A 67,322-nucleotide genomic window follows, 5' to 3' on the forward strand; every position below is an offset into this window, starting at 1 on the left:
TGGAAGGGACTAAAATTCGGAATTTTGGGGATTGGGAGGGACAAAAATTGGGAATTTTGGAAAACTTTAGAATTTGGGGGTTTGGGACAGTCGAAGAATGGGAATTTTGAGGTTTGGGAGGGTCAAAAAATGGAAATTTTGGGGTGTGGGAGGGACAAAATTGGGAATTTTGGCAAAAATTGGGAATTTTGGTGTCTGGAAGGGAAAAAAATTGAGAATTTTGGGGTTTGGGAGGGTCAAAAATTGGGAATTTTGGTAAAAATTGGGAAATTTGGCAAAAATTGGGAGGGACAAAAATTGGGAAATTTGGGAGAATTGGGAATTTTGGGGTGTGGGAGGGTCGAAAATTGGGAATTTTGGTAAAAATTGGGAATTTTGGGGTTCGGGACGGTCAAAAAATGGAAATTTTGGGGTATGGAAGGGACAAAAATTGGGAATTTTGGGGTGTGGGATGGACAAAAAACATTTTTGGGGTCAAATATCCAAATTTTATTAAGAAAAACAAAAAACAACCAAAAAAAAAAGGGCTGGGAGAATTTGGGGTGGGAACCCAAAATCCAGCGAGGGACACGAGGACACCCCGAGGTCTCCATGAGGGCCCAGAAGGTTCTGGAAGTTTCTCCTGAGCTTCTCCTGGTGTCCATGAGGGCCCAGAAGGTTCTGGAAGTTTCTCCTGAGCTTCTCCCGGTGGCCAGGAGGGTCCAGAAGGTTCCGGAAGGTCCTGGTGGCTCCCCCGAGGTTCTGCTGAAGGTTCCTCAGGTGCGTGAGGGGTTCCGGAAGGTTCCACACGGGTCTGGAGGGTTCCGTGATGTTCTGGAGGTGTCTGTGGGGTTCTAGAAGGTCCTACAAGGTTCTGGAGGTGCTTATGGGGTTCTGGAGTGTTCCACGATGTTCTAGAGGTGCTTAGGGGTTTCTGGGGTATTCCATGATGTTCTGGAGGGTTCCACACAGTTCTGGGGGTGTCTGTGGGTTTCCAGAGGGTCCTACAATGTTCTGGAGATGCCTGTGGGGTTCTAGAAGGTCCTACAAGGTTCTGGAGGTGCTTATGGGGGTTCTGGAGGTGTCTGTGGGGTTCTAGAAGATCCTACAAGGTTCTGGAGGTGCTTATGGGGGTTCTGGAGTGTTCCACAATGTTCTGGAGGTGTCTGTGGGGTTCTAGAAGGTCCTACAAGGTTCTGGAGGTGCTTATGGGGGTTCTGGAGTGTTCTACGATGTTCTGGAGGGTTCCATGATGTTCTGAAGGTGTCTATGGGGTTCTCGAGGGTTCCACACAGTTCTGGAGGTGTCTGGGGGGTTCCACACGGTTCTGCAGGTGCCTATGGGTTTCCAGAGGGTCCTACAAGTTTCTGGAGATGCCTGTGGGGTTCTAGAAGGTCCTACAAGGTTCTGGAGGTGCTTATGGGGGTTCTGGAGTGTTCCACAATGTTCTGGAGGTGTCTGTGGGGTTCTAGAGGGTTCCACAACGGTTCTGGAGGCATCTGGGGGGTTCTGCAGGGTTCCACGATGTTCTGCAGGTGCCTATGGCTTTCCAGAGGGTCCTACAAGGTTCTGGAGGTGCTTATGGGGGTTCTGGAGGGTTCCACGATGTTCTGGAGGGTTCCACGATGTTCTTCAGGTGCCTATGGGTTTCTAGAAGGTCCTGAAAGGTTCTGGAGGAGTTTATGGGGTTCTGGAGATGCCTATGGGGTTCTAGAAGATCCTACAAGGTTCTGGAGGTGCTTATGGGGGTTCTGGAGGGTTCCACGATGTTCTGGAGGTGTCTACAGGGTTCTGGAGGGTTCCACGATGTTCTGGAGGGTTCCACAAGGTTCTGGAGATGCCTATGGGGTTCTTAGAGGGTCCTACAAGGTTCTGGACGTGCTTATGGGGGTTCTGGAGTGTTCCACACGGTTCTAGAGGTGTCTACGATGTTCTCGAGGGTTCCGTGATGTTCTGGAGGTACCTATGGGTTTCCAGAGGGTCCTACAAGGTTCTGGAGGAGCATATGGGGTTCTAGAAGGTCCTACAAGGTTCTGGAGGTGCTTATGGGGTTCTAGAGGATTCCACACGGTTCTGGAGGTGTCTGTGGGGTTCTAGAAGGTCCTACAAGGTTCTGGAGGTGCTTATGGGGGATCTGGAGGGTTCCACGAGGGGGAAAAAGGGCAGGAAACGTGAGGGGAGAAGGGAGGGAAATGTGAGGGGGGGAAAGTGAGGAAAACACAAGGAAAATAATCCAGGAAATGAGAGGGGAAAAGGCAGGAAGTGAGAGAGGAAAAAGGGCAGAAAATGTGAGGGGAAAAGTAGTGAGAAATGTGAGGGGAAAAGGGCAGGAAATGTGAGGGGGAAATGGAGGGAAATGTGAGGGGAAATAGGGAGGAAGAAACAAGGAAAAATGCCAGGAAATGAGAGGGGGAAAGGCAGGAAGTGTGAGAAGAAAAAAGGCAGAAAATGTGAGGGGGAAAGTGAGAAATGTGAGGGGGAAAAAGGGCGGGAAACGTGAGGGAGAAAATGGGGGGAAATGTGAAGAGAAAAGGGAAGAAAACACGAGGAAAAATCCAGGAAATGTGAAGGGAAAAGTGAGAAATGTGAGGGGGGAAAAGGGCGGGAAACGTGAGGGGAAAATGGGGGCAAATGTGTGGGGGAAAAGCGAGGGAATCCTGAGGGGAAAAGGGATGAAAATATGAGGAATAAAGCGAGGAAATGTGAGGGGAAAAGGCCAGAAGTGAGAGAGGGAAAAGGGCAGAAAATGTGAGGGGAAAAGTGCAAAATGTGAGGGGGGGAAAAAGGGTGGGAAACGTGAGGGAACAAAAATGGTGGGAAACGCAAGGGGGAAAAGGGAGGGAAAAAGAAGGAAAAAAATCCAGGAAATGTGAGGGGAAAAGGCAAGAAATGTGAGAGGAAAAAGGGTAGAAAATGTGAGGGGAAAGGTGAGAAATGTGAGGGGGAAAAGGGCGGGAAACGTGAGGGGACAAAAGGGCGGGAAACGTGAGGGGAGACAAAGGGAGGGAAATGTGAGGGAGAAAATCCAGAAAATGTGAGGGGGGAAAAGGGAAATGTGAGAGGGAAATGGCAGGAAACATGAGGGAGAAAAGGAGGGAAATGTGAGGGGAAATGGGATGGAAAAATGAGGAAAAAAGAAAATGTGAGGTGAAAAGGCAGGAAGTGTGAGAGGAAAAAGGGAAAAAATGTGAGGGGAAAAGTGAGAAATGTGAGGAGAAAAGGGAGGGAAATGTGAGGAGAAAAGGGAGGGAAACGTGAGGAGAGAAAAGGGTGGGAAATGTGAGGGGAAAAAGGAGGAATTGTGAGAGGAAAAAGGGCAGAAATTGTGAGGGGGAAAGTGAGAAACGTAAGGGGGGGAAGGGCAGAAAATGTCAAGGGGAGAAAAGGGAAACGTGAGGGGAAAATGGAGGAAAACACGAGGAAAAAGCAAGAAGTATGAGAAGAAAAAGGGCAGAAATTGTGAGGGGGAAAGTGACAAATGTGAGCGGGGAAATGGGGGCAAAAACGGGGGAAAAAGGGAGAGAAACATGAGGGGGGAAAGGGCAGGAAATGTGAGGGAGAAGAGGGAAATGTGAGGAGAAAATTGGGGGGAAACGTGAGGGGGGAAAAGGGCGGGAAACGTGAGGGAACAAAAGGGAGGAAAAATCGAGGAAAAAAGACAGGAAATGTGAGGAGAAAATTGGGGGGAAACGTGAGGGGGAAAAGGGCGGGAAACGTGAGGGAACAAAAGGGCGGGAAACGTGAGGGGGAAAAGGGAGGAAAAATCGAGGAAAAAAGACAGAAAATGTGAGGGGAAAAGGCAGAAATTGCAAGGGGGAAAAGTCGAAAATGTGAGGGGGAAAAAGGGAGGGAAATGTGAGGGGGGAAAGGGAGGGAAAGTGAGGAGAAATAGGGAGGAAGAAACAAGGAAAAATGTCAGGAAATGTGAGGGGAAAGGGCAGGAAGTGTGAGAGAAAAAAGGGCAGAAAATGTGAGGGGGGGAAAAGGGAGGGAAATGTGAGATCTTCTCCTCCCCAGTTCCCTCCCCTGTCCCTGGTGCAATCCCAGGCTCCCCATTCCCAGATCCCCCCCAGTTCCAAGTCAGCCCCGTTCTCAAACATCCCCCAAATCCCAGCCCCCAAATTCCCCCCAAATCCCAAACGTCCCCAGATCCCAAATCCCAGATGTTTTAACTCTGTGACTCAAAAGTGGGGAAAATTCTCATTTTATTGAGCAAAGCAAAAATGGAACGAGGGAGGCCGGGCTGAGGGACCCCAAATTGGGGGTGGCTGGGACACCCCAACCCCGGGGTGTCCGTGAGGGTCCAGGGGTGTCCAGAAGGTCCTGGTGGTTCCTCTGAGGTTCTCCTGGTGCCCCCGAGGTTCTGCTGAAGGTTCCTCAGGTCTGTGAGGGGTTCTAGAGGTGCTTATGGGGTTCCAGATGTGCCTATGGGGTTCTTGAGGTGCTTATGGGGTTCTAAAAGTGTCTGCCAGGATCTGGGTATGTCTATAGGGTTCTGAATGTGTCTATGGGCTTTCTAGAGGCATCTATGGGGTTCTGCTGATGCCTGCAGGATTCTCAGGCCGTTCACACATTTCCAGGGCTGTTCTTGAGGCCCTGAAGAACATCCTGCAGGGTCTCTCTTGGACCTGTCTCCTTCTCACTTCTCTTGGACCTGTCTCCCTTGACATCCCGGGGTTTCTCCCTCTCAGCTCCCCGGGGTTTCTCCGCCTCAGCTTCCTCCCCCGATTCTTTCTGTTCCTCCACCTCCACCCTGATGGCCGCGCTCCTGCCCCTGGCCATGGTGGCCGTCACCGTGACGGGGCCAGCGCTCAGCTGCACTTTATCCTGGTTTTCCTTGAGGATGACGCAGGGGAACATGGAGCTGTTGGCAGAGCCCTTGGAGATCCTGACCAGGCGGTCGTAGGCGGCCTCCAGGTCCTTCCTGTGAACCTTGTCCAGGGAGAGCTCCAGGCCCATCTCCACGGAGAATTGGTTGTAGTCGATGGGGTTGGAGAAGTAGATGGCCAAGGTGAAGGAGTCGGCCTCGTAGGCCAGGACCCCGTTACAGCCCCAGAACACCGATTTGTTGGTGAACTTGCAGCTGCTGGAGGAACCCGGGGGCACCGAGGGCTTCGGGTCACGGAGGACGTGGCCGCTGAAGAAGTGGGTCCTGGAGAGAGGAATTGAGGGGTGGGAGCACGGGGAGATGGTCCCACCACCACCGGGAGGAGCTGGGACCTGAGAGATGACCCCAAACCCTGGAGATGATCCCAGCCCAGGATGGAGATCCCAGCCCAGGATGAAGATCCCACCTGGAGCTGCCCCCCAGCACCCCAAAAGCCCCCACAAGGTTCCCCCAGCCTCACCTGGGGTTCTTCAGGGTGATGTTCTGGGTCTTGTTGACGACCTCGATTTCCACAAAGCGGCTGATGTTCACCCCCATGCTGGATCAGGATCTCCTCAGCTCCAGGATCTCCTCAGCTCTGGGATCTCCTCAGCTCTGGGATCTCCTCAGCTCCAGGATCTCCTCAGCTCTGGGCTCTCCTCAGCTCCGGGATCTCCTCAGCTCCCAAATCTCCTCAGCTCCAGAATCTCCTCAGCTCCAGAATCTCCTCAGCTCAGGCTCTCCCTGGTTCCAGAACCTTCTCCCCCACTCCGGGGCTCTTTCCCCTCTCCCCAGGGACCTCCTCAGGGTCAGCGGAGCCGATTCCCTCCACCGGGGAGAACTTTCACTTTCACCTTCCTGAGCTCCGCCCCTTCCTTCCTCCTTTTGTCTCCAAACTCGCGAGAACCGACCCAAAACTGAGCTGGCTTTGGAGAATCCTGGAAGTCACCGACCCCGGGGTGTCCCGGGTGGAACTGGTTGGAACTGGTGGAACTGGTGGAACTGGTGGAACTGTTGAACTGGTTGTACTGGTTGATTTCTCCAGTGGAAGAACTGGTGTAACTGGTTTACCCCTCCAACAGAACTGGTTGAACTGGTTGAACTCATTGAACTGGTTGAGCTGGTTGTGCTGCTGGAACTGGTTGAGCTGGTTGTACTGGTTGCACTGGTGGAACTGGCTGTACTGGTTGTACTGGTTGATTTCTCCAATGGAACTGGTGTAACTGGTTTACCCCTCCAACAGAACTGGTGGAACTGGTTGAACTCATTGAACTGGTTGAACTGGTGGAACTGGCTGTACTGGTGGAACTGGCTGTACTGGTGGAACTGGTGGAACTGGTGGAACTGGTTGAACTGGTGGAACTGGTTGAACTGGTTGAACTGGTGGAACCGGTTGCACCGGTTGGACTGGTTGCACTGGTCGATTTCTCCAATGGAACTGGTGTAACCGGTTTATCCCTCCAGCAGAACTGGTTGTACTGGTTGTACTGGTTGAACTGGTTGTACTGGTTGAACTGGTTGTACTGGTTGATTTGTAGAGAAACAAACCAGTTGCACCACTTACACTGGAGAATTAAACCAATCAAACCAGTTACTCCAGCTGCATGAACTGTGGCAGAGAAATAAACCAGTTACAGCAGTTAAACCAGCCCAACCCCGTCCCGTGCCCCTCACAGGGACCCCAAACCCGCCCCCGGGGCACCCCCAGGTACCTGCCCCAGGTGCGTCCCTCCCGAGCCGGGGCCATCCCGGGACAGGGCACGCACAAAACCCTGGGAAGTTTTGGGTCCGTTCCTACAGAATTCTGTAACGGGGCCAAAATTCTGTGGGGGGAAGGAAGGAAGGAGGCGGGATTGGGAAGTGCCAAAATTCGAGCAGAAGGAAGAAGGGGCCGGGTTTGGGAAATTCCCAGCAGAAGTGAAAGCAAAAGCTCTCGAGAAATCGGTGACTGTTTTTGGTCAGTTTGATTTCAAACGGGGTCTTTTTTTGGGGAGAAACGGCCCCGGCTGTGCTGGGAACAGCGGGAGGAGAGCCCGGAGTGGGGGGAGAAGGTTCTGGAACCAGGGAGAGCCTGAGCTGAGGAGAGCCCGGAGCTGAGGAGAGCCCGGAGCTGAGGAGATCCCAGAGCCAGGATGATGCCAAGCAGCAACCTCTCTGTGGAAATCGAGGTCATCAACAAGACCCAGAACATCACCCTGAAGAACCCCAGGTGAGGCTGGGGGGGACCTTGTGGGGGCTCTTGGGGTGCTGGGGGGCAGCTCCAGGTGGGATCTCCATCCTGGGCTGGGATCTCCATCCTGGGCTGGGATCTCCATCCTGGGCTGGGATCATCTCCAGGGTTTGGGGTCATCTCCAGGGTCTGGGATCATCTCTCAAGTCCCAGCACCTCCCGGTGGTGGTGGGACCATCTCCCCATGTTCCCACCCCTCAATTCCTCTCTCCAGGACCCACTTCTACAGCGGGCACAGCCTCAGTGACCCCCAGCCTTTGGTGGCCCCGGGTTCCTCCAGCAGCTGCAAGTTCACCAGCAGCTCCAGGTTGTGGGGCTGTACCGGGGTCCTGGCCTACGAGGCCGACTCCTTCACCATGGCCATCTGCTTCTCCAATGCCATTCACGACGACCTATTCCCTGTGGAGATGGTCCTGGAGCTCTCCCTGGACAAGGTTCACAGGAAGGACCTGGAGACCACCTATGACCGCCTGGTCGGGAGCTCCAAGGGCTCTGCCAACAGCTCCATGTTCCCCTGCGTCATCCTCACGGAAGACCAGCAGAAAGCCCAGCTGAGCCATGGCCCCGTCACGGTGACGGCCACCATGGCCAGGGGCAGGAACATTGCCCTCAGGGTGGAGGTGGAGGAAGTCAAGACAAAGAAACCCTGGGATGTCAAGAGTGCCAGGTCCAAGAGAAGCGAGATCCTGCGGCAACTTCTTCGGGAAATCCTGGCAGTCCTGGAACCTTTTGGGTGGCCTGAGAATCCTGCAGGCACCTCTGGAACCCCATAGGCACCTCGAGAACCCCAAAGGCACCTCTAGAACCCCATAGGTACCGCTAGAACCCCATAGGCACCTCTAGGACCCCATAGGCACCTCTGGAACCCCATAGGCACCTCTGGAACCCCATAGACGCCTCGAGAACCCCATAGGCACCTCTAGGACCCCATAGGCACCCCTAGAACCCCATAGACACCTCGAGAACCCCATAGGGACCTCTAGGACCCCATAGGCACCTCTGGAACCCCATAGGCACCTCTAGGACCCCATAGGCACCTCTAGGACCCCATAGGCACCCCTAGAACCCCATAGGCATCCCTAGAACCCCATAGGCACCTCTAGGACCCCACAGGCACCTCTAGGACCCCACAGGCACCTCTAGGACCCCACAGGCTCCCCAGAGGATCCTTCAGCAGAACCTGACGGGCACCAGAAGAACCTCAGAGACACCACCAGGACCTTGTGGGCAGAATGGACACCCCGGGCTGGGTTGTCCCAGACCCCTCCGCTCTCCCACCCTGTGATCCCCGACCTCCCTCCATCCCCTTTTGGCTTTGCTCAATAAAATGGGAAATTCTTGCGCTTGGTCCAAAGAATTTTTTTAAGAAATGGGATTTGGGATCAGGGAGGAGGAGCCTTGGGATTGGGAGGGGCTGGGCTTAGAGGCAGGGCTGGGGTGGGGATTTGGGAGGGGGAGCCCTGGGCCCGGGAAAGGGTCTGGGGTCTGGGAGGGATGGAGTGATACCAGTTCCACCAGTTTAACCAGTTCAACCAGGCCTGGGAGAGAAATAAACCAGTTGCACCAGTTACACTGGAGAATTAAACCAGTTACAGCTGTTAAACTGGACAATTAACCAGTTAAACCAGTAACACCAGTTTAAAACAGTGCTGGTAGAGAAACAAACCAGTTACACCAGTTACACTGGAGAATTAAATCAGTTAAACCAGTTAGACCAATTAAACTGGTGCTAGTAGAGAAATAAACCAGTTACACCAGTTACAAAGGAGAATGAAACCAGTTACACCAGTTACACTGGAGAATTAAACCAGGTATAACTGTTACACTGGAGAATTAAACCAGTTAAACCAGTTAGACCAGTTAAACTGGTGCTGGTAGAGAAATAAACCAGTTACAAAAGTTACATTGGTGGATTAAACCGGTTAAACCAATAACACCAGTTAAAGTGCTTCTGTTAGAGAAATAAACCAGTTACAGCAGTTCTGTTAGAGAAATAAACCAGTTACCAGTTACACTGGAGAATTAAACCAGCTAAACCAGTTACTCCAGCTGCATGAATTGTGGCAGAGAAATAAACTGGTTACAGCAGTTAAACCAGCCCAACCCCGTCCCGTGCCCCTCGCAGGGACCCCAAACCCGCCCCGGGGCACCCCCAGGTACCTGCCCCAGGTGCGTCCCTCCCGAGCCGGGGCCATCCCGGGACAGGGCACGCACAAAACCCCGGGAAGTTTTGGGTCCGTTCCTACGGAATTCTGTAACGGGGCTGGAATTCTGTGGGGGGAAGGAAGGAAGGGGCCGGGATTGGGAAATTCCCAGCAGAAGTGAAAGCAAAAGCTCTCGAGAAATCGGTGACTGTTTTTGGTCAGTTTGATTTCAAAGGGGGTCTTTTTTTGGGGAGAAACGGCCCCGGCTGTGCTGGGAACAGCGGGAGGAGAGCCCGGAGTGGGGGGAGAAGGTTCTGGAACCAGGGAGAGCCAGAGCTGAGGAGATCCTGGAGCTGAGGGGAGCCCGGAGCTGAGGAGATTTGGGAGCTGAGGAGAGCCCAGAGCTGAGGAGATCCCGGAGCTGAGGAGAGCCCGGAGCTGAGGAGAGCCCAGAGCTGAGGAGATTTGGGAGCTGAGGAGATCCCAGAGCTGAGGAGATTTGGGAGCTGAGGAGATCCTGATCCAGGATGGGGTCCACCAGCAGCCGCTTTGTGGAGATCCAGGTCTCCAACCACACCCAGACCATCGCCCTGAAGAAGCCCAGGTGAGGCTGGGGGGGCTCTGGGGGGACCCCTTGGAGCCACCTCGGGGTGGGATCTCCATGCCAGGCAGGGATCAGCTGCCAAGGGTTCTTCCACCCCTCCTGCTCCCACCAGCCTCTCTCCCTGATCCCACCGCGTTTCTCCCCCCAGGACCTACCTTGGCCTTGGCCACTGCTCCGAGCCCCCCCTGCCGGAGCTGTCCCCTGGCTCCAGCGACACCTGCCGCTTCTCAGGTGACCCAATACTCTGGGGCCTGGTGGGGACCACAAGCGTGCACGGGGTCCTGGTCTACGAGGCCGAGTCCTTCACCTTGGCCATCTACTTCTCCAACCCCTCCGAGCACGAACATCTCTCCATGAGGCTGGGCTTGGAGCTGTCCCCAGCTAAGGCCCACCTGAGCTCTTTGAGTGACACCTACCGCCGCATGTCCAATGGAATCTACTCCAGCTCTGACCACGAGGTCAGATTTGCCCGTGACATCGTGGACGAGAGCCATGGGACCACCCAGCTGAGCCACGGCCCCGTCAAGGTGATGGCCGCCATGTCCAGGGGCGCCAGCTCCACCCTCAGGGTGGTGCTGGAGGAGCAGAAGGAACCGGGCGAGGGAGTCAAGACAAGGAAACCCTGGGATGTCAAGGGTGCCAGGTCCAAGAGAAGCGAGATCCTGCGGCAACTTCTTCGGGAAATCCTGGCAGACCTGGAAGCTTCTGGGTGGCCTGAGAATCCTGCAGGCACCTCTGGGACCCCATAGGCACCGCTAGAACCCCATAGGCACCCCTAGAACCCCATAGGCACCTCTAGGACCCCATAGACACCCCTAGAACCCCATAGGCACCGCTAGGACCCCACAGACACCTCTAGGACCCCATAGGCACCTCTGGAACCCCATAGGCACCTCTGGAACCCCATAGGCACCGCTAGAACCCCATAGGCACCTCTAGAACCCCATAGACACCTGTAGAACCCCATAGGCACCTCTAGGACCCCACAGGCACCTGTAGGACCCCATAGGCACCTCTAGGACCCCACAGGCACCTGTAGAACCCCATAGGGACCTCTAGAACCCCATAGACACCTCGAGAACCCTACAGGCACCTCTAGGACCCCATAGGAACCTCTAGGACCCCACAGGCACCTCTAGGACCCCACAGGCACCTCTAGGACCCCATAGGAACCTCTAGGACCCCACAGGCACCCCTAGGACCCCACAGGCACCTCTAGGACCCCATAGGCACCCCTAGAACCCCACAGGCACCTCTAGGACCCCACAGGCTCCCCAGAGGATCCTTCAGCAGAACCTGACGGGCACCAGAAGAACCTCAGAGACACCACCAGGACCTTGTGGGCAGAACGGACACCCCGGGCTGGGTTGTCCCAGACCCCTCCGCTCTCCCATCCTGTGATCCCCGACCTTCCTCCATCCCCTTTTGGCTTTGCTCAATAAAATGGGAAATTCTTGCGCTTGGTCCAAAGAATTTTTTTAAGAAATGGGATTTGGGATCAGGGAGGAGGAGCCTTGGGATTGGGAGGGGCTGGGCTTAGAGGCAGGGCTGGGGTGGGGATTTGGGAGGGGGAGCCCTGGGCCCGGGAAAGGGTCTGGGGTCTGGGTTAGGGACAGAGTGATACCAGTTCCACCAGTTTAACCAGTTCAACCAGGCCTGGGAGAGAAATTAGCCAGTTACACCAGTTACACTGGAGAATTCAACCAGGTACAACTGTTAAACTGGACAATTAACCAGTTAAACCAGTAACACCAGTTTAAAAGGTTCTGGTAGAGAAATAAACCAGTTACAACTTTTACACTGGAGAATTAAACCAGTTAAACCAGTTACACCAGTTTAAAGGGTTCAAGTAGAGAAATAAACCAGTTACACCAGTTACACTGGAGAATTAACCCAGTTACAACAGTTAAACTGGACAATTAACCAATTAAACCAGTAACACCGGTTAAAATGGTTCTGGTAGAGAAATAAACCAGTTGCACCAGTTACACTGGAGAATTAAATCAGCTAAACCAGTAACACCAATTTAAAAGGGTTCTGGTAGAGAAATAAACCAGTTGCACCAGTTACAAAGGAGAATGAAACCAGTTACACCAGTTACACTGGAGAATTAAACCAGGTATAACTGTTACACTGGAGAATTAAACCAGTTAAACCAGTTAGACCAGTTAAACTGGTGCTGGTAGAGAAATAAACCAGTTACAAAAGTTACATTGGTGGATTAAACCGGTTAAACCAATAACACCAGTTAAAGTGCTTCTGGTAGGGAAATAAACCAGTTACACCAGTTACACTGGAGAATTAAACCAGTTAGACCAGTTAGACCAGTTAAAATGGTGCTGGTAGGGAAATAAACCGGTTACACCAGTTAAACCAGCCCAACCCCGCCCCGTGCCCCTCGCAGGGACCCCAAACCCGCCCCCGGGGCACCCCCAGGTACCTGCCCCAGGTGCGTCCCTCCCGAGCCGGGGCCATCCCGGGACAGGGCACGCACAAAACCCTGGGAAGTTTTGGGTCCGTTCCTATGGAATTCTGTAACGGGGCCAAAATTCTGTGGGGGGAAGGAAGGAAGGGGCCGGGTTTGGGAAATTCCCAGCAGAAGTGAAAGCAAAAGCTCTCGAGAAATCGGTGACTGCTTTTGGTCAGTTTGATTTCAAAGGGGGTCTTTTTTTGGGGAGAAACGGCCCCGGCTGTGCTGGGAACAGCGGGAGGAGAGCCCGGAGTGGGGGGAGAAGGTTCTGGAACCAGGGAGAGCCTGGAGCTGAGGAGATCCCGGAGCTGAGGAGAGCCCAGAGCTGAGGAGATCCCAGAGCCAGGATGATGCCAAGCAGCAACCTCTCTGTGGAAATCGAGGTCATCAACAAGACCCAGAACATCACCCTGAAGAACCCCAGGTGAGGCTGGGGGGGACCTTGTGGGGGCTCTTGGGGTGCTGGGGGGCAGCTCCAGGTGGGATCTTCATCCTGGGCTGGGATCTCCATCCTGGGCTGGGATCTCCATCCTGGGCTGGGATCATCTCCAGGGTTTGGGGTCATCTCCAGGGTCTGGGATCATCTCTCAAGTCCCAGCACCTCCCGGTGGTGGTGGGACCATCTCCCCATCTTCCCACCCCTCAATTCCTCTCTCCAGGACCCACTTCTACAGCGGGCACAGCCTCAGTGACCCCCAGCCTTTGGTGCCCCCGGGTTCCTCCAGCAGCTGCAAGTTCACCAGCAGCTCCAGGTTCTGGGGCTGTACCGGGGTCCTGGCCTACGAGGCCGACTCCTTCACCATGGCCATCTGCTTCTCCAATGCCATTCACGACGACCTATTCCCTGTGGAGATGGTCCTGGAGCTCTCCCTGGACAAGGTTCACAGGAAGGACCTGGAGACCACCTATGACCGCCTGGTCGGGAGCTCCAAGGGCTCTGCCAACAGCTCCATGTTCCCCTGCGTCATCCTCACGGAAGACCAGCAGAAAGCCCAGCTGAGCCATGGCCCCGTCACGGTGACGGCCACCATGGCCAGGGGCAGGAACATTGCCCTCAGGGTGGAGGTGGAGGAAGTCAAGACAAAGAAACCCTGGGATGTCAAGAGTGCCAGGTCCAAGAGAAGCGAGATCCTGCGGCAACTTCTTCGGGAAATCCTGGCAGTCCTGGAACCTTTTGGGTGGCCTGCGAATCCTGCAGGCACCTCTGGAACCCCATAGGCACCTCTGGAACCCCATAGGCACCTCTGGAACCCCATAGACACCTCGAGAACCCCATAGGCACCTCTAGGACCCCATAGGCACCCCTAGAACCCCATAGGCATCCCTAGAACCCCATAGGCACCTCTAGGACCCCACAGGCACCTCTAGAACCCCACAGGCACCTCGAGAACCCCATAGGCACCTCTACGAACCCATAGGCACCTCGAGAACCCCATAGGCACCTCTAGGACCCCACAGGCACCTCTAGGACCCCATAGGAACCTCTAGGACCCCACAGGCACCCCTAGGACCCCACAGGCACCTCTAGGACCCCATAGGCACCCCTAGAACCCCACAGGCACCTCTAGGACCCCACAGGCTCCCCAGAGGATCCTTCAGCAGAACCTGACGGGCACCAGAAGAACCTCAGAGACACCACCAGGACCTTGTGGGCAGAACGGACACCCCGGGCTGGGTTGTCCCAGACCCCTCCGCTCTCCCATCCTGTGATCCCCGACCTCCCTCCATCCCCTTTTGGCTTTGCTCAATAAAATGGGAAATTCTTGCGCTTGGTCCAAAGAATTTTTTAAGAAATGGGATTTGGGATCAGGGAGGAGGAGCCTTGGGATTGGGAGGGGCTGGGCTTAGAGGCAGGGCTGGGGTGGGGATTTGGGAGGGGGAGCCCTGGGCCCGGGAAAGGGTCTGGGGTCTGGGTTAGGGACAGAGTGATACCAGTTCCACCAGTTTAACCAGTTCAACCAGGCCTGGGAGAGAAATAACCCAGTTACACCAGTTACACTGGAGAATTCAACCAGTTACAGATGTTAAACTGGACAATTAACCAGTTAAACCAGTTAGACCAGTTAAAATGGTGCTGGTAGAGAAATAAACCAGTTACAACAGTTACACTGGAGAATTAACCCAGTTACAACAGTTAAACTGGACAATTAACCAGTTAAACCAGTAACACCAGTTTAAAAGGTTCTGGTGGAGAAATAAACCAGTTACAGCAGTTAAACCAGCCCAACCCCGTCCCGTGCCCCTCGCAGGGACCCCAAACCCGCCCCGGGGCACCCCCAGGTACCTGCCCCAGGTGCGTCCCTCCCGAGCCGGGGCCATCCCGGGACAGGGCACGCACAAAACCCCGGGAAGTTTTGGGTCCGTTCCTATGGAATTCTGTAACGGGGCTGGAATTCTGTGGGGGGAAGGAAGGAAGGGGCCGGGTTTGGGAAATTCCCAGCAGAAGTGAAAGCAAAAGCTCTCGAGAAATCAGTGACTGTTTTTGGTCAGTTTGATTTCAAACGGGGTCTTTTTTTGGGGAGAAACGGCCCCGGCTGTGCTGGGAACAGTGGGAGGAGAGCCCGGAGTGGGGGGAGAAGGTTCTGGAACCAGAGAGAGCCTGAGCTGAGGAGATCCTGGAGCTGAGGGGAGCCCGGAGCTGAGGAGATTTGGGAGCTGAGGAGAGCCTGGAGCTGAGGAGATCCCAGAGCTGAGGAGATCCCGGAGCTGAGGAGAGCCTGGAGCTGAGGAGAGCCCAGAGCTGAGGAGATTTGGGAGCTGAGGAGATCCCGGAGCTGAGGAGATCCCAGAGCTGAGGAGATCCTGATCCAGGATGGGGTCCACCAGCAGCCGCTTTGTGGAGATCCAGGTCTCCAACCACACCCAGACCATCGCCCTGAAGAAGCCCAGGTGAGGCTGGGGGGGCTCTGGGGTGACCCCTTGGAGCCACCTCGGGGTGGGATCTCCATGCCAGGCAGGGATCAGCTGCCAAGGGTTCTTCCACCCCTCCTGCTCCCACCAGCCTCTCCCCCTGATCCCACCGTGTTTCTCCCCCCAGGACCTACCTTGGCCTTGGCCACTGCTCCGAGCCCCCCCTGCCGGAGCTGTCCCCTGGCTCCAGCGACACCTGCCGCTTCTCAGGTGACCCAATACTCTGGGGCCTGGTGGGGACCACAAGCGTGCACGGGGTCCTGGTCTACGAGGCCGAGTCCTTCACCTTGGCCATCTACTTCTCCAACCCCTCCGAGCACGAACATCTCTCCATGAGGCTGGGCTTGGAGCTGTCCCCAGCTAAGGCCCACCTGAGCTCTTTGAGTGACACCTACCGCCGCATGTCCAATGGAATCTACTCCAGCTCTGACCACGAGGTCAGATTTGCCCGTGACATCGTGGACGAGAGCCATGGGACCACCCAGCTGAGCCACGGCCCCGTCAAGGTGATGGCCGCCATGTCCAGGGGCGCCAGCTCCACCCTCAGGGTGGTGCTGGAGGAGCAGAAGGAACCGGGCGAGGGAGTCAAGACAAGGAAACCCTGGGATGTCAAGGGTGCCAGGTCCAAGAGAAGCGAGATCCTGCGGCAACTTCTTCGGGAAATCCTGGCAGACCTGGAAGCTTCTGGGTGGCCTGAGAATCCTGCAGGCACCTCTGGGACCCCATAGGCACCGCTAAAACCCCATAGACACCTCGAGAACCCCATAGGCACCTCTGGAACCCCATAGGCATCCCTAGAACCCCATAGGCACCTCTAGGACCCCATAGACACCGCTAGAACCCCATAGACACCTCTAGGAGCCCATAGGCACCTCTAGGACCCCACAGGCACCTGTAGAACCCCATAGGCACCGCTAGGACCCCACAGACACCTCTAGGACCCCATAGGCACCTCTGGAACCCCATAGGCACCTCAAGAACCCCATAGGCACCGCTAGAACCCCATAGGCACCTCTAGAACCCCATAGACACCTGTAGAACCCCATAGGCACCTCTAGGACCCCACAGGCACCTGTAGGACCCCATAGGCACCTCTAGGACCCCACAGGCACCTGTAGAACCCCATAGGGACCTCTAGAACCCCATAGACACCTCGAGAACCCCATAGGGACCTCTAGAACCCCATAGACACCTCGAGAACCCCACAGGCACCTCTAGGACCCCACAGGCACCTCTAGGACCCCATAGGAACCTCTAGGACCCCACAGGCACCCCTAGGACCCCACAGGCACCTCTAGGACCCCATAGGCACCCCTAGAACCCCACAGGCACCTCTAGGACCTCACAGACACCCCAGAGGATCCTTCAGCAGAACCTGACGGGCACCAGAAGAACCTCAGAGACACCACCAGGACCTTGTGGGCAGAACGGACACCCCGGGCTGGGTTGTCCCAGACCCCTCCGCTCTCCCACCCTGTGATCCCCGACCTCCCTCCATCCCCTTTTGGCTTTGCTCAATAAAACGGGAAATTCTTGCGCTTGGTCCAAAGAATTTTTTTAAGAAATGGGATTTGGGATCAGGGAGGAGGAGCCTTGGGATTGGGAGGGGCTGGGCTTAGAGGCAGGGCTGGGGTGGGGATTTGGGAGGGGGAGCCCTGGGCCCGGGAAAGGGTCTGGGGTCTGGGAGGGATGGAGTGATACCAGTTCCACCAGTTTAACCAGTTCAACCAGGCCTGGGAGAGAAATAAACCAGTTGCACCAGTTACACTGGAGAATTAAACCAGTTACAGGTGTTAAACTGGACAATTAACCAGTTAAACCAGTAACACCAGTTTAAAACAGTGCTGGTAGAGAAACAAACCAGTTACACCAGTTACACTGGAGAATTAAATCAGTTAAACCAGTTAGACCAATTAAGCTGGTGCTGGTAGAGAAATAAACCAGTTACACCAGTTACAAAGGAGAATTAAACCAGTTACACCAGTTACACTGGAGAATTAAACCAGGTATAACTGTTACACTGGAGAATTAAACCAGTTAAACCAGTTAGACCAGTTAAACTGGTGCTGGTAGAGAAATAAACCAGTTACAAAAGTTACATTGGTGGATTAAACCGGTTAAACCAATAACACCAATTAAAGTGCTTCTGGTAGGGAAATAAACCAGTTACACCAGTTACACTGGAGAATTAAACCAGTTAGACCAGTTAGACCAGTTAAAATGGTTCTGGTAGGGAAATAAACCGGTTACACCAGTTAAACCAGCCCAACCCCGTCCCGTGCCCCTCGCAGGGACCCCAAACCCGCCCCCGGGGCACCCCCAGGTACCTGCCCCAGGTGCGTCCCTCCCGAGCCGGGGCCATCCCGGGACAAAACCCGGGAAGCTTTGGGAATTCTGTAATGGGGCCGGAATTCTGTGGGGGGAAGGAGGAAGGGGCCGGGGTTGGGAAGTGCCGAAATTCGAGGGGAAGGAGGAAACGGCCGGGATTGAGGCGGGTTTGGGAGATTTTGGGAGGGTTTGGGAGGGTTCGGGGCGGGTTTGCGGCGGGCTTGGGGCCAGATTTGGGGTATGCTGGGGGCGGGTTTGGGAGGATTTGGGAGGGTTTGAGGGATTATGGGAGGGTTTGGGGCGGGTTTTGGGCGGAATCGAAACTGGAGCTTTCCGGGGGAATCGCGGAGCGTGCGGGAAACGGGAACGGAGGATCCGAAACCGGGAGCGAGCGAACCCGGCAGCGCCGGGAGCAGCGGGAGGAGAGCCCGGAGTGCGGGAGAAGGGAGAGAATTGAGCCCGGGAGATCCCGGAGCTGGGAGGATCCTGTGCCAGGATGGCAGAAGAGCAGAACCAGGGGTCTCTGAAGCTCCGGATCACCAACTATACCCAGAACGCCAGCCTGAAATACCACAGGTGAGGATGGGGGAACATCAGAGGGACCCTCGGGGTGCAGGGGTCGGGGGGCAGCTCCAGGTGGGATCTTCATCCCGGGATGGGATCAACTCCAGGGCTTGGGATCAGCTCCAGGGCTTGGGATCAGCTCCAGAGCTGGGATCAGCTCCAGAGCTGGGATCATCTCCAGGGCTTGGGATCACCTCCGGGGCTTGGGATCATCTCCAGGGCTTGGGATCTTCATCCTGGGCTGGGATCATCTCCAGGGTTTAGGATCATCTCCAGGGTTTAGGATCACATCCAGGGCTTAGGATCATCTCCAGGTGGGATCTTCATCCCAGGCTTGGGATCATCTCCAGGGCCTGGGGACAGCTCCAGGGCTTGGGATCAGCTCCAGGGCTTGGGATCAGCTCCAGGGTTTGGGATCAGCTCCAGGGCTTGGGATCTTCATCCTGGGCTGGGATCACATCCAGGGCTGGGATCACCTCCAGGGCTTGGGATCAGCTCCAGGGTTTAGGATCATCTCCAGGGTTTAGGATCACATCCAGGGCTTAGGATCATCTCCAGGGCTTGGGATCAGCTCCAGGGCTGGGATCATCTCCAGGGCCTGGGGCAGCTCCAGGGCTTGGGGGCAGCTCCAGGTCTCCGGGTGGGATCTTCATCCCAGGCTTGGGATCATCTCCAGGGCTTGGGGGCAGCTCCAGAGCTTGGGATCAGCTCCAGGGCTGGGATCATCTCCAGGTGGGATCTTCATCCCGGGCTGGGATCAGCTCCAGGGCTTGGGATCAGCTCCAGGGCTTGGGATCATCTCCAGGGCTGGGAATCACCTCCAGGGCCTGGAATCAGCTCCAGGGCTTGGGGGCAGCTCCAGGGCTTGGGGGCAGCTCCAGGGCTTGGGGGCAGCTCCAGGTCTCCGGGTGGGATCTTCATCCCAGGCTTGGGATCATCTCCAGGGCTTAGGATCACCTCCAGGGCTTGGGATCACCTCCAGAGCTGGGATCATCTCCAGGGCTTGGGATCACCTCCGGGGCTTGGGATCTTCATCCTGGGCTGGGATCATCTCCAGGGTTTAGGATCACATCCAGGGTTTAGGATCACATCCAGGGCTTGGGATCAGCTCCAGGGCTTGGGATCACCTCCAGAGCTGGGATCATCTCCAGGGCTTGGGATCTTCATCCTGGGCTGGGATCACATCCAGGGTTTAGGATCATCTCCAGGGTTTAGGATCACATCCAGGGCTTGGGATCAGCTCCAGGGCTGGGATCACATCCAGGGCTGGGATCACCTCCAGGCCTTGTTCCATCTCCCAGTGCTCCCAGCACCTCCCAGTGACCCCCGCCTTTCTCCACACTGATCCCACCCCTCCTGTTTTCCCCCCCAGAGGACAGAAGTCCCCCCAGCTCAAGCCATGGTTGCCCCCTGGTTCCTCTGACTCCTGCCAGATTTCCAGCAACGCCGACCTCCTGGGCAGCCAGATCATCGAGCAGCTCCTGGTCTATGAGGCCGAGTCCTTCACCTTGGCCATCTTCATGTCCATCCCCCTGGAGGAGGACGATTTCCGCACCGTGCTGCACCTGGAGCTGTGCCTGGACAAGACTCACCTGTGCAATTTGGATCGAACCTTTTCCCGCATGATTTCGCAGGACGATTCTCCCAACTTCAATAAAACGACCTCGTCCCACGCTGAGTTCTCCAGCAAAAAGAAGGTGCTTCTGGAGCTGAGTGCCGGTCCCTACAATGTGACGGCTGACGTGTTCCTGGAGCTGGGATACGTCGACATAGAGCTGGAGGAACGCGAGTCCTTCATTTATTATTTGCAAAATCTAAAACCCTCCCGCTGTGGGATCCTCTAGAACCTCATAAGCAGCTCTGGACACCTGCTAGAACCCCATAAGCACCTCTAGAAGCCTGGAGACACCGCCAGAATGACATCAGAACCTATGGAACCCCCAAAACACCTCCAGAACCCCACAGGCACCTCTGAAACCCCACAGGCACTGCCAGAACCCCATAAGTGCCTCCAGAACCCCACAGGCACCTCTGGAACCCCTCACAGACCTGAGGAACCTTCAGCAGAACCTCGGGGGCACCAGGAGAACCTCGGGGGAGCCACCAAGGACCTTGCTCAATAAAATGGGAAATTCTTGCGCTTGGTCCAAAGAATTTTTTTAAGAAATAGGATTTGGGATCAGGGAGGAGGAGCCTTGGGATTGGGAGGGGCTGGGCTTAGAGGCAGGGCTGGGGTGGGGATTTGGGAGGGGGAGCCCTGGGCCCGGGAAAGGGTCTGGGGTCTGGGTTAGGGACAGAGTGATACCAGTTCCACCAGTTTAACCAGTTCAACCAGGCTGGGAGAGAAATAAACCAGTTACACCAGTTACACTGGAGAATTAAACCAGGTATAAGTGTTAAACTGGAGAATTAAACCAGCTAAACCAGTTAGACCAATTAAACTGGTGCTGGTAGAGAAATAAACCAGTTTACACCAGTTTCACTGGAGAAATAAACCAGTTACACCAGTAACACCAGTTAAATGGGTTCTGGTAGAGAAATAAACCGGTTGCACCAGTTACACTGGAGAATGAACCCAGTTAAACCAGTAACACCAGTTTAAAGGGTTCTGGTAGAGAAATAAACCAGTTACACCAGTTACACTGGAGAACTAAACCAGTTAAACCAGTAACACCAGTTTAAAAGGTTCTGGTAGAGAAACAAACCGGTTGCACCAGTTTCACTGGAGAATTAAACCAGTTAAACCAGTAACACCAGTTAAAAAGGTTCTGGTAGAGAAACAAACCGGTTGCACCGGTTTCACTGGAATGAATTCCATGGCAAAGAAGGGGCGGGGCATGGGAAGGCCCCGGTGAAAGTGAAAGTTCTCATTATTGAGTTCTCGTTATTGAACTCTCGTTATGGAGCTCTCGTTATCGATCAGGGGCAGCCGTTGGTGCCCTGGACCCGAGGGAGCGGCTGGGGAGAAACGGCAACGGCAGCGCCGGGAACCAGGGAGAGGAGCCCGGAGTGGGGGAGAAGGGTCTGGAACCAGAGAGAGCCTGAGCTGAGGAGATCCCAGAGCTGAGGAGAGCCCGGAGCTGAGGAGAGCCCGGAGCTGAGGAGATTTGGGAGCTGAGGAGATCCCAGAGCTGAGGAGATCCCGGAGCTGAGGAGATTTGGGAGCTGAGGAGATCCCAGAGCTGAGGAGATCCCGGAGCTGAGGAGATCCCGGAGCTGAGGAGATCCCAGAGCTGAGGAGATCCCGGAGCTGAGGAGAGCCCAGAGCCGAGGAGATCCCGGAGCTGAGGAGATTTGGGAGCTGAGGAGATTTGGGAGCTGAGGAGATCCCGGAGCTGAGGAGATCCCGGAGCTGAGGAGATTTGGGAGCTGAGGAGATTTGGGAGCTGAGGAGATTTGGGAGCTGAGGAGATCCCAGAGCTGAGGAGATCCCGGAGCTGAGGAGAGCCCGGAGCTGAGGAGAGCCCGGAGCTGAGGAGATCCTGATCCAGCATGGGGTTTAACATCAGCCGCTTTGTGGAAATCGAGGTCGTCAACAAGACCCAGAACATGGCCCTGAAGGACCCCAGGTGAGGCTGGGGGGACACCAGAGGGACCCTTGGGGTGCTGGGGGGCAGCTCCAGGTGGGATCTCCATCCTGGGCTGGGATCGTGTCCCAGGGCTGGGATCATCTCCAGGGTCTGGGATCATCTCCAGGGGCTGGGATCATCTCCAGGGTCTGGGATCATCTCCAGGGGCTGGGATCATCTCCCAGGTCCCAGCTCCTCCCAATGCTCCCAGCAGATCCCGGCGGTGCTGGGACAATCTCCACGTGCTCCCACCACCCCGCTATGACCCCACCCCTCAATTCCTCTCTCCAGGACCCACTTCTACAGCGGGCACAGCCTCAGTGACCCCCAGCCTTTGGTGCCCCCGGGTTCCTCCAGCAGCTGCAAGTTCACCAACAGCTCCAGGTTGTGGGGCTGTACCGGGGTCCTGGCCTACGAGGCCGACTCCTTCACCTTGGCCATCTACTTCTCCAACCCCATCGACTACAACCGATTCTCCGTGGAGATGGGCCTGGAGCTCTCCCTGGACAAGGTTCACAGGAAGGACCTGGAGGCCGCCTACGACCGCCTGGTCAGGAGCTCCCAGGGCTGCTCCAACAGCTCCATGTTCCCCTGTGTCATCCTCAAGGAAAACCAGGATAAAGTGCAGCTGAGCGCTGGCCCCGTCACGGTGACGGCCACCATGGCCAGGGGCAGGAGCGCGGCCATCAGGGTGGAGGTGGAGGAACGGGGGAGCTCGGGCGGTGAAGCCGGGATAGAGACCCCAGGTCCAGCAAGACACGCCCAGGAGAAGTGAGAACCTGCAGGACCTTCAGAGGAACCTTCCGGAAAACCCTGGACCTGCTAAGGGTGGCCTGAGAACCCTGCAGAGACCCCCAGAAACCATTAAACACATCTAGAACCCAGTGGAAACCTCTAGAACCCCATAGAGACCTCTAGAACCTTGTTGGCACATCCAGAACCCTGTGGGCATAGCTAGAGCCCCATTGTCACCCCTAGAACCCCATAAAGCACCTCCAGAACACTGTAGAAGCCTCTAGAAACCCATAGGGATGTCTAAACCCTCATAGAGTCCTCTAGAACCCCACAGGCACCTCTAATAACCCAGAGAGCCCCATAGACCCTTCTAGAACACCATAGACACCTGTAGACACCTCAAGAACCCCATAGGTGCATATGGAACCCTGGAGACACCTAAAAAACCTTGTAGGACCCTCAAGAACCCCATAGGCACCTCTAGAAACCCCACAGGCACCTCAAGAACCCCACAGACACATCTGGAACCCCACAGGCACCTCTGGAACCCCATAAGCACCTCTAGAACCCCTCACAGACCTGAGGAACCTTCAGCAGAACCTCGGGGGCACCAGGAGAAACTCAGAGGAACCACCAGGACCTTCTGGACACCCCTGGACCCTCACGGACACCCCGGGGTTGGGGTGTCCCAGCCACCCCCAATTTGGGGTGCCCCACCCCGGCCTCCCTCGTTCCATTTTTGCTTTGCTCAATAAAATGAGAATTTTCCCCACTTTTGAGTCACAGAGTTAAAACATCTGGGATTTGGGATCTGGGGACGTTTGGGATTTGGGGGGAATTTGGGGGAATTTGGGGTCTGGTGGGGGAAGAAAAGATTGGGGAGGATCTGGGATTTGGGGGATGTTTGAGCACGGGGGTGACTTGGAACTGGGGGGGATCTGGGAATGGGGAGCCTGGGATTGCACCAGGGACAGGGGAGGGAACTGGGGAGGAGGAGATCTCACATTTCCCTCCCTTTTCCCCCTCATGTTTCCCTCCCTTTTCTCCTCACATTTCCCTCCCTTTTTCCCCCCTCACATTTCTCACTTTTCCCCTCACATTTCTCACTTTTCCCCTCACATTTTTTCCCTTTTTCCTCTCACACTTCCTGCCTTTTCACCTCACATTTTCTTTTTTCCTCATGTTTTCCTCCCATTTCCCCTCGCATTTCCCTCCTTTTCTCCCTCATGTTTCCTGCCATTTCCCTCTCACATTTCCCTTTTCCCCCCTCTCATTTTCTGGATTTTCTCCCTCACATTTCCCTCCCTTTGTCTCCCCTCACGTTTCCCGCCCTTTTGTCCCCTCACGTTTCCCTCCCTTTTCCCCCTCACATTTCTCACCTTTCCCCTCACATTTTCTGCCCTTTTTCCTCTCACATTTCTTGCCTTTTCCCCTCACATTTCCTGGATTTTTTTCCTTCTTTTTCCCTCCCTTTTCCCCCTTGTGTTTCCCGCCATTTTTGTTCCCTCACGTTTCCCTCCCTTTTCTCCCCTCATGTTTCCCACCCTTTTTCCCCCCCTCACATTTTGCACTTTTCCCCTCACATTTTCTGCCCTTTTTCCTCTCTCACTTCCTGCCTTTTCCCCTCTCATTTCCTGGATTTTTTTCCTTGTGTTTTCCTCACTTTCCCCCCTCACATTTCCCTCCCTTCTCCCCTCACGTTTCCCGCCCTTTTTCCCCCTCACATTTCTCACTGCTTTTCCCCTCACATTTTCTGCCCTTTTTCTTGTCACAATTCCTGCCTCTTCTCCTGCCCTTTTCCATTCTCCAGTGTAACTGTTGTAAGTGGTTTAATTCTCCGGTGTACTGAGTGCAACTGGTTTATTTCTCTACCAGAACTGGTTTAACTAGGTAAATTCTCCAGTGTAACTGGTCCAGCTGGTTTATTTCTCTACCAAAACCAGTTTAACAGGAGTAACTGGTTTAACTGGTTTAATTCTCCAGTGTAACTGCTGTAACTGGTTTATTTCTCCAGTGTAACTAACTGGTGTCACTGGTTTAATTCTCTAATGTAACAGGTTTAACTGGTGTAACTGGTATCACTGGTTTAACTCTGCAATGTAACTGGTTGAACTGCTTAATTTCTCCAACAGAACTGGTTAACTGTTGGAGAAAGAAACCAGTGGAACTGGTTTAACTGGCTAAAATCTCCAGTGGAACCGGTTTAACTGGCTAAAATCTCCAGTAGAACTGGTTTAACTGGCTAAAATCTCCAGTGGAACTGGTTTAACTGGCTAAAATCTCCAGTGGAACTGGTTTAACCCGTTAAACTCTCCAGTGGAACTGGTTTAACTGGCTAAAATCTCCAGTGGAACTGGTTTAAGTCATTAAACTCTTGAGTTGAGCCCAGGTACCTGTTCCAGGTGCATCCCACCCGAGCCAGGGGCATCTTGGGATGGGTGACTTTCGGGATTCTCCAAATTTGGGTGAATTTTGGGTCCGTTCTTGCGCAGTTCTGAGTCAAAATGAGGAAGGAAGGGATGGGGCTTGGGAAAGCTCAAGTGAAACAGAAAGTCCTGCTCGGTGGTGGGAATCAGTTCCGTAGATCCTGAGGAGGTCGTTGGGGAGAGGGGAAAGAGCCCCGGCTGTGCTGGGAACAGCGGGAGGAGAGCCCGGAGTGGGGGAGAAGGTTCTGGAACCAGAGAGAGCCTGAGCTGAGGAGATCCCGGAGCTGAGGAGATCCCGGAGCTGAGGAGATCCCGGAGCTGAGGAGATCCTGATCCAGCATGGGGGTGAACATCAGCCGCTTTGTGGAAATCGAGGTCGTCAACAAGACCCAGAACATCGCCCTGAAGGACCCCAGGTGAGGCTGGGGGGGACCTTGTGGGGGCTCTTGGGGTGCTGGGGGGCAGCTCCAGGTGGGATCTTCATCCTGGGCTGGGATCATCTCCAGGGTCTGGGATCTCCATCCTGGGCTGGGATCTCCATCCTGGGCTGGGATCATCTCCAGGGTCTGGGATCATCTCCAGGGTTTGGGGTCATCTCTCAGGTCCCAGCACCTCCCAGTGGTGGTGGGACCATCTCCCCATCTTCCCACCCCTCAATTCCTCTCTCCAGGACCCACTTCTTCAGTGGCCACATCCTCCTTGACCCAAAGCCCTCGGTGCCCCCGGGTTCCTCCAGCAGCTGCAAGTTCACCAACAAATCGGTGTTCTGGGGCTGTAACGGGGTCCTGGCCTACGAGGTCGACTCCTTCACCTTGGCCATCTACTTCTCCAACCCCATCGACTACAACCAATTCTCCGTGGAGATGGGCCTGGAGCTCTCCCTGGACAAGGTTCACAGGAAGGACCTGGAGGCCGCCTACGACCGCCTGGTCAGGATCTCCAAGGGCTCTGCCAACAGCTCCATGTTCCCCTGCGTCATCCTCAAGGAAAACCAGGATAAAGTGCAGCTGAGCCATGGCCCCGTCACGGTGACGGCCACCATGGCCAGGGGCAGGAGCGCGGCCATCAGGGTGGAGGTGGAGGAACAGAAAGAATCGGGGGAGGAAGCTGAGGCGGAGAAACCCCGGGGTGCTGAGAGGGAGAAACCCTGGGATGTCAAGGGAGACAGGTCCAAGAGAAGTGAGAAGGAGACAGGTCCAAGAGAGACCCTGCAGGAAGTTCTTCAGGGCCTCAAGAACAGCCCTGGAAATGCGTGAACGGCCTGAGAATCCTGCAGGCATCAGCAGAACCCCATAGATGCCTCTAGAAACCCCATAGACACATTCAGAACCCTATAGACATACCCAGATCCTGGCAGACACTTTTAGAACCCCATAAGCACCTCAAGAACCCCATAGGCACAGCCAGAACCCCACAGGCACAGCCAGAACCCCACAGGCACCTCTAGAACCCCTCACAGACCTGAGGAACCTTCAGCAGAACCTCGTGGGCACCAGGAGAACCTCAGAGGAACCACCAGGACCTTCTGGACACCCCTGGACCCTCATGGACACCCCGGGGTTGGGGTGTCCCAGCCACTCCCAATTTGGGGTGCCCCACCCCGGCCTCCCTCGTTCCATTTTTGCTTTGCTCAATAAAATGAGAATTTCCCCCACTTTTGAGTCACAGAGTTAAAACATCTGGGATTTGGGATCTGGGGACGTTTGGGATTTGGGGGGAATTTGGGGGGAATTTGGGGCCTGGTGGGGGAAGAAAAGATTGGGGAGGGGCTGGGATTTGGGGGATGTTTGAGCACGGGGGTGACTTGGAACTGGGGGGGATCTGGGAATGGGGAGCCTGGGATTGCACCGGGGACAGGGGAGGGAACTGGGGAGGAGGAGATCTCACATTTCCCTCCCTTTTCCCCCTCACATTTCCCTCCCTTTCCCCTTCACATTTCCCCCCTTTTTCCCCCCACATTTCTCTCTTTCCCCCTCACATTTTCTGCCTTTTTTCTTCTCACACTTCCTGCCCTTTCCCCTCACATTTCCTGACATTTTTCCTTGTTTCTTCCTCCCTATTTCTCCTCACTTTCCCTCCCTTTTCCCCCCTCAGGTTTCCCTCCCTTTTTCCCCCTCACATTTTTTACTTTTCCCCCTCGCAATTTCTGCCTTTTCCCCTCACATTTTCTGTCTTTTTTCCTCGATTTTTCCTCCCATTCCCCCGTCACGTTTCCCGCCCTTTTGTTCCCTCACGTTTCCTGCCCTTTCCCCCCTCATGTTTCTCTCCCTTTTTCCCCCGTTTTTGCCCCCATTTCCCCGCTCACATTTTCTTTTTTCCCCCTCACAATTTCTGCCCTTTTTCCTCTCACAATTCCTCCTTTTTCCCCCTCACGTTTCCCGCCCTTTTCTCCCCTCACGTTTCCCTCCCTTTTGTCCCTCACATTTCTCACTACTTTTCCCCTCACATTTTCTACCCTTTTTCCTCTCTCACTTCCTGCCTTTTCCCCCCACATTTCCTGGCTTTTTTTGCGTGTGTTTCCCCCCCTTTTCTCCTCATGTTTCCCTCCCTTTTCCCCCTCACGTTTCCTGTTCTTCTCTCTGTCACGTTTCCTTCCTTTTCTCCCCTCACATTTCCTGCTTTTTTCCCTCTCCCATGTCTCACTTTTCCCCTCACATTTCCTGGATTTTTCCTCGTGTTTTCTTCCCTTTTCTCTTTGCATTTCCCCCCTTTTTCTCCCCTCACGTTTCCCGCCCTTTTCCCCCCTCACATTTCTCACTTTCCCCCTCACATTTTCTGCCTTTTTTCTTCTCACACTTCCTGCCCTTTCCCCTCACATTTCCTGACATTTTTCCTTGTTTCTTCCTCCCTATTTCTCCTCACATTTCCCCCCATTTCCCCCTCACATTTCCTGCCCTTTTCCCCTCACATTTCTCACTACTTTTCCCCTCACATTTTCTGCCCTTTTTCCTCTCACATTTCCTGGATTTTTTTCCTCCTTTTTTCCTACCCTTTCCTCCTCAAATACATGCTGAGGGTCCCATGCCCAGGAGGTGTTGGAGGGTGTCTGGACCCCCCAAACTCCCCCATAATGAGGATTCCCCCCCCCACTCTATGGTACCCCAAATGACTCACAGCACCCCCTTGTGGCCAGGAGCTTTTATTACCCCCAAAAAATAACCCCATAAATTTGGGGTGGGGGTCCCATCCCCGGGGTCGGGGGGGGGTGTCAGGACCCCCCAAAACCCCATAAATGGGAGGTGGGGGGTGTCTGGACCCCCCCCAAAATGTGGAGCCCCTCTCTATGGTACCCCCAATGTCACACAGCGCCCCCTGGCGGCCAGGAGCTTTTATTACCCCCCCAACAAAACCCCATAAATTTGGGGTGGGCGTCCCATCCCCGGGGTCGGGGGGTGTCAGGACCCCCCCAAAATGAGGAGCCCCTCTCTATGGTACCCGCAATGTCACACAGCGCCCCCTTGTGGCCAGGAGCTTTTATTACCCCCCCCAAAAAAACCCCCATAAATTTGGGGTGGGGGTCCCATCCCCGGGGTCGGGGGGTGTCAGGACCCCCCAAAACCCCATAAATGGGAGGTGGGAGGTGTCAGGAACCCCCCCAAAATGAGGATCCCCACTCTATGATACCCCCAATGACTCACAGCGCCCCCTGGCGGCCAGGAGCTTTTATTACCCCCCCCAAAAAAACCCCCATAAATTTGGGGTGGGCGTCCCATCCCCGGGGTCGGGGGGGGTGTCAGGACCCCCAAAACCCCATAAATAGGGGGCGGGGATCCCATAATTGTGAGGTCTGAACCCCCCAAACCCCCCCAAACGCCCCCATAATGAGGATTCCCCTCTCTATGGTACCCCCCCAATGTCACACAGCGCCCCCTGGCGGCCAGGAGCTTTTATTACCCCCCAACAAAAACCCCATAAATTTGGGGTGGGGGTCCCATCCCCGGGGTCAGGGGGGTGTCAGGACCCCCCAAACCCCCCCGGAGCCCCACAGAAGGAGGGTCCCAGCCCCAGCACGGCGCAGTCGGCGTTGGCCATGGGGCAGCGGCCGCAGCGACAGCCCAGGGCCACGGGGACGGTGACGGAGGGGTCGATGCCGGGGGGGCAGCCCCCCAAAATCCAGCGCTCGTAGCGAACCCCCGAGTAGGTGCAGGCGGCCTGGCGGGGGGGGCCCAGGGGGCTGCGGTAAACCGGTTCCTGCATGGGGGGGAGAAACACCCCGAGAATGCCCTAAAACATCCTTTAATGGTCCTCTAAAGACCCCCCAATAATTCCCCAATTCACAGCCCCATAATCCTCTGAGGACCCCCAAATTATCCCCGAAGACCCCGCCCCAGAATAATCCCCCTAATGGACACCCTGATGATCCTATAGAGACCCCGCCCCAAACCCGCCAAAACCTCAAAATCCCCCCAAAACCTCCCCCAAATCTCTTCAAATATCCTCAAATTTCCCCCCAAATTCCCTCCAAGTCTTCCCCCCAAACCCCCCAAAGTTCCCAAATTTGCCCCAAATCCCCTCCAAGTCTCCCCCAAACCCCCCCAAACCCCTCAAAATCCCCCCCAAATTCCCTCCAAGTCTCCCTCAAACCCCTCAAAATCCCCACAAATCCCCCCCCAAATCCCCCCAAAACCCCCAAACAACCCCTCCGTATTCCCTTAAATTCCCGCCAATCCACCCCAAAATCCCCCCGCAAAATCCCCAAATCCCCCAAAAATCCCCAAAAAATCCCAAATCCTCCCAAAAAATCCCCCAAAAGCCCCCCAAAAATCCCAAAACATCCCCAAATCCCCCCCAAAATCTCCCCCAAAAAATCCCAAAAAATCCCAAAAAATCCCCAAATCCCCCCCAAAATCCCCCCATAATCCCCCCAAAAAATCCCCAAAAAATCCCCAAAATCCCCTCAAAAAATCCCAAAAAATCCCCAAAATCCCCCCAAAATCCCCCCCAAAAAATCCCCAAAAATCCCCAAAATCATCCCAAAAAATCCCCCAAATCCCCCCCCCAAAATCCCCCTCAAAAAATCCAAAAAAAATCCCAAAAAATCCCCAAAATCCCCCCAAAAAATCCCAAAAAATCCCCAAAAAAATCCCCAAAAATCCCCAAAACCCCCCCAAAAAATCCCCAAAACCCCCCCAAAAAATCCCAAAAAAAAAAAAAAAAAATCCCAAATCCCCCCAAAAAATCCCCCCAGAAAATCCCAAAAAATCCCCAAAATCTCCCCAAAAAATTCCAAAAAATCCCAAAAAATCCCCAAATCCCCCCCAAAAAATCCCGAAAATCTCCCCATAACCCCCCCAAAAAATCCGCAAAATCTCCCCATAATCCCCCCCAAAATCCCCCCAAAAAATCCCCAAAAATCCCCAAATCCCCCCAAGATTCCCCCAAACCCTCCCCCAAAAATCCCAAAAAATCCCCCCAAAAAATCCCAAAAAAATCCCCAAAATCCCCCCTAAAAATCCCAAAATCCCCCCCAAAAAATCCCCAAAAATCCCCAAAAATCCCCCCCGTACCCGTGTGCGGCAGAATCCGCCGCAGGCGGTGGCGGTGACCGCGCGGCACTGGGGGCACTCGTCCTTCTCCAGCGCCACCGTCACGTTCAGGGCCCGGCACGGGGGGCGGCCGGGACCCGCCCCCAGCCCCGGCACCGCCCCCAGCCCCGGCACCGCCCCCAGCACCGGCACCGCCCCCGGCACCGGGACCGCCCCCGGCACCGGCACCGCCCCCAGCCCCGGGACCGCCCCCAGCACCGGGACCCCCGCCCCGGGCCGCGACCCCCGCCCCGCCTCGGGCTCCGCGCGGGTCCCCGGAAAAGGCCCCGGGGCCGCCGCCAGCGCCAGCAGGAGCAGGAGCTGAGGGTGGGGAGGGGGCGCTGAGTAATGATGGGGAGGGGGCCACGAGGGATGAATTGGGGTCTCGTGGCACCCCCCGCCCCATAAATTGGGGTGTGACCCCAGAAATTGGGGTCTGACCCCGTAATTCCCCCCAAATCCCCTCAAAATCCGCCCCAAAATCCCCCAAACCCCAAAGAATTGGGGTCCCCTTTACCCCCCCTTCCCCATAATTTGGGGTCCCCGCCCCATAAATTGGGGTGTGACCCCATAAATTGGGGTCCGACCCCGTGATTCCCCCCAAAATCCCCCCAAATCCCCCCCAAAATCCGTCCCCAAATCCCCCAAACCCCAAAGAATTGGGGTCCCCTTTACCCCCCCTTTCTCCATAATTGGGGGTCCCCACCCCATAATTGGGGTTTTAATAGCCCCCCCAGCCCATAATTTGGGGTCTCGTGACACCCCCGCCCCATAAATTGGGGGTCCCCGAGGTATTAATTGGGATCTCGTGGCACCCCCCGCCCCATAAATTGGGGTCCCCGCCCCAGAAATTGGGGTGTGACCCCATAAATTGGGGTCTGACCCCGTGATTCCCCCCCAAATCCCCCCCAAAATCCGCCCCCAAATCCCCCAAACCCCAAAGAATTGGGGTCCCCTTTACCCCCCCTTTTCCCCATAATTTGGGGGTCCCATCCCATAATTTGGGGTCTCATGGCACCCCCGCCCCATAATTTGGGGTCCCTGCCCCATAAATTGGGGTCTCATGGCACCCCCCGCCCCATAAATTGGGGTCTCACCCCATAATTTCCCCCAAATCCCCCCCAAAATCCTCCCCAAAATCCGCCCCCAAATCCCCCCAACCCCAAAGAATTGGGGTCCCCTTTACCCCCCCCGTTCCCCATAATTTGGGGGTCCCCGCCCCATAAATTGGGGTCCCTGCACCATAAATTGGGGTCTCGTGGCACCCTCCGCCCCATAATTTGGGGTGGGACCCCATAGTTCCGCCCCAAATCCCCCCCAAAATCCGCTCCCAAATGCCCCAAACCCCAAAGAATTGGGATCCCCTTTACGGCCCCTTCCCCATAATTTGGGGTCTCATGGCACCCCCACCCCATAAATTGGGGGTCCCCGTCCCATAAATTGGGGTCCCGTGGCACCCCCACCCCATAATTCCCCCCCAAATCCCCCCAAAATCCCGCCCAAAATCCGCCCCAAATCCCAAAGAATTGGGGTCCCCTTTACCCCCCCTTCCCCACAATTGGGGGTCCCCGCCCCATAAATTGGGGTCCCGTGGCACCCCCGCCCCATAATTCCCCCCCAAATCCCCCCCAAATGCCCCAAACCCCAAAGAATTGGGGTCCCCTTTACGGCCCCTTCCCCATAATTTGGGGGTCCCCGCCCCATAATTTGGGGTCTCACCCCGTAATTCCCCCCCAAATCCCCCCAAATCCCCCCAAAATCCGCCCCAAATCCCCAAGAATTGGGGTCCCCTTTACCCCCCCGTTCCCCATAATTGGGGGTCCCCCCGCTGCAAAATTGGGGGTCCCATCGCCCCCCCCACCCCATAATTGAGGGTCCTGCCCCAATATTTGGGGTCCCCCCCATAATTTTGAGCCCCCCCCCCCCCCAATATTTGGCGAATTCTGAGCCCCCTCCCCAATATTTGGGGTCCCTCCCATTATTTCGAGCCCCCTCCCCAATATTTGGGGTCCCCCCATAATTCTGAGCCCCCCCCCCCCAATATTTGGCGAATTCTGAGCCCCCTCCCCAATATTTGGGGTCCCCCCCCATTATTCTGAGCCCCCTCCCCAATATTTTGGCTACCCCCAGAATTTCGAGCCCCCTCCCCAATATTTGGGGTCCCGCCCATTATTTCGAGCCCCCTCCCCAATATTTGGGGTCCCCCCCATAATTCTGAGCCCCCTCCCAATATTTGGGGTCCCCCTCATTATTTCGAGCCCCCTCCCCAATATTTGGGGTCCCCCCAGAATTCTGAGCCCCCTCCCCAATATTTGGCGAATTCTGAGCCCCCTCCCCAATATTTGGCGCCCCCTCCCCAATATTCGGGGTCCCCCCCTCCCCACAATTCGGGGTCCCCCCCTCACCTGCGCCCCCCCCATGGCGCTGCCGTTCCCTCTCCTCTTTTTGGGATTTTTTGGGGGGGGGTCCGGGATGGGTCCCCCCCTTTATTTCCCCTCCCCCCCCCCCAAGGTTGTGCGGGGGTGGGGGGAGGGGCACCAACCCTCCCCTCCCCCCCCCCCTCCCCAAATTGTCCTTGACGCCCCCTTTTTTTTTTTTTTTATTTTTTAAATTTTTTTTTTTGGGGGGGGGAGGGGAAAATTGTTGGGGTCCCCCCCTCCCCCCTCAAGGCCGGGCTATCCCAGAATCCCCCGCGGCACCGCTTGACCCCTCCCCCCCCCTTTCCCTTTCCCCTCCCCCACTTTCCCCTCCCCCCCCCCCCCGGGTTATTTTTAGCTCCCAGCGTCCAATTTCTGCCCCTCCCCCCCCCCAAAAAAACCCCTAAAATTTGGGGTTTTCCCACCCAAAATTTCAGCTCCACCCCCCCCCCCCGAAATTATTGGGGTGGTCCCAAAATGGGGGGGAGGTCCCCTAAAAATTTGGGGTTTCCCGCTAAATATGAGGCTGCTGCCCCCCCCCCAAAAAAATAAAATATTGGATTCTTCCAAATATGGGGTTCCCCCCCCACCCCAAAAAAAAAATGGAAAATCCCACAAAAAATGGGGCCAAAAATTGAAATTTTTTTTTGGGGGGGGGGGCTGCTCACTAAATATGCGCCCCCCCCCCTCCAAATTTGGGGTGACTCCGCCCCTTAAATGTGACCCCCCCCAAAAAATGGGGACCCCCCCCTCCCTCCCAAGTGTGGGGAGACCCCAAAATGTGAAAAAAAAACCCCAAAAAATTGGGTCTAAAATGGTGAAATTTGGGGGTTTTTTATTTCTTCCCCTCCCCCCACTCGGGTTTATTTTTGGGGGGGGGAGGGGAGGGGGGGTGGGGGAGGGGCGCAGCTGCTGCGGTCACTCAGCGCCGGGCACTCCGTGGTCACTCTGTGGTCACTCTGTGGTCACTCTGTGGTCACTCAGCACCGGTCACTCCGTGGTCACTCCGTGGTCACTCGGCTCTGGTCACTCTGTGGTCACTCCGTGGGTTCTCCGTGGTCACTCCTTGGTCACTCCGGTCACTCCGTGGGCTCTCTGTGGTCACTCAGCTCCGGCCACTCAGTGGTCACTCTGTGGTCACTCCGTGGTCACTCGGCTCTGGTCACTGCCTGCGGTCACTCCGTGGTCACTCAGCGGTGACTCAGCACTGGTCACTCCGTGGTCACTCCGTGGTCACTCAGCGCCGGTCACTCCCTGTGGTCACTCTGTGGTCACTCGGCTCCGGCCACTCAGCACCGGTCACTCTCTGTGGTCACTCTTGGCAGTCACTCCGTGGTCACTCCGTGGGCTCTCCGTGGTCACTCAGCGCCGGTCACTCCGTGGTCACTCTTGGCAGTCACTCCGTGGTCACTCCGTGGGTTCTCCGTGGTCGCTCCACGCCGGTCACTCTGTGGTCACTCAGCTCCAGCCACCCAGCGCCGGTCACTCCCTGTGGTCACTCGGCTCTGGTCACTCCGTGGGCTCTCCGTGGTCACTCAGCGCCGGTCACTCCGTGGTCACTCCGTGGGTTCTCCGTGGTCACTCCTTGGTCACTCCGGTCACTCCGTGGGTTCTCCGTGGTCACTCCTTGGTCACTCCGGTCACTCCGTGGGCTCTCTGTGGTCACTCAGCTCCGGCTACTCAGTGGTCACTCCGTGGGTTCTCCGTGGTCACTCGGCTCTGGTCACTGCCTGCGGTCACTCCGTGGTCACTCAGCGGTCACTCAGCACCGGTCACTCCGTGGGTTCTTCGTGGTCACTCGGCTCTGGTTACTCCGTGGTCACTCCGTGGGTTCTCCGTGGTCACTCAGCACCGGTCACTCTCTGTGGTCACTCGGCTCTGGTCACTCTGCGGTCACTGACTGTGGTCACTCAGCACTTGTCACTCCGTGGTCACTCCGCGGTCCCTTGGCTCTGGTCACTCCGTGGTCACTCTGTGGGTTCTCCGTGGTCACTCAGCGCCGGTCACTGCCTGCGGTCACTCAGCTCCGGCCACTCAGCTCCGGTCACTCTGTGGGCTCTCCGTTGTCACTCGGCTCTGGTCACTCCGTGGTCGCTCCGTGGGCTCTCTGTGGTCACTCCCAGTGGTCACTCCGTGGTCACTCAGCTCTGGTCACTCCGTGGTCACTCCTGGCGGTCACTCGGTGGTCACTCCGTGGTCTCTCTGGGGTCTCTCTGTGGTCACTCGGCGGTCACTCCATGGTCACTCTGTGGTGACTTGATGGTCACTCCGTGGTCTCTCCGTGGTCACTCATCGGTCACTCTGTGATCTCCGTGGTCACTCATCGGTCACTCCTTGGTCACTCCGTGGTCACTCAGCGGTCATCGGTCACTCCGTGGTCACTCCGTGGTCACTCTGTGGTCTCTCAGCACTGGTCACTCATCGGTCACTCAGCGGTCACTCTGTGATCTCCGTGGTCACTCCGTGGTCACTCCGTGGTCACTCTGTGATCTCTGTGGTCACTCCGTGGTCACTCGGTGGTCACTCTGTGATCTCCGTGGTCACTCATCGGTCACTCTGTGGTCACTCGGTGGTCACTCATTGGTCACTCAGTGGTCACTCAGTGGTCACTCAGCTCCGGCCATGCTCCGGCCGTGGTTGGTGCAGCTCCTGCTGGGGCTGCTGCTGCTCGGGGGGGGCTCGGGAGACCCCGACCTTCATCCTCATCATCATCATCCTCATCATCCTCATCATCCTCATCACCCTCAGCAGAGGGATGAAGGCTCCCCCAGTGACCCCCAGCTTCATCCTCATCATCATCCTCAGAGGGATGAAGGCTCCCATGGAGACCCCAACCATCATCATCATCATCATCATCATCCTCAGCAGAGGGATGAAGGCCCTGGTGGAGACCCCAACCATCCTCATCCTCAGATGGATGAAGGCTCTGCCGGTGACCATCATCATCCTCATCATCATCATCCTCTGAGGGAGGAAGGCTCCCATGGAGACCCCCACCATCATCATCATCATCACCAGGAGGAGGAGGAGGAGGAGGAGGAAGGAACCCCCGGTGTCCCCCATCACCATCATCATCATCCTCAGAGGGACGAAGGCTCCCACCATCATCATCCTCAGAGGGACGAAGGCTCCCATCATCATCACCACCACCACCAACAGGAGGAGGAGGAAGAAGCCCCCAGTGACCCCCACCATCATCATCCTCATCATCCTCATCCTCAGAGGGACGAAGGCTCTCCTGGTCACCACCACCATCATCATCCTCAGAGGGACGAAGGCTCCCATGGAGACCCCCACCATCATCATCATCATCCTCATCACCGAGAGGAAGAGGAGGAGGAGGAGGAAGAACCCCCCAGTGACCTCCACCACCATCATCATCATCATCACCACCATGGCGACGGGCGGGACGAAGGCCACGGCCACCGCGAGGATGAGGAGGGTGAAGGCCGCCAGCGCCGTCACCACGGCGACCATGACGACGACGACGATGAAGGCCAACACCGCGAGGGCGACGAAGGCCGTCGCCATGGCGACGATGACGATGAAGGCCGCGAGGAGGCCGAAGGCCGCCAGGATGAGGAGGAGGAGGATGATGATGAGGATGAAGGCCACGCCCCCCACCCCCACACCCCGCCCAGCTCCGAGGATGATGAAGATGACGACGATGATGAAGATGAAGATGGCGCCCACAGCTCCGAGGAAGATGAAGATGAAGATGACGATGATGATGATGAAGATGAAGGTGGGATTATTATTTTTTGGGGGGGGGGGCGGGGTCCTAAAATTTGGGGTGACCCCTCCTGGACCCCTCCCCAAATTCCAGGGAGCGAGGAAGAGGAGGAGGAGGAGGAGGAGGAGGAGGGTGAGGCTGAAGGGCGGTACCGGCCCGGCTCCATCTGCAGCTACTGCGGCTACTGCAAGGTGAGGGAGGGTTTGGGGTGAATTCGGGGGATTTTGGGAAAATTTGGGGGGTTTTGGGAAAATTTGGGGGATTTGGGGGTAAATTTTTGGGGAAAATCTGGAGGATTTTAGGGTAAATTTTTGGGGAAGATTTGGGGGAAAATCTGGGGGATTTTGGGGGGAAAATTTGGGGGATTTGGGGAAAAAATTGGGGATTTTGGGGTGAATTTGGGGGATTTTGGGAACATTTCGGGGGATTTTGGGGTGAATTTGGGGGATTTTGGGGTAAATTTGAGGGATTTTGGGGTGAATTTGGGGGATTTTGGGAAAGTTTGAGGGATTTTGGGGTGAATTTGGGGGATTTTGGGAACATTTCGGGGGGATTTTGGGGTGAATTTGGGGGATTTTGGGGTAAATTTGAGGGATTTTGGGGTGAATTCGGGGGATTTTGGGAACATTTCAGGGGGATTTGGGAGCGGCTTTGAAGGATTTTGGGAAAATTTTGGGGGGGTCCTGAGGGGATTTTGGGGGGATTTTGGGTGTTTGGGGGGGGGGGTCTTGGGGGGATTTTGGGTAAATTTGGGGGAATTTTGGGGGGATTTTGAGTAAATTTGGGGGGATTTGGGGTGAATTTGGGGGATTTTGGGAGATTTGAGCGATTTTGGGGGGATTTTGGGAAAATTTGGGGGGGAATTTGGGGTGGTTTGGGGGGTCTTGGGGGGATTTTGGGGGGATTTGGGGTGTTCTGGGGAGATTTTGGGGGATTTGGGGGGGCTCTTGGGGGGATTTTGGGTAAATTTGGGGGTTTTGGGGGATTTTAGGTAAATTTGGGGAGATTTTGGGGTGTTTTAGGGGGGTCTTGGGGGGATTTAGGGGGGATTGTGGGAAAATTTGGGGGATTTTGGGGAGAATTTGGGTAAATTTGGGGGATTTTGGGGGGGTTTTGGGGAGGTCTTGGGGGGACTTTGGGAAAATTTTGGGGGGGATTTGGGGGAGATTTGGGGGATTTTAGGTAAATTTGGGGGGATTTTGGAGGTTTGGGGGGGTCTGGTGGGAATTTTGAGGGATTTTGGGCAAATTTGGGGGGATTTTGGGGAATTTGGGGTGGGGGGCATTGGGCGGGTCTGGAGGATTTGGGGGGAGTTTTTGGGGGGATTTGGGGGAATTTGGGCAAATTTGGGGGGGGATTTTGGGGGGATTTTGAGCAAATTTTGGGCAAATTTTAGGCAAATTTTGGGCACGTTTGGGGGGATTTTGGGGGGGATTTTGGGCAAATTTTGGGGGGATTTTGGGGGGGATTTTGGGGGTCTTCAGGAAGCCCCTGACCCCCCCCTTTGCCCCCTCCCCAGCATTGCCGGCTCTGCTCCCGCTGCCCCTGCACCGAGGGGGACCCCGGGGGAGACCCCTGCCCACCCTGCCAGGTGACCCCGAAACCCCCCAAAAACCCCCCAAAAATCCCAACAAAATCCCCCAAAAATCCGCCCAAAACCCCACCCAAAATCCCCCAAAAATCCCCCCAAAAAACCCCAAAAAGCCCCCAAAAAACTCCACAAAAAAACCCCACAAAAGAACCCCAAAAAAATCCCCAAAAACCCCCAAAAATTCCCTAAAAAACTCCACAAAAAACCCCACAAAAAACCCCAAAAACTCCCCAAACCCCCCCCCCAAAAAACCCCTAAAAATCCCCCAAAAATCACCCCAAAATCCACCCAAAAACCCCCAAAAAACCCACAAAAAAAACCCCCATAAACCCCCCAAAAAACCCCCGCAAAAACTCCCAAAACTCCCCCCAAAAAAACCCCCCCAAAAAACCCCAAAACCCCCCAAAATACCCCCCCAAAAAAACCCGCAAAAACCCCCAAAAAACCCCCCAAAAAAACCCCAAAAATTCCCCAACAATCCCCCAAAAATCACCCCAAAAAAAAAACCCAAAAACCCCCCAAAAACTCCCCCCAAAAACACCCAAACCCCCTCAAAATTGCCCCAAAATTCCACCGAAAAACCCCCAAAAAATCCCAAAATCCCACCCCTCAAAAACCCCCCAAAATCCCCGATATTCCCCAAATCCCCCCAAAAATTTCCCCCAAATTCCCCCAAACCCCCCCAAACCTCCCTGAAATCCTCCTAAATCTTCCGAAAACAACCCAAAATTCCCCAAAATTCCCCCCAAATCCCTCGAATCCTCCCAAAACTCCCCAAAAATTCCCCCAAACCCCCCCAAAAAACCCAAATCCCCCCAAAATCCCCCCAAATCCCCCCAAAATTCTCCCCAAATCCCCCAAAATCCCTCCCAAAATCCCCTTAAATCCCCCAAAAATCCCCCCCAAAATTGCCCCAAAATTCCCCCAAAACTCCCCGAAAATTCCCCAAAATCCCCTCAAATCCCCCCAAAATTACCCCCAAAATCCCCCAAAATTACCCCAAAATCCCCTTAAATCCCCCAAAATCCCCTTAAATCCCCCCAAAATTACCCCCAAATTCCCCCAAAAATTCCCCCAAAATTCCCCCAAAAATTCCCCCAAAATTCCCCAAAACCCCCCTCAAAATTCTCCCCAAATTCCCCCAAATCCCCCCGAAAATTGCCCCAAAACCCCCCCAAAACTCCCCGAAAATTCCCCAAAATTCCCCAAAACGCCCAAAATTGCCCAAAAAACCCCAAAATGGCCCCAAATTTCCCCCTTTTTTTTGACCCCCCCCAGGGCTGCCAGTTCTGCTCCCTGTGCCCGCTCCTGTGCGACACCGCCTGCAGGCCGGGTGAGACCCCTCCCCAAATTCATTCATTGAGACCCCTCCCCAAATTCATTCACTGAGACCCCTCCCCAAATTCACTGCAGTGAGACCCCTCCCCAAATTCACCGAGACCCCTCCCCAAATTCATTCACTGAGACCCCTCCCCAAATTCACTGCAGTGAGACCCCTCCCCAAATTCACTGCGAGACCCCTCCCCAAATTCACCCCCCTGAGAACCCTCCCCAAATTCACCGGGGACCCCAAATTCACCGGGACCCCTCCCCAAATTCACCGAGACCCCTCCCCAAATTCACCGAGACCCCTCCCCAAATTCATTCATTGAGACCCCTCCCCAAATTCATTCATTGAGACCCCTCCCCAAATTCATACACAGAGACCCCTCCCCAAATTCACTGCACCGAGACCCCTCCTCAAATTCATTCATCTGAGACCCCTCCCCAAATTCACCCCCTGAGACCCCTCCCCAAATTCACACCGGGACCCCAAATTCACCTCGAGACCCCTCCCCAAATTCATTCACCTGAGACCCCTCCCCAAATTCATTCACTGAGACCCCTCCCCAAATTAATTCACAGAGACCCCTCCCCAAAATCCCGCCCGAGATCCCAAAATCCAGCCCGAGACCCCTCCCCAAATTCACACCGGGACCCCAAATTCACCTCGAGACCCCTCCCCAAATTCACCGGGACCCCTCCCCAAATTCACTGCACCGAGACCCCTCCCCAAATTCACCCCCCGAGACCCCTCCCCAAATTCATCCACTGCGCTGAGACCCCTCCCCAAATTCACTGCGAGACCCCTCCCCAAAATCCAACCCGGGATCCCAAAATCAACCCCGGAACTCCAAAATCCACCCCGAGACCCCTCCCCAAATTCACCGGGACCCCAAATCCAGCCCGAGACCCCTCCCCAAATTCACTGCACTGAGACCCCTCCCCAGATTCACTGAGACCCCTCCCCAAATTCACCGGAACTCCAAAATCCCGCCCGAGACCCCTCCCAAATTCACCCCCCTGAGACCCCTCCCCAAATTCACACCGGGACCCCAAATTCACCCCGAGACCCCTCCCCAAATACACCGAGACCCCTCCCCAAATTCACACCGGGACCCCAAATTCACTGCACTGAGACCCCTCCCCAAATTCACACAGACCCCTCCCCAAATTCACCGGGACCCCAAATTCACCGGGACCCCTCCCCAAATTCAGCCCGCTGAGACCCCTCCCCAAATTCACCCACCCGGGACCCCTCCCCAAATTCATCGGGACCCCAAAATCACACCGAGACCCCTCCCCAAATTCATTCATCTGAGACCCCTCCCCAAATTCACACCGGGACTCCAAATTCACCGGGACCCCAAATCCACCCCGAGACCCCTCCCCAAAATCCAGTCCGGGACCCCAAAATCAACGCCGGGACCCCAAAATCCATCCCAAATCCAGCCTGGGACCCCTCCCCAAATTCACTGCGCTGAGACCCCTCCCCAAAATCCACCCCGAGACCCCAAAATCCACCCCGAGACCCCAAAATCCACCCCGAGACCCCCCCAAATCCCCCCCAAATCCATCCCAGAGCCCCCCCCGAGCCCCCCAAAACCCCAAAATCCCCCAAACCCCCCAACCCCCTGAGCCCCCTCCCCAAATTCCGCAGGCAGCCTCGTGGACGAGCTCTCGGGGGCGCTGCTGCAGTAAGTGCCCCCCAAAATTGGGGTGGGGGTCCCCAAAATCCCCCCCTAAACCCCTCCCCCCCCTCCCCAAGCTCATTTTGGGGGCGCCCCCAGCCCCAATTTAACGCCCCCCCCCCCCCCCTTTTCCAGGTCTCTCGCTCGGTTCTTGGAGCCCCCCGAGGAATGAGGGGGAATTTGGGGGGGGGGGCGAGGGTTTGAGGACCCTCCCATGCCCATCCCCCCCCCCATCTGACGCCCCCTCCCCAAATTTTGGGGGTGGGGGGGAGTGAAAATAAAAGGCTTGAAAGGAGGAACGTGGATTTTGGGGGGGTTCGGGGGGATTTTGGGGGTCCCGGGGCGATTTTTGGGGTTTCAGGGGGGGATTTGGGGGTCCTGGGGTGGATTTTGGGGGTCCCGCTGTCGATTTTGGGGGTGCCGAGATGGATTTTGGGGTGGATTTTGGGGTTCCTGGATGGATTTTGGGGGGCTTCGGGGGGGATTTTTGGGGTTCCAGAGGGGGATCTGGGGGTCCCGGGGTGGATTTTGGGGGTCCCGATGTCGATTTTGAGGTCCAAGAGGAGGATTTGGGGGTCCCGGGGTCGATTTTGGGGTCCCAGATTCGATTTTTGGGGTTCCTGGGTGGGATTTTGGGAGTCCCGATGTCGATTTTGGGGTTCCTGATGTCGATTTTGGGGGTCCCAGACTTGATTTTGGGGATCCCGGAGTGGATTTTGGGGTGGATTTTGGGGTTCCTGGATGGATTTTGGGGGTCTCGATGTCGATTTTGGGGGTCCCGGAGTGGATGTGGAGCTCCAGGGGTGGATTTTGGGGGTCCTGGGGTGGATTTTGGGGTTCCGGGGGGATTTTGGGGGTCCCGGAGTGGATTTGGAGCTCCCAGGGTGGAATTGGGGGTCCCGGGGTGGATTTTGGGGTTCCTGGGTTGGATTTTGGGGTTCCTGATGTCGATTTTGGGAGTCCCAGACTTGATTTTTGGGATTCCGGGGCGGATTTTGGGGGTCCCGATGTCAATTTTGGGGTTCCTGGATGGATTTTGGGGGTCCCGGGGCGGATTTTGGGGTTCCAGGCGGGGATCTGGGGGTCCCGGGGTGGATTTTGGGGGTCCCGATGTCGATTTTGGGATCCTGGGGTGGATTTTGGGGTCCCGGGGCGATTTTGGGGTTCCAGGGGGGAATTTGGAGCTCCCAGGGTGGAATTGGGGGTCCCGGGGTGGATTTTGGGGGTCCCGATGTCGATTTTGGGGTCCCAGATTCGATTTTTGGGGTTCCTGGGTGGGATTTTGGGGGTCCCGATGTCAATTTTGGGGTTCCTGGATGGATTTTGGGGTTCCAGGGGGGGATCTGGGGGTCCCGGGGTGGAATTTGGGGGTCCCGATGTCGATTTTGGGATCCTGGGGTGGATTTTGGGGTTCCAGGGGTGGATTTGGGGGTCCCGGGGCGGATTTTGGGGTTCCTGGGTTGGATTTTGGGGGTCCCGATGTCGATTTTGGGGTCCCAGATTCGATTTTTGGGGTTCCAGGATGGATTTTGGGAGTCCCGATGTCGATTTTGGGGTTCCTGGATGGATTTTGGGGGTCCCGGGGGGGATTTTGGGGTTCCAGGGGGGGATCTGGGGGTTTGGGGGTGCCGAGATGGATTTCGGGGATCCCGGAGTGGATTTTGGGGTGGATTTTGGGGTTCCTGGATGGATTTTGGGGGTCTCGATGTCGATTTTGGGGGTCCCGGAGTGGATTTGGAGCTCCAGGGGTGGATTTTGGGGGTCCTGGGGTGGATTTTGGGGTTCCGGGGGGATTTTGGGGTTCCAGGGGTGGATTTGGAGCTCCCAGGGTGGAATTGGGGGTCCCGGGGCGGATTTTGGGGTTCCTGGATGGATTTTGGGGGTCCCGATGTCGATTTTGGGGCTCCCAGTGTTGATTTTTGAGGTTTTGGGGGTGATTTGGGGGTCCCAGGGTGATTTTTGGGGTTCCTGGGGGGGGTTTTAGGGGTCCCGGGGTGGATTTTGGGGGTCCTGGGGCGATTTTTGGGGTTTGCAGGGGGGGATTTGGGGGTCCTGGGGCGGATTTTGGGGGGGGTTCGAGGGGATTTTGGGGTTCCGGGGGGATTTTGGGGGTCCCGGGGGGGATTTTGGGGTGGATTTTGGGGTTCCTGGATGGATTTTGGGGGGGGGGTTCGGGGGGGATTTTTGGGGTTCCTTGGGGTGGATTTTGGGGTCCCGGGGCGATTTTTAGGGTTCTCTAGGGTTGATTTTGGGGGTCTTGGGGGAATTCAGAGGTTCCTGGGGGGGATTTGGGGGTCTAGGGTTGATTTTGGCGTCCTGGGGTTGATTTTGGGGGTGCCGGGGCGGATTTGGGGTTCCTGGGTTGGACTTTGGGGGTCCCGATGTCGATTTTGGGATCCCGGGGTTGATTTTGGGGTGGATTTTGGGGGTCCCAGGGTCGATTTTGGGGTTCCTGGATGGATTTTGGGGGTCCCGATGTCAATTTTGGGGTTCCTGGATGGATTTTGAGGTTCCCTGGGGTGGATTTTGGGGGTCCCAGGGTGGAACTGGGGATCCCGGGGTTGATTTTGGGGCGGATTTTGGGGTCCCGGGCTGGATTTTGGGGGTCCCGATGTCGATTTTGGGGTCCCCAGGGTGGAATTTGGGATCCCGGGGTTGATTTTGGGGTGGATTTTGGGGGTCCCAGGGTCGATTTTGGGCTTCCTGGGTTGATTTTGGGGTCCCAGGGGGATTTGGTGGTCCCGATGTCGATTTTGGGGTCCCCAGGGTCGATTTTGGGGTCCCCAGGTTGGATTTTGGGGGTTCCCATGAGCCGCCCCCGCCCTGAGCCGCCCCCGCCCCTCTCATTTCCCTCTCCCCACCACAAAAATCCCCCCACATTTTCCTCATTTTCGGGGTTTTTCCCCCATTTTTGTTTTGTTGGTTTTTTTTTATTATTTTGGGGTTTTTTTGTTTGTTTTTTTCCATGCAAACCCCCCCCGGCGCTGAGGGGGTTAAAAATGGGGAGGGGGCACAAAAGGGGAGGGGGGGGGACCCCAAAACCCTCCCCCCCCCCATTTTATAGCAGCAGAACCAGAGCCCCCCCCCCAAAAAAGGGCTCAGAAATTTTTAATTTTTTTTTGGGGGGGGGGTCCCCAAAATTCAAACCCCGCCCCCAAATTCATCGATTGGGGGGGGGGCGAATTTGGGGAGGGGGATTTTGGGGGACCCCCCCCCCCCCCCCCAAACACCCCCGAAGGTTTCGTCAGGTCAGGGACCCTGTGGGGGAGGGGAATAAATGAGGGGAGGGGTCCCCAAAAATGAGGAACCCCCCCCCACCCAAAATTGGGGGACCCCCCCCTCAAATTTCTTAATCCCCCCCTAAAAAAACCCCAAAATTCCCCCCAAAATTGAGGACCCCCCCCCAAAATTGGACACCCAAGACCCCTCCCCAATTTCAGACACCCCCCAAAAATTGGGGACCCCCACCCAAAATTGGGGACACCCCTCAAATTCCTCAAAGCGCCCCCTAAAAAAACCCCAAAATTCCTCCCAAAATTGAGACCCCTCCCCAAATTTCTCAGCCCCAGACCCCCCCAAAATTGGGGACCCCCCCTCAAATTCCTCAAAGCCCCCCCTAAAAAAACCCAAAAATTCCCCCCAAAATTGGACACCCAAGACCCCTCCCCAATTTCCGGCCCATCCCAAAAATTTTGGGGACCCCCACCCAAAATTGGGGACCCCCCCTCAAATTCCTCAAAGCCCCCCCAAAAAAAAACCCCAAAATTCACCCAAAATTGAGACCCCTCCCCAAATATTTCAGCCCCAAACCCCCCAAAATAAGAAACGCCCCCTCCCCAAAATTGGGGACCCCCCCACCCAAAATTGGGGACCCCCCCCTCAAATTCCTAAAGCCCCCCCTAAAAAAAAAACCAAAATTCCCCCCAAAATTGAGACCCCCCCCAAAATTGGACACCCAAGACCCCTCCCCAATTTCCGCCCCATCCCAAAAATTTTGGGGACCCACCCCTCCCCAAATTTGGGGCCCCGCCCCCCTCACCGTTAACAGGAGTAGGTCCGGACCGAGACCCCCCCATCGCCCCTCGGGGGGGGCAGCGAATTTCCTGGGGGGGGAAAAAGGGGATGGGGGAGGTCAGGACCCCCCCCCCCAAAAAAAAAAAAATTCCAAAAAATCCCAAAAAAATCCCCGAAAAATTCCCCAAAAAATCCCAAAAAACCTCACAGAATCCCCCAAAATCCTGGGACCCCCAAGACCCCTCCCCAAATCACCCCAGATCCCCGAAATCCCCCAGACCCCCAAATCCTCCCCAAATCCCCCCCCAAAAGCCCCAAGACCCCCTGAAATCCCCCCAAAGATGCCCTAGACCCCCAAAATCCACCCAAGTCCCTCCCAAAAACCACCCCAAAAATCCCCTCAAAACCCCAGAATCCCCCCTTCCAAGACCCCTCCCCAAATTCCCCCAACTCAACCCCAGAACCCCAAATTTAACCCCAAAATCCCCCCAAATCCCTCCCCAAATCTTCCCAAAATCCCCCCAAAATCCACTCAAATTCCCCCCAAACATCCCAAAATCCCTCCAAGACCCCTCCCCAAATCCCCCCAAAATTCACTCAAAATCCCCAAAATCCCCCAAAATCCCCTCAAATAGCCCCCAAAATCCCACCCAAAATCCCCCCAAAATCCCCCCCCCAAAATCCCTCCAAGACCCCTCCCCAAATCCCCCCCAAACCCCCCCCAAAATCCCCTCAATCCCAATCCCCCAAAACCCCCAAAATCCCCTCAAACCCTCCCCAAAATCCCCCCCAAAATGCCCCCTCAAACCCCTCCAAGACCCCTCCCCAAATCCCCCCCAAATCCCCCCAAAATCCACTCAAACCCCCCCAAAATCCCCCCCGAAATGCCCCCCAAATCCCCCAAAATCCCTCAAAACCCCCCTTAATCCCCTCAAATCCCCCCAAAACCCCCTCAAAACCCCCCCAAAATCTCCCCCAAAATCCCCCCAAATCCCCAAACCCCCCGAGCCCCCTCCCCAAATCCCCCAAAATCCCCCCCAAAATCCCCCCAAAATCCCCTCAAACCCTCCCCAAAACACCCTGAAACCCCCCCGGGCCCCCTCCCCAAAATCCCCTCACATCCCCCCAAGACCCCCTCCCCAAACTCCCCAAAAACCACCCCAAAAATCCCCCCAAAATCCCCTCAAATGCCCCCCAAAATCCACTCAAACCCCCACAAATCCCCCCAAAATCCCCCCCAAATCTCCTCAAAAATCCCCTCAAACCCTCCCCAAAATCCCCCCCAAAATCCCCCCTTAACCCCCTCAAATGCCCCCAAAACCCCCCAAAATCCCCCCAAATCCCCCCCAAAATCCCTCCAAGACCCCTCCCCAAACCCCCCCCAAAATCCCCCCGAATCCCCCCAAAACCCCCCAAAATCCCCTCAAAACCCCCCAAATCCCCCAAATCTCCCCCAAAATCCCCCCAAATCCCCTCAAAATCCCCCCCAAATCCCCTCAAACCCTCCCCCAAAAATCCCCTCAAAATCTCCCCCAATATCCCCTCCAAATCCCCCCAAATCGCCCCAAACCCTTCCAAGACCCCTCCCCAAAATCACCCCCAAAACCCCCTCAAACCCCCCCCAAAATCCCCCTCAAATCCCTCCAACCCCCCCCCAAAATCCCCCCAAACCCCCTCAAATCCCCCCCAAAATCCCCTCAAATACCCCCCAAACCCCCTCAAACCCCCCCGAGCCCCCCCCAAATCCCCCCAAACCCCCCTCAAACCCCCCCAAATTCCCCTCAAAAATCCCCTCAAAACCCCCCAAAAATCCCCCCTCAAATCCCCCCCAAAATCCCCCCCAAACCCCCCCCAAACCCCCCCCAAATCCCCCCTCACCCCCCTCGCCCCCTCCCCAAATCCCGCCCCCCCCTCACCGTCGGGCTGGACCTTGCGCAGGGGCAGGGGCGGCGTCCCCAGGGGTCCCCCCCGGAAGTTGGGGGGCAGCATCTCGGCCGCGTCGGGACCCGCAGCGCCCCGCAGCTCCTTCTCCCGGAACAGCTTCCGCCAGCTCGGCGAGCGGCTGAACGGTCCTGGGGGCGTCCTATGGGGGACCCCGGGGTCACAGAGAGCCCCCAGACCCAATTCCGGATCGTGGGAGGGGGTTTGGGGGGGTTAAATTGGGATTTTGGGGGGTTTGGGGTCACAGCTCCTTCTCCCGGAACAGCTTCCGCCAGCTCGGCGAGCGGCTGAACGGTCTGGGGGCGTCCTATGGGGGACCCCGGGGTCACAGAGAGCCCCCAGACCCAATTCCGGGTGGTGGGAGGGGGATTTGGGGGGGATTAAAGTGAATTTTGGGGGTTTAAAGTGAATTTGGGGGGATTTTGGGGGGGTTTGGGGTCACAGCTCCTTCTCCCGGAACAGCTTCCGCCAGCTCGGCGAGCGGCTGAAGGGTCTGGGGGCGTCCTGGGGGCAGCCCGGGGTCAGAGAGAGACCCCAGACCCAATTCCGGATCGTGGGAGGGGGGTTTGGGGGGGATAAAGTGAGATCTTGGGGGGTTAAATTGGGATTTTGGGGGGTTAAATTGGGATTTTGGGGCGATTTTGGGGGGTTTGGGGGTCACAGCTCCTTCTCCCGGAACAGCTTCCGCCAGCTCGGCGAGCGGCTGAACGGTCTGGGGGCGTCCTATGGGGGCACCCCAAAATCACAGAGAGACCCCAGACCCAATTCCGGGTGGTGGGAGGGGGATTTGGGGGGGTTAAATTGGGATTTTGGGGGGATTTTGGGGGGGTTAAATTGGGATTTTGGGGGTTTTTTTTTGGGGGGTTTGGGGGTCCTTGGGGAGCGGCTGAGGGTCGGGGGGCGTCCTGGGGGCGGCCCGGGGTCACAGAGAGACCCCAGACCCAATTCCGGGTGGTGGGAGGGGTTAAAGTGAATTTTGGGGGGTTAAAATGGGATTTTTCGGGGTTAAAAATGGGATTTTGGGGCGATTTTGGGGGGTTAAATTGGGATTTTAGTCGGGATTTGGGGTCACTGGGGAGTAGCTGAAGGGTCTGGGGGCGTCCTATGGGGACCCCAAAATCACAGAGAGACCCCAGACCCAATTCCGGATGGTGGGAGGGGGGTTTGGGGGGTTAAATTGGGATTTTGGGGGGCTTGGGGTCACTGGGGAGCGGCTGAAGGGTCTGGGGGGCGTCCTGGGATGGGCACCCCGAAATCACAGAGAGCCCCCAGACCCAATTCCGGATGGTGGGAAGGGGATTTTGGGGGGGTTAAAGTGAATTTTGGGGGCATTTGGGGAGATTTTGGGGGGTGAATTTGGGGAATTTTGGGGTGATTTGGAAGGATTTTGGTGGGAATTTTGGGGGGGATTTGGGCTGGATTAGGGGAATTTTGGGGTGAATTTTGGGGGGATTTTGGGGTGAATTTTGGGGGGATTTTGGGGGGATTTTTGGGTGAATTTTGGGTGAATTTGGGGTGAATTTTGGGGGGATTTTGGGGTGAATTTGGGGGATTTTTGGGGTGAATCTGGGGGGACTTGCAGGGATTTGGCGGGGGGGGATTTTGTGGGGGATTTTGGGTGGATTTGGGGAATTTTGGGGAGAATTTGGAGCAAGTTTTGGGGTGGATTTGGGGCGGATTTTGGGGTGGATTTGGGGCAGATTTTGCGGGGAATTTTGGGAGGTTTAGGGGGGGGATTTTGGGGTGGATTTGGGGCAAGTTTTGGGGTGGATTTGGGGTGGATTTTGGGGTGGATTTGGGGTGGATTTTGCGGGGAATTTTGGGAGGTTTAGGGGGCGGATTTTGGGGCGGATTTGGGGAATTTTCGGTGGATTGGGAAATTTTGGGGAGAATTTGGGGCAAGTTTTGGGGTGGATTTTGCGGGGAATTTTGGGAGGTTTAGGGGGCGGATTTTGGGGCGGATTTGGGGAATTTTGGGGGGAACTTGGGGCAAGTTTTGGGGTGGATTTGGGGCGGATTTTGCGGGGAATTTTGGGAGGTTTATGGGGCGGATTTTGGGGCGGATTTGGGGAATTTTCGGTGGATTTGGTGCCCCGGGGGTGGGCGGGGGTCCGGGGGGGCGTGGTCTGGGGGGGTCCCGCCCCTCCCCTCCCCTCCCCCACCTCATCGAGGCGCCGCTCGGTGCCCGCCGAGATCAAAGCGCTGAACTCCTTCTCCAGGAGCTGCCGAGCCTGGGGACATTGGGGACACATTGGGGACATCGAGGGACATCGGGGACAATGGGAGGATTGGGGACATTGGGGACATTGGGGACAATGGGGGACATCGGGGGCATTGGGGGACATTGGGGACACATTGGGGACATTGGGGACATTGGGGACATCGGGGACATCGGGGACATCGGGGACATCGGGGGATTGGGGACACTGGGGACATTGGGGACATCGGGGGGCATTGGGGGACATCGGGGGATTGGGGATAATGGGGGGATTGGGGACACTGGGGGGACATTGGGGGGACATTGGGGACACATTGGGGACATTGGGGTCAATGGGGACATTGGGGATAATGGGGGGATTGGGGACATTGGGGACATCGGGGGACATTGGGGACAATGGGGACATCGGGACATTGGGGATAATGGGGGGATTGGGGACAATGGGGGACAATGGGGGACATCGGGGGACATTGGGGACATTGGGGGACATTGGGGACATTGGGGACAATGGGGGGATTGGAGACATTGGGGACAATGGGGGACATCGGGGGACATTGGGGATAATGGGGACATTGGGGACACATTGGGGACACATTGGTGGCATCGGGGACATTGGGGATAATGGGAGGATTGGGGACAGCGGGGACATTGGGGACACAGCGGGGACATTGGGGACACAGTGGGGGGATTGGGGACATTGGGGACAATGGGGACACATCGGGGACATCGGGGACATTGGGGATAATGGGGGGACTGGGGAAATTGGGGACACTGAGGACGCATCGGGGACATTGGGGGGATTGGGGGACATCGGAGACACATCAGGGACTCAGAAACATCAGGGACACATCAGGGACACATCAGGGACATTGGGGGGATTGGGAGGACATGGGGACCAGTCCCTCCCAGTCCATCCCAAATCCCTCCCCAGTTCATCCCAGTCCCTCCCAGTGTATCCCAATCCTCTCCCCAGTCCCTCCCAGTCCCTCCCAGTCTATCCCAATCCCATCCCAGTGTATCCCAGTCTATCCCAATCCTGTCCCAGTCCCTCCCAATGCGTCCCAGTCCCTCCCAGCCTATCCCAAACCCCTCCCCAGTCCCTCCCAGTCCCTCCCAGTCTATCCCAATCCCATCCCAGTCTATCCCAATCCCCTCCCAGTCCATCTCAGTCCCTCCCAGTCCATCCCAATCCCCTCCCAGTCCCTCCCAGCGTATCCCAAACCCCTCCCCAGTCCCTCCCAGTCCCTCCCAGTGCTCCCAGTTCCCACCTGTGTGTTCTGGGTGGGGATCTGCAGCAGCAGGGCCAGGTCAGCCCAGTCGAAGGTGTCGTCGAGCGCCAGCAGCGCCCCGTGCACGCCCGACTCGCCCAGGTTGGGCGCGAACTCGCGCAGCCCCACGCTGCTCACCCAGGCACTGACCCGCTCGTTGGACCACACCACCACGTCTGGGGGACCCCGAAATTCATTGGGACACCCCAAAATCCCGATAGCGACACCCCAAAATCCCCCAGATCCCAAAAATCCCCATCCAGATACTCCAAAAGCCCCGAAAATCCCCTGAAAATCCCCGAAAAATCCCCACCCAGGCACTGCCCCGCTCGTTGGAGCAGAGCACCACGTCTGGGGACACCCCGAAATAACCTCTGGCACCCCAAAATCCCGATAACGACACCCTGAAATCCCCCAGATCCCAAAAATCCCCACCCTGATACTCCAAAACCCACGAAAATCCCCACCCAGATACTCCAAAATCCCCCAAAATCCCCCAAAAATCCCCCAAATCCCCACCCAGGCACTGCCCCACTCATTGGACCACACCACCACGTCTGGGGGACCCCAAAATCCCGATAGCGACACCCCAAAATCCCCCAGATCACAAAAATCCCCAAAAAACCCTACAGGGATAACAAAAACCCCCCAAAAATCCCCCAAATCCCCACCCAGGCACTGCCCCGCTCGTTGGACCGCACCACCACGTCTGGGGGACCCCGAAATTCATTGGGGCACCCCAAAATCCCCCAGATCCCAAAAATCCCCATCCAGATACTCCAAACCCCCCAAAATCCCCCAAAAATCCCCCAAATCCCCACCCAGATACTCCAAAATCCCCCCAAATCCCCACCCAGGCACTGACCCACTCGTTGGACCACACCACCACGTCTGGGGGACCCCGAAATTCATTGGGATACCCCAAAATCCCCCAGATCCCAAAAATCCCCACCCGGATACGCGAAAATCCCACAAAAATCCCCCCAAAATCCCCACCCAGATACGCCAAAATCCCCGAAAATCCCCCAAAAATCCTCACCCTGCCCCGCTCGTTGGACCACACCACCACGTCTGGGGACACCCCAAAATCCCGATAGCGACACCCCAAAATCCCCCAGATCCCAAAAATCCCCATCCAGATACTCCAAAAGCCCCCAAAATCCCCCCAAAATCCCCACCCAGGCACTGCCCCGCTCGTTGGAGCAGAGCACCACGTCTGGGGGACCCCGAAATTCCAACCGGGATTCCCAAAAATCCCCAAAACCCCCCCAAACCCCTTAGGACCTCCCCAAATCCCTCCAGGACCCCCCAAATCTTCTCAAGACCCCCCCAAATCCCCCCGAGACCCCCCCAAATTCCCCTCAGGACCCCCCAAAACCCCTCAGGACTCCCCCAAATCCCCTCAGATCCCCTCATACCAACGATCCCTCCTCAAATCTGCCCCCCAAATCCTCCCAGGACCCCCCTCAAAACCCCCCAAATCCCCCTGAGACCCCCCCAGATTCCCTCAAGACCCCCCCCAATCCCACCAAAACCCCTCCAGGACCCCCCCCAAATCCCCTCAAGACCCCCAAAATCCCCCCAAAATCCCCCCCTAAATCCCCTCAGATCCCTTCATACCAACGATCCCTCCTCAAATCTGCCCCCCAAATCCCCTCGAAACCCCCCAAAATCCCCTCAGGACCCCCCAAATCCCCTCAAGACCCCCCCCAAAACCCCTCAGAACCCCCCAAAACCCCTCCAGGACCCCCCCAAATCCCCTCAAGACCCCCAAAATCCCCCCAAAACCCCCCCTAAATCCCCTCAGATCCCCTCATACCAACGTTCCCTCCTCAAATCTGCCCCCCAAATCCCCTCAAGGCCACCCCCAAAACCCCTCCAGGACCCCCCCAAAACCCCTCCAGGACCCCCCCAAATCCCCCCAAATCCCTTCAAGCCCCCCAAAACCCCTCCAGGACGCCCCCAAAGCCCCTCAGGACTCCCCCAAATCCCACCAAAACCCTCCCAAATCCCCTCAGATCCCCTCATACCAACGTTCCCTCCTCAAATCTGCCCCCTGAAACCCCCCCAAATCCCCCCGAAACCCCCTCAAATCCCCCCGAAACCCCCCCAAACCCCCTCAGGACCCCCCAAAATCCCCCCGAACCCCCCCATACCCGAGGTGCCCCCCTGGCTCTCCTCCCGCCGCCGCTCCAGCTCCTTGCGGTCGTAGTTGAGGCGCTTCAGGCACATGATGCCGTAATGGAGGCTCACCCTGCATGGAGGCCCCCCAAAATCACCCAGAGGGTCCCCAAGGTCACCCCGGGGGTCCCCAAAGTCACCTCGGGGGGTCCCCAAAGTCACCTCGGGGGTTCTCGAGTCACCCCGGGGGTCCCAGGGTCATTTAAAGGGGGCTGGGGTCACCCCAGAGGTCCCAAATTGATGCTGGGAGAAGGGGCTGGGGTCACTTTTGGGAGGCTCGGGGGGTCCCCAAAATCACCCCGGGGGTCCCCAAAGTCACCCAGGGGGTCCCCAAAGTCACCTCGGGGGTCCCCAAAGTCACCCCGGGGGTCCCAGGGTCATTTAAATGGGGCTGGGGTCACCCCAGAGGTCCCAAATTGATGCTGGGAGAGGGGGCTGGGGTCACTTTTGGGGGGCTCGGGAGGTCCCCAAAATCACCCCGGGGGTCCCCCAAAATTCGCCTCGGGGATCCTCCAAAGTCACCCAGGGGGTCCCCAAGGTCACCTCGGGGGTCCCCGAGTCACCCCGGGGGTCCCAGGGTCATTTAAAAGGGGCTGGGGTCACCCCAGAGGTCCCAAATTGATGCTGGGAGAAGGGGCTGGGGTCACTTTTGGGAGGCTCGGGGGGCCCCAAAATCACCCCGGGGGTCCCCAAAATCCCCTCGGGGGTCCCCAAAGTCACCTCGGGGGTCCCAGGGTCACCCTGAGGCCAAACTTCCAATGTTTGCCCCCGAGTTTTCAAGGTTCCCCCCAAACTTTTCACCAAATTTTTCATCATTTTCCCCCAAGCTTTTCACCAAACTCTTGACATTTCCCCCCAAACTTTTCACCATTTCCCCCCAAACTTTTCACCAAATTTTTGATGATTTCCTCCAACTTTTAACGATTTCCCCCCAAACTTTTGACCACTTCCCCCAAATTTCTGACCTTTTCCCCAAACTTTCCCCCAAACTTTTCCCCAAACTTTTCACGATTTCCCTCAGACTTTTCCCCAAACTTTTCACGATTTCCCCCAAACTTTTCCCCAAACTTTTCATTATTTTCCCCCAATTTTTTTTACCATTACCCCCCAAATTTTCACTATTTCCCCCAAACTTTTCACCAAACTTTTCATGATTTTCTCCCATTTTTTTTTACCATTTCCCCCAACTTTCCATGATTTTCCCCCAAACTTTTGACCACTTCCCCCAAATTTTTGACATTTCCCCCAAACTTTTCCCCAAACTTTTCCCCATTTCCCCCCAAAATTTTCACCAAACTTTTCACGATTTTCCCCAAACTTTTCCCCAAACTTTTCACGATTTCCCCCAGACTTTTCCCCAAACTTTTCATTATTTTCCCCCAATTTTTTTTTTACCATTACCCCCCAAATTTTCACGATTTCCCCCAAACTTTTCACCAAACTTTTCACGATTTCCCCCAAACTTTTCACCAAACTTTTCATGATTTTCCCCCATTTTTTTTTACCATTTCCCCCAACATTCCATGATTTTTCCCCAAACTTTTGACCACTTCCCCCAAATTTTTGACATTTCCCCCAAACTTTTCCCCAAACTTTTCCCCAAACATTTCACCAAACTTTTCATTATTTTCCCCCAATTTTTTTACCATTCCCCCCAAATTTTCACGATTTCCCCCAGACTTTTCCCCAAACTTTTCCACAAACTTTTCCCCAAACTTTTCACGATTTCCCCCAAACTTTTCCCCAAACTTTTCACGATTTCCCTCAGACTTTTCCCCAAACTTTTCACGATTTCCCCCAAACTTTTCACCAAACTTTTCATGATTTTCCCCCATTTTTTTTACCATTTCCCCCAACTTTTCATGATTTTCCCCCAAACTTTTGACCACTTCCCCCAAACTTTTGACATTTCCCCCAAACTTTTCCCCAAACTTTTCCCCATTTCCCCCCAAAATTTTCACCAAACTTTTCACGATTTTCCCCAAACTTTTCCCCAAACTTTTCACGATTTCCCCCCAAACTTTTCACCAAATTTTTGATGATTTCCTCCAACTTTTAACGATTTTCCCCCAAACTTTTCACCACTTCCCCCAAATTTCTGACCTTTTCCCCAAACTTTTCCCCAAACTTTTCCCCAAACTTTTCACGATTTCCCCCAAACTTCTCCCCAAACTTTTCACGATTTCCCTCAGACTTTTCCCCAAACTTTTCACGATTTCCCCCAAACTTTTCCCCAAACTTTTCATTATTTTCCCCCAATTTTTTTTTTACCATTACCCCCCAAATTTTCACGATTTCCCCCAAACTTTTCACCAAACTTTTCATGATTTTCCCCCATTTTTTTTACCATTTCCCCCAACTTTCCATGATTTTTCCCCAAAGTTTTGACCACTTCCCCCAAATTTTCACTATTTCCCCCAAACTTTTCACCAAACTTTTCACGATTTCCCCCAAACTTTTCCCCAAACTTTTCACGATTTACCCCAAACTTTCCCCCAAACTTTTCCCCAAACTTTTCCCCATTTCCCCCCAAACTTTTCCCCAAACTTTTCACAATTTTCCCCAAACTTTTCACCAAACTTTTCATGATTTTCCCCCATTTTTTTTACCATTTCCCCCAACTTTTCATGATTTTCCCCCAAACTTTTGACCACTTCCCCCAAATTTTTGACATTTCCCCCAAACTTTTCCCCATTTCCCCCCAAAATTTTCACCAAACTTTTCACGATTTTCCCCAAACTTTTCCCCAAACTTTTCACGATTTCCCCCCAAACTTTTCACCAAATTTTTGATGATTTCCTCCAACTTTTAACGATTTTCCCCCAAACTTTTGACCACTTCCCCCAAATTTCTGACCTTTTCCCCAAACTTTTCCCCAAACTTTTCCCCAAACTTTTCCCGATTTCCCCCAAACTTCTCCCCAAACTTTTCACGATTTCCCTCAGACTTTTCCCCAAACTTTTCACGATTTCCCCCAAACTTTTCCCCAAACTTTTCATTATTTTCCCCCAATTTTTTTTACCATTACCCCCCAAATTTTCACGATTTCCCCCAAACTTTTCACCAAACTTTTCATGATTTTCCCCCATTTTTTTTACCATTTCCCCCAACTTTCCATGATTTTTCCCCAAAGTTTTGACCACTTCCCCCAAATTTTCACTATTTCCCCCAAACTTTTCACCAAACTTTTCATTATTTTCCCCCATTTTTTTTACCATTCCCCCCAAACTTTTCACGATTTTCCCCAAACATTTCACCAAACTTTTCATTATTTTCCCCCAATTTTTTTTACCATTACCCCCCAAATTTTCACTATTTCCCCCAAACTTTTCACCAAACTTTTCATGATTTTCTCCCATTTTTTTTTACCATTTCCCCCAACTTTCCATGATTTTTCCCCAAAGTTTTGACCACTTCCCCCAAATTTTCACTATTTCCCCCAAACTTTTCCCCAAACTTTTCATTATTTTCCCCCAATTTTTTTTTTACCATTACCCCCCAAATTTTCACGATTTCCCCCAAACTTTTCACCAAACTTTTCATTATTTTCCCCCAATTTTTTTTACCATTACCCCCCAAATTTTCACTATTTCCCCCAAACTTTTCACCACACTTTTCACGATTTCCTCCCAACTTTTCACCATTTCCCCCCCATTTTTGACACCCCCCCTCAACCTCCCCCAACCCCCTCAATTTTGGGGGGTCCCTCCCACCTTCCCCCCTTAAATTCGGGGTCCCCCCTCCTGGTTCTCTCACCGGTGGAAGGAATCGACCATCTTGAGCTGCCCCCTGAGCTCCTTCTTGCTCAGGTGGTCGAGCATCCGCGCGTCCACCAGCGACTCCATGAAGTAACTGCGGTACTGGGGCAGCCCCAGGCTGGGCAGCCACTCGTTCCCCACCCACTCGTGGTTCATGTCCCCGTGCGCCAGGATCTGCGAGGAATTTTTATAGACCTGCCAGGACCTGCCTATGGCACCCCCGAGGCTTTATATCCCTGCCAGGACCTGGTTATGGCATTGCCAGATTTTTATATCCCTGCCAGGACCTGCCCATGGCACCCCCGAGGCTTTATATCCCTGCCAGGACCTGGTTATGGCATTGCCAGATTTTTATATCCCTGCCAGGACCTGCCCATGGCACCCCCGAGGCTTTATATCCCTGCCAGGACCTGGTTATTGCACCCCAAAGTTTTATATCCCTGCCAGGACCTGCCTATGGCACCCCCGAGGCTTTATATCCCTGATTACAGCACTTTAAAATTTTATATCCCTGCCAGGACCTGGCTGTCAGACCCCCACCCACTCGTGGTTCATGTCCCCGTGAGCCAGGATCTGCGAGGAATTTTTATAGCCCTGCCAGGACCTGCCCATGGCACCCCCGAGGCTTTATAGCCCTGCCAGGACCTGCCTATGGCACCCCAAAATTTTATATCCCTGCCAGGACCTGTTTATGGCATTGCCAAATTTTTATATCCCTGCCAGGACCTGCCTATGGCACCCCAGAGCTTTATATCCCTGCCAGGACCTGGCTATGCCACCCCGAGGCTTTATATCCCTGCCAGGACCTGGTTATGGCATTGCCAGATTTTTATATCCCTGCCAGGACCTGGCTGTCAGACCCCCCACCCACTCGTGGTTCATGTCCCTGTGAGCCAGGACCTGTGGGAGGACACGCCGGGATTTTATAGCCCTGCCAGGACCTGCCCATGGCACCCCCGAGGCTTTATATCCCTGCCAGGACCTGGTTATTGCACCCCAAAGTTTTATATCCCTGCCAGGACCTGGTTATGCCACCCCAGAGCTTTATATCCCTGCCAGGACCTGGCTGTCAGACCCCCACCCACTCGCGGTTCATGTCCCCGTGCGCCAGGATCTGCGAGGAATTTTTATATCCCTGCCAGGACCTGCCTATTGCACCCCAAAATTTTATATCCCTGCCAGGACCTACCTATGGCACCCCAAACTTTTATAGCCCTGCCAGGACCTGTCTATGGCACCCCAAAATTTTATATCCCTGCCAGGACCTGCCTGTGATCCCTTTCAACCCCCTTTAACCCTGCCAGGACCTGACCAAGCCCCGCCCCATCACTAAACCACGCCCCCTCGCTGAAGCCCCGCCCCCTTGGCGAAACCCCGCCCCTTACCTGTTCCCAGCTGATCTCCCGCGGCTCCTGAGGGGGGAAAATGGCGGAGGGGTCAGGGGTCCCCAAAACGGCCGAAATCCCCTCAAAATCGCCCCAAAATCCAACCAAAATCAACTAAAATCTTTCCTGGAGGGGTCAGGGGTCCCAAACCCCCCAAAATCAACCCAAAATCTCCACAAAATCAACAAAAATCCACCCAAAATTCTCCCCCTGGAGGCGTCAGGGGTCCCAAATCTCCCAAAAATCTCCCAAAAGATCTCCCCAAACCTCCCCCAAAATCCCCCCAAACGCCCCAAAATTCCCCCAGTTCCCTCCAAAATCCCCCCAAATCCTCCCAATTTCCCCCCAAACTCCTCCAAAACGCCCCAAAATTCCCACAAAATTCCCCCAAATCCTCCCGAACTTCCCCGAAATCTCCCCCAAATTCCCCAAAATTGCCCCAAATCTCCCTCAAATTCCCCCCAAATCTCCCCCAAATCTCCCCCAAATCCCTTAAATCCCCCAAAATATCCCCAAATGCCCCAAAATTGCCCAAATTTTCCCCAAAATCTCCCCCGTACCGCGGTGGGCGTGGCCGGCAGCGATTCCATCTCCTCGTGCGTCATCCACACATTCCCCGTGCACTGCGGGAAAAGGCGGGAAATGACGTCATCGCCCACGAGAATGACGTCATCGACAGCGGAACAACGTCATCAGACATGTGGGTGACGTCAGACTGAGAACCTCCCCCCAATTTCCCCGTAAATTCCCAAAATATTCCCCAAAAATTTTCTGTCAATTCCCCAAAAAAAATCCCCAGAAATTCCCCAAAAATCCCCCCCAAAATTCCCAAAAATTATCCCAAAAAATCTCAATAAATTCCCAAAAAATCCCAATAAATTCCCAAAACATCCCAAAAAATCCCGATAAATTCCCAATAAATTCCCAAAAAATCCCAATAAATTACGAAAAAATCCCAATAAATTCCCAATAAATCCCAATAAATTCCCAATAAATTCTCAATAAATTCCAAAAAAAATGGCGATAAATTCTCAATAAATTCCCAATAAAATCCCAATAAATCCCAAAAAATCCCAAAAAAATCTCAATAAATTCCCTATAAAATCCCAACAAATTCCCAATAAAATCTCAATAAATTCCCAATAAATCCCCATAAAATCCCAATAAATTCTCAATAAATTCTCAATAAAATCCCCATAAATTCCCAATAAATTCCCAATTAAATCCCAATAAAATCCCAATAAATTCCCCATAAATTCCCAATAAATTCCCAATAAAATCCCAATAAATCCCAAAAAATCCCAAAAAAATCTCAATAAATTCCCTATAAAATCCCAACAAATTCCCCATAAAATCCCAATAAATTCCCAATGAATTCCCTATAAAATCCCAATAAAATCTTGATAAATTCCCAATAAATTCCCAATAAAGTCTCAATAAATTCTCATTAAATTCTCTATAAAATCCCAATTAAATCTCAATAAAATCCCAATAAAATCCCAATAAAATCCCAATAAATCCCAAAAAATCCCAATAAAATCTCAATAAATTCCCAATAAATTCCCAATAAATTCCCCATAAAATCCCAATAAATTCCCAATAAAATCCCAATAAATTCCCCATAAATTCCCAATAAATTCCCCATAAATTCCCAATAAATCCCTATAAATTCCCAATAAAATCCCAATAAATTCTCAATAAATTCCCAATAAAATCCCAATAAATTCCCTATAAAATCCCAATAAATTCCCAATAAAATCTTGATAAATTCCCAATAAAGTCTCAATAAATTCTCATTAAATTCTCTATAAAATCCCAATTAAATCTCAATAAAATCCCAATAAAATCCCAATAAATTCCCAAAACATCCCAAAAAATCCCGATAAATTCCCAATAAATTCCCAAAAAATCCCAATAAATTACGAAAAAATCCCAATAAATTCCCAATAAATCCCAATAAATTCCCAAAAAATCCCAATAAATTCCCAATAAAATCCCAATAAAATCTCAATAAATTCTCTATAAAATCCCAATTAAATCTCAATAAATTCTCTATAAAATCCCAATTAAATCTCAATAAAATCCCAATAAATTCCCAATAAATCCCAATAAATTCCCAATACATTCCCCATAAATTCCCAATAAATCCCAATAAATTACGAAAAAATCCCAATAAATCCCATTAAATTCCGAATAAAATCCCAATAAAATCCCCATAAAATCCCAATAAATTCCCAATAAATTCCCAATAAAATCCCAATAAATTCCCCATTCTTTCCCCATTTTTTCCCCATCTTTTCCCCTTTTTTCCCCCATTTTGTCACTCACAGTCCTGTTGGATGGCGGTGCCGAGGGGCTGGTGAGCGACACCGTCCCCTCAGAGACCCCTCCCCAAATCCAAACCCTCCATCCATGGCTCCAGAAATTCCCCAGAAATCAAAAACCAGCCCCAGAAATTCCCAACAAAAAATCCCCATCAATTCCCAAAAAAATCTCAATAAATGCCCCATAAATTCTCAATAAAATCCCAATAAAATCCCAATAAATTCCGAATAAAATCCCAATAAAATCTCAATAAATTCCCAATAAATTACGAAAAAATACCAATAAATTCCCAATAAATTCCCAATAAAATCCCAATAAAATCTCAATAAATTCTCAAAAAATTCCCAATAAAATCCCAATAAAATCCCGATAAATTCCCAATAAAATCCCAATAAATTCCCAATAAATTCCCAATAAATTCCCCATAAAATCCCCATTTTTTCCCCATTTTTTCCCCATGTTTTTCCCCCTTTTTTCCCCATTTTTTCACTCACAGTCCTGTTGGAGGGCGGTGCCGAGGGGCTGGTGAGCGACACCATCTCCCTGACCGCCAGCCGCAGCTTCAGGCGGTGCAGGGGGTGCGAGATCCCCAATTCCCGCTGGATTTCGGGGTCCGACAGATTGGCCAGGACCCCCCCGCTGCGCACGTTGGTCCTGCAGGCGGCCACGTACCAGGCGGGCATCCCCACCCAGACCTGCCAGAAAAGCCCAAATTTCCACCCACACCTGCCAGAAATGGGGCTGGGGGCAAAAAACCCAAAAAAACCCCAAAAAAACCCCCCAAAAAACCCAAAAAAACCCCAAAAAACCCCAAAAACCAAGAAAATCCCAAATTTCCATCCCCAGGACCAGGCGGGCATCCCCAGCCAGACCTGCCAGAAATGGGGCTGGGGGCTTGAAATGGGGCTGGGGGCAAAAAACCCCCAAAAAAACCCAAAAAACCCCCAAAATCCCAAAAAACCCCGCAAAAAAACCTAAAATACCCCCCCAAAATCCCAAATTTCCATCCCCAGGACCAGGCGGGCATCCCCACCCAGACCTGCCAGAAAAGCCCAAATTTCCACCCACACCTGCCAGAAATGGGGCTGGGGGCTCGAAATGGGGCTGGGGGCAGAAAACCCCAACAAAAACCCCAAAAAAACCCAAAAAACCCCAAAATCCCCACAAAAAAACCGCAAAAAATCCCAAATTTCCATCCCCAGGACCAGGCGGGCATCCCCAGCCAGACCTGCCAGAAATGGGGCTGGGGGCTCGGAAATGGGGCTGGGGGCAAAAAACCCCCAAAAAACCCCAAAAAACCCCCACAAAAAAACCCCAAAAAAACAACAAAAAAAATTCCCCAAAATTTCAATTTTTTTTTCCCCAAAATTCCAAATTTTTTTCACAAAATTTCAAAATTTTCCCCCAAAAATTCCAAATTTTTTCCCAAAAAATTTCAAATTATTTTCCCCAAAATTTCAAATTTTTTTCCCCAAGAAATTCAAAATTTTTCCCCCAAAATTCCAAAATGTCAATTTTTTTCCCCAAAGTTTCAAATTTTTTTCCCCAATAAATTCAAAATTATTTCCCCAAAATTCCAAAATTTTTCCCCAAAAAATTCCAATTTTTCCCCAAAAAATTCAAAATTTTTCCCCAAAATTTCAAATGTTTTCCCCAAAATTCCAAATTTTTTTCACAAAATTTCAAATTTTCCCCAAAAAATTCAAAATTTTCCCCCAAAATGTCAAAATTTTCCCCCCAAGATTTCAAAATTTTTCCCCCCAAAATTCCAAATTTTTCCCCAAAAATTCAAATTTTTTTCCCCAAAATTTCCAAAATTTTTTTCCCCAAAATTCAAAAATTTTTCCCCAAAATTCAAAATTTTTTCCTCAAAATTCAAAATTTTCCCCCAAAATTCCAAAATTTCCCCCCGAAATTCAAAATTTTTTCCCAAAATTTCAAATGTTTTCCCAAAAAATTCCAATTTTTCCCCAAAAAATTCAAAATTTTTCCCCAAGATTTCAAATTTTTTCCCCAAAATTCCAAATTTTTTTTCACAAAATTTCAAATTTTCCCCAAAATTTCAAAATTTTTCCCCCCAAATTTCAAACTTTTTTCCCCAAAATTTCAAAATTTTTTCCCCAAAATTTCAATTTTTTTCCAAAAAAATTTCAAAATTTTTCCCCCAAAATTCCAATATTTTTTCCCCCAAATTTCAACTTTTTTTCCCCAAAATTCCAAAATTTTCCCCAAAATTCCAAAATTTTTCCCCAAAATTCAAAATTATTTCCCCAAAATTCCAAAATTTTTCCCCAAAAAATTCCAATTTTTCCCCAAAAAATTCAAATTTTTTTCCCCAAAATTTCAACATTTTTTCCCCCAAAAATTCCAAATTTTTTCCCCAAAATTCCAAATTTTTCCCCCAAAATTCCAAAATTTTTCCCCCAAAATTTCAACATTTTTTCCCCCAAAATTTCAAAATTTTTTTTCCCAAAATTTCCATTTTTTCCCCCAAATTTTTGTCCCCCTCACCTCCAGCCAGGACACCACGGTGGGGCCGTCCCAGGCGGCGAAGGGCAGCCCCTGGCGGCACGCCTCCTCCAGCAGCTCGTGCCTTAATTAATTCATTAATTAATTAATGAATTAATTGGCTCGTTAATTAACACAGAATTCATTAACCCAAACTGCAAAAATCCCCCCCAAAATCCCCCAAAATTCACCCCAAAATTGCCCCAAATTCACCCCAAATCCCCCCCAGGCCTCCTCCAGCAGCTCGTGCCTTCATTAATGCCGTAATTAATTAATGAGGTAATTAATGAGTTAATTAACGCAGAATTCATTAACCCGAACTGCAAAAATCCCCCCCAAAATCCCCCAAATTCACCCCAAAATTCAGCCCAAAATTCACCCCCAAATCCCCCCAGGCCAGGCCTCCTCCAGCAGCTCGTGTCTTAATTAATGAGGTCATTAATTAATGAGGTAATTAATGAGTTAATTAACGCAGAATTCATTAACCCGAACTGCAAAAATCCCCCCCAAAATCCCCCAAAATTCAGCCCAAAATTCAGCCCAAAATCCCCTCAGGCCAGGCCACCAACAGCAGCTCGTGCCTTCATTAATTCATTAATTAATTCATTAATTAATGAGGTAATTAATGCGGTAATTAACACAGAATTCATTAACCCGAACTGCAAAAATCCCCCCCAAAATCCCCCAAATTCAGCCCAAAATTGCCTCAAATTCACCCCAAATTCCCCCCACCAGGCCTCCTCCAGCAGCTCCTGTCTTAATTAATGAGGTCATTAATTAATGAGGTAATTAATGAGGAAATTAACGCAGAATTCATTAACCCGAACTGCAAAAATCCCCCCCAAAATCCCCCAAAATTCACCCCAAAATTGCCCCAAATTCACCCCAAATCTCTCCCACCAGGCCTCCTCCAGCAGCTCGTGTCTTAATTAATGAGGTAATTAATGAGGTCATTAATGAGGTCATTAATGAGTTAATTAATGAGTTAATTAACGCAGAATTCATTAACCCACACTGCAAAAATCCCCCCCAAAATCCCCCAAATTCACCCCAAAATTCAGCCCAAAATCCCCCCCACCAGGCCTCCTCCAGCAGCTCCTGTCTTAATTAATCAGTTAATTAATTAATGAGGTCATTAATGAGTTAATTAACGCAGAATTTGTTAACCTGAACTGCAAAAATCCCCCCCAAAATCCCCCAAATTCAGCCCAAAATTGCCCCGAATTCACCACAAATCATTAATTAGCTGATTATTAACGCATTAATGGACTCATTAATTGACGCATTAAATAGCTCATTAATTAACTCATTAACTAATTAATTGGCACATTAATTAGCTCATTAAGACATTAATTAACTCATTATTATCTCATTATTAAGTCATTAAGTCATTGATTAACTCATTAATTAGCTCATTATTAACTCAGTAATAGTCTCGTTAATTAACTAATTAGCTAATCATTAAGTCATTGATTAACTCATTAATTAGCTCATTTTTAACTCAGTAATTAACTCATTATTAACTCAGTAATGAACTCATTAGTTAGCTCATTGATAACTAATTAATTAGCTCATAATTACCCCATTATTAACTAATTACTAACTCATTAATTAACTCATTATTTTGCTCATTAGTAACTAATTATTAAGTCATTAATGAACTCATTCATTAGCTCATCATTAACTCATTATTAACTAATTACTAACTCATTAATGAACGCATTAATTACCTCCTTAGTAACTCATTCATTAACTCATTATTAGCGCATTAATTACCTCGTTAGTAACTCATTAACTCATTACTAACTCGTTAATTACCTCATTAGTAACTCATTAACTAGCGCATTAATTAGCGTATGAATTAGTGCATTAATTAGCTCATTAATTGACTCATTAATTAAGCCCAAATTAATTCATCCAGAAACCCCCAAATCCCCCAAATTCACCCGGGACCCCCAAAACCCCAAAATCCCCTCGGGACCCCAAAATCCCCTTTGAGACCCCTCCCCAAATTAACCCAGAGACCCCTCCCCAAATTAATTAACGGGGGACCCCTCCCCAAATTAACTGAGACCCCTCCCCAAATTCATCCGGGACCCCCAAAATTTCCCCTAAAACGCCCCCAAATCCCCTCAAATCCCCCTCAAATCCCCCCCAAATTAACCCGGGACCTCCAAATCCCCTCAGAGACCCCTCCCCAAATTCACCCGGGACCCCCAAAACCCCAAAATCCCCCAGAGACCTCAAAATCCCCTCAGAGACCCCTCCCCAAATTAACCCGAGACCCCCAAAATCCCCCCCTAAATCCCCCCCAAAATTCCCCCCAAATCCCCTTTGAGACCCCTCCCCAAATTAACCCGGGACCCCCAAAATTCCCCCCAAATCCCCCCAGGACCCCTCCCCAAATTAACCCGAGACCCCCAAAATTAACCCGGGACCCCTCCCCAAATTAACCCAGAGACCCCTCCCCAAATTAATTAACGGGGGACCCCTCCCCAAATTAATTGAGACCCCTCCCCAAATTCATCCGGACCCCCAAAATTTCCCCTAAAACGCCCCCAAATCCCCTCAAATCCCCCCCAAATTAACCCGGGACCTCCAAAACCCCCAAATCCCCTCAGAGCCCCCTCCCCAAATTAACCGAGACCCCCAAAATCCTCCCCAAATCCCCTCAGAGACCCCTCCCCAAATTAACCGAGACCCCCAAAATCCTCCCCAAATCCCCCCAAATCCTCCCCAAATTCACCCGGGACCCCCAAAATCCCTCCCAAATTAACCCGGGACCCCTCCCCAAATTAACCCGGGACCCCCAAAACCCCCAAATCCCCTCAGAGCCCCCTCCCCAAATTAACCCGAGACCCCCAAAATCCCCCCTAAAACGCCCCCAAATCCCCCCCCAAATCTCCCCCAAATCCCCCCAAATCCCCCCCCAAATCCCCCCCAAATCCCCCCCAAATTAATCCCGAGACCCCAAAATTCCCCCAAAATCCCCTCAGAGACCCCTCCCCAAATTAACCCAAGATCCCCAAAATCCCCCCTAAAACGCCCCCAAATCCCCCCCAAATTAATCCCGGGACCTCCAAAACCCCAAAATCCCCTCAGAGACCCCTCCCCAAATTCACCGGGACCCCCAAAATCCCCCCCAAATTAACCCGGGACCCCCAAAACCCCAAAATCCCCCTCAGAGACCCCTCCCCAAATTAACCCGAGACCCCCAAAATTTCCCCTAAAACGCCCCCAAATCCCCCCAAATCCCCCCCAAATTCACCCAGGACCCCCTCCAAATTAGCCCAAGACCCCCAAAATCCCAAAATCCCCCCAAAATTGCCGCCAAATCCCCTTTGAGACCCCTCCCCAAATTAACCCGGGACCCCCAAAATCCCCCCCAAATTAACCCGGGACCCCTCCCCAAATTAACCGGGGACCCCTCCCCAGATTAATTAACCGGAGACCCCTCCCCAAATTAATTGAGACCCCTCCCCAAATTACCCGGGACCCCAAAACCCCCAAATCCCCTCAGAGCCCCCTCCCCAAATTAACCCGAAACCCCCAAAATTTCCCCTAAAACGCCCCCAAATCCCCCCCAAATCCCCCCCAAATCCCCAGGACCCCTCCCCAAATTCCCCCATCCCCTCCCCCCCCCTCCCCCGCCGCCCCCTCCCCAATTTGGGGTCCCCCCCCCCCTCACTTTTTCTTGCTCCTCCTGTCCTTGTCCACCCCCCCCGGCAGCTTGGCCAGGCCCCAGCGCCTCGGGGGGGCCCAGCTCGTCCGAGGGGGTCCCGGCTGCAAATGGAGGGGAGGGGGGCGTAGGTGAGACCCCTCCCCAAATTCCCCCAAAAAAATCCCCCAAAAATCCCGAAAAAAAAGCGAAAAAATTCCAAAAAATCCGAAAAAATGCGAAAAAAAAAAACAGAAAAAAACCCAGAAAAATCCTAAAAAAACACCCAAAAACGCCCCCCAAGAATCCCCTAAAATCACAGAGACCCCTCCCCAAATTCCCCAAAAAAATCCCCAAAAAAATCCCGAAAAAACCCGAAAAAAAACGGAAAAAAACCCGAAAAAACCCGAAAAAATCCTAAACAAAGAACCCCAAAAAAAACCCCAAAATCACAGAGACCCCTCCCCAAATAGGGCCAGCTCGTCCGAGGGGGTCCCGGCTGCAAATGGAGGGGAGGGGGCGCAGGTGAGACCCCTCCCCAAATTCCCCAAAAAAAATCCCGAAAAAAAAGCGAAAAAAAGGGAAAAAACGGAAAAAAATGCGAAAAAAAAAACAGAAAAAAACCCCCCCGGAAAAAACCCAGAAAAATCCTAAAAAAACCCAACCCCCCCCCAAAAAAACCCCAAAATCACAGAGACCCCTCCCCAAATTCCCCCCAAAAAAATCCCCAAAAAATCCCGAAAAAAAAGCGAAAAAATTCCAAAAAACCCGAAAAAAATGCGAAAAAAAACCAAAAAAAACCGCGAAAAAATCCTAAAAAAAACCCCAAAAAACCCAAAACCCCCCCTCAAAATCACAGAGACCCCTCCCCAAATTCCCCCCAAAAAAATCCCAAAAAAATCCCCGAAAAAAATCTGAAAAAAACTGAAGAAAAACGGAAAAAACGCAAAAAAAACCCCGAAA

At 53.6% G+C, this 67,322-nt stretch overlaps 9 protein-coding genes across 10 annotated transcripts in view; 5 read left to right on the top strand and 4 right to left on the bottom strand.

Moving 5' to 3' along the window:
• Positions 1-4,167: 4,167 nt before the first annotated feature.
• On the bottom strand, positions 4,168-5,791 carry LOC139586908 (uncharacterized). 2 transcript variants are annotated; one of them, XM_071420590.1, is made up of 3 exons: positions 5,604-5,791; positions 5,328-5,536; positions 4,168-5,131 (listed from the first exon to the last, which is right to left on the bottom strand). In XM_071420590.1, exons 2-3 carry the CDS (start codon positions 5,402-5,404, stop codon positions 4,546-4,548), a joined length of 663 nt encoding a protein of 220 aa, XP_071276691.1. In that variant the 5' UTR covers positions 5,405-5,536; positions 5,604-5,791; the 3' UTR covers positions 4,168-4,545. The 2 variants fall into 2 exon arrangements, with proteins under 2 accessions (XP_071276691.1, XP_071276690.1); XM_071420589.1 differs by having other exon boundaries at positions 5,328-5,570.
• Positions 5,792-6,227: 436 nt separating this feature from the next.
• LOC139586909 (uncharacterized) lies at positions 6,228-8,416 on the top strand. The gene is made up of 2 exons (XM_071420591.1): positions 6,228-7,055; positions 7,291-8,416. Exons 1-2 carry the CDS (start codon positions 6,979-6,981, stop codon positions 7,847-7,849), a joined length of 636 nt encoding a protein of 211 aa, XP_071276692.1. The 5' UTR covers positions 6,228-6,978; the 3' UTR covers positions 7,850-8,416.
• Positions 8,417-9,086: 670 nt separating this feature from the next.
• LOC139586911 (uncharacterized) lies at positions 9,087-11,046 on the top strand. The gene is made up of 2 exons (XM_071420594.1): positions 9,087-9,824; positions 9,973-11,046. The coding sequence occupies exons 1-2, from the start codon at positions 9,748-9,750 to the stop codon at positions 10,571-10,573; spliced, it is 678 nt and encodes a 225-aa protein (XP_071276695.1). The 5' UTR covers positions 9,087-9,747; the 3' UTR covers positions 10,574-11,046.
• Positions 11,047-12,034: 988 nt separating this feature from the next.
• Positions 12,035-14,061, top strand: LOC139586912 (uncharacterized). The gene is made up of 2 exons (XM_071420595.1): positions 12,035-12,718; positions 12,954-14,061. The coding sequence occupies exons 1-2, from the start codon at positions 12,642-12,644 to the stop codon at positions 13,510-13,512; spliced, it is 636 nt and encodes a 211-aa protein (XP_071276696.1). The 5' UTR covers positions 12,035-12,641; the 3' UTR covers positions 13,513-14,061.
• Positions 14,062-14,474: 413 nt separating this feature from the next.
• On the top strand, positions 14,475-16,739 carry LOC139586910 (uncharacterized). Its single transcript, XM_071420593.1, has 2 exons — positions 14,475-15,183; positions 15,332-16,739. Exons 1-2 carry the CDS (start codon positions 15,107-15,109, stop codon positions 15,930-15,932), a joined length of 678 nt encoding a protein of 225 aa, XP_071276694.1. The 5' UTR covers positions 14,475-15,106; the 3' UTR covers positions 15,933-16,739.
• Positions 16,740-24,977: 8,238 nt separating this feature from the next.
• LOC139586915 (uncharacterized) lies at positions 24,978-26,480 on the top strand. The gene is made up of 2 exons (XM_071420598.1): positions 24,978-25,242; positions 25,497-26,480. The coding sequence occupies exons 1-2, from the start codon at positions 25,166-25,168 to the stop codon at positions 26,080-26,082; spliced, it is 663 nt and encodes a 220-aa protein (XP_071276699.1). The 5' UTR covers positions 24,978-25,165; the 3' UTR covers positions 26,083-26,480.
• A 2,217-nt stretch (positions 26,481-28,697) lies between these two features.
• LOC139586907 (lutropin subunit beta-like) lies at positions 28,698-32,873 on the bottom strand. The gene is made up of 3 exons (XM_071420588.1): positions 32,757-32,873; positions 30,334-30,672; positions 28,698-29,017 (listed from the first exon to the last, which is right to left on the bottom strand). Exons 1-3 carry the CDS (start codon positions 32,769-32,771, stop codon positions 28,781-28,783), a joined length of 591 nt encoding a protein of 196 aa, XP_071276689.1. The 5' UTR covers positions 32,772-32,873; the 3' UTR covers positions 28,698-28,780.
• Positions 32,874-33,583: 710 nt separating this feature from the next.
• On the bottom strand, positions 33,584-36,744 carry LOC139586914 (uncharacterized). Its single transcript, XM_071420597.1, has 2 exons — positions 34,098-36,744; positions 33,584-33,833 (listed from the first exon to the last, which is right to left on the bottom strand). Exon 1 carries the CDS (start codon positions 36,297-36,299, stop codon positions 35,379-35,381), a length of 921 nt encoding a protein of 306 aa, XP_071276698.1. The 5' UTR covers positions 36,300-36,744; the 3' UTR covers positions 33,584-33,833; positions 34,098-35,378.
• A 7,238-nt stretch (positions 36,745-43,982) lies between these two features.
• Positions 43,983-67,322, bottom strand: part of LOC139586918 (liprin-alpha-3-like) — a gene marked incomplete at its 5' end in the record, with an annotated part of 25,703 nt that continues 2,363 nt past the window's right edge. The window contains 14 exon segments of the mRNA XM_071420601.1: positions 43,983-44,361; positions 45,143-45,206; positions 47,034-47,136; positions 47,303-47,365; positions 49,221-49,289; positions 50,545-50,720; positions 52,701-52,798; positions 56,482-56,657; positions 57,869-57,895; positions 58,429-58,491; positions 60,688-60,888; positions 62,705-62,786; positions 66,390-66,442; positions 66,444-66,484. Coding sequence (XP_071276702.1) covers positions 45,145-45,206; positions 47,034-47,136; positions 47,303-47,365; positions 49,221-49,289; positions 50,545-50,720; positions 52,701-52,798; positions 56,482-56,657; positions 57,869-57,895; positions 58,429-58,491; positions 60,688-60,888; positions 62,705-62,786; positions 66,390-66,442; positions 66,444-66,484 — 1,214 coding nt within the window.

This window comes from Agelaius tricolor, unplaced genomic scaffold, assembly GCF_023055355.1.
Source record: "Agelaius tricolor isolate 1412-34295 unplaced genomic scaffold, bAgeTri1.0.p SCAF_152, whole genome shotgun sequence".
Lineage (NCBI taxonomy): Eukaryota > Metazoa > Chordata > Aves > Passeriformes > Icteridae > Agelaius > Agelaius tricolor.

Excerpts from the sequence above, each read along its gene's own strand:
- LOC139586912 (XM_071420595.1), top strand. The coding sequence starts at position 12,642 with ATGATGCCAAGCAGCAACCTCTCTGTGGAAATCGAGGTCATCAACAAG. Across the intron at positions 12,719-12,953 it reads ATCACCCTGAAGAACCCCAG|GACCCACTTCTACAGCGGGC; the intron begins GTGAGGCTGGGG and ends TCCTCTCTCCAG.
- LOC139586910 (XM_071420593.1), top strand. The coding sequence starts at position 15,107 with ATGGGGTCCACCAGCAGCCGCTTTGTGGAGATCCAGGTCTCCAACCAC. Across the intron at positions 15,184-15,331 it reads ATCGCCCTGAAGAAGCCCAG|GACCTACCTTGGCCTTGGCC; the intron begins GTGAGGCTGGGG and ends TTCTCCCCCCAG.
- LOC139586911 (XM_071420594.1), top strand. The coding sequence starts at position 9,748 with ATGGGGTCCACCAGCAGCCGCTTTGTGGAGATCCAGGTCTCCAACCAC. Across the intron at positions 9,825-9,972 it reads ATCGCCCTGAAGAAGCCCAG|GACCTACCTTGGCCTTGGCC; the intron begins GTGAGGCTGGGG and ends TTCTCCCCCCAG.
- LOC139586909 (XM_071420591.1), top strand. The coding sequence starts at position 6,979 with ATGATGCCAAGCAGCAACCTCTCTGTGGAAATCGAGGTCATCAACAAG. Across the intron at positions 7,056-7,290 it reads ATCACCCTGAAGAACCCCAG|GACCCACTTCTACAGCGGGC; the intron begins GTGAGGCTGGGG and ends TCCTCTCTCCAG.
- LOC139586907 (XM_071420588.1), bottom strand. Across the intron at positions 29,018-30,333 it reads GCGGATTCTGCCGCACACGG|GAACCGGTTTACCGCAGCCC; the intron begins GTACGGGGGGGA and ends CCCCCCATGCAG.
- LOC139586915 (XM_071420598.1), top strand. The coding sequence starts at position 25,166 with ATGGGGGTGAACATCAGCCGCTTTGTGGAAATCGAGGTCGTCAACAAG. Across the intron at positions 25,243-25,496 it reads ATCGCCCTGAAGGACCCCAG|GACCCACTTCTTCAGTGGCC; the intron begins GTGAGGCTGGGG and ends TCCTCTCTCCAG.
- LOC139586908 (XM_071420590.1), bottom strand. The coding sequence starts at position 5,404 with ATGGGGGTGAACATCAGCCGCTTTGTGGAAATCGAGGTCGTCAACAAG. Across the intron at positions 5,132-5,327 it reads ATCACCCTGAAGAACCCCAG|GACCCACTTCTTCAGCGGCC; the intron begins GTGAGGCTGGGG and ends TCCTCTCTCCAG.
- LOC139586914 (XM_071420597.1), bottom strand. The coding sequence starts at position 36,299 with ATGGCGACGGCCTTCGTCGCCCTCGCGGTGTTGGCCTTCATCGTCGTC.